This window comes from Pollicipes pollicipes, unplaced genomic scaffold (assembly GCF_011947565.3).
Source record: "Pollicipes pollicipes isolate AB1234 unplaced genomic scaffold, Ppol_2.1 Scaffold_7231;HRSCAF=8579_pilon_pilon_pilon, whole genome shotgun sequence".
NCBI lineage: Eukaryota > Metazoa > Arthropoda > Thecostraca > Pollicipedomorpha > Pollicipedidae > Pollicipes > Pollicipes pollicipes.
In genome coordinates, this window is record NW_023597034.1 from 26,282,445 (window position 1) to 26,351,967 (window position 69,523).

The 69,523-nt window shown below is 50.7% G+C and overlaps 1 protein-coding gene across 2 annotated transcripts; it reads right to left on the bottom strand.

Annotated features, from left to right (window-relative positions):
- Window positions 1–12,225: 12,225 nt before the first annotated feature.
- Window positions 12,226–41,045, bottom strand: LOC119110363 (transcription factor Sox-3). Of its 2 annotated transcripts, XM_037234157.1 has the most exons (6): window positions 40,875–41,045; window positions 27,806–28,624; window positions 21,491–21,565; window positions 19,328–19,467; window positions 15,457–15,643; window positions 12,226–14,696 (listed from the first exon to the last, which is right to left on the bottom strand). In XM_037234157.1, the coding sequence occupies exons 2-6, from the start codon at window positions 28,294–28,296 to the stop codon at window positions 14,363–14,365; spliced, it is 1,227 nt and encodes a 408-aa protein (XP_037090052.1). In that variant the 5' UTR covers window positions 28,297–28,624; window positions 40,875–41,045; the 3' UTR covers window positions 12,226–14,362. The 2 variants fall into 2 exon arrangements, with proteins under 2 accessions (XP_037090052.1, XP_037090053.1); XM_037234158.1 differs by lacking the exon at window positions 21,491–21,565.
- Between the last annotated feature and the right edge of the window lie 28,478 nt (window positions 41,046–69,523).

The window sequence follows — 69,523 nt, forward strand, 5'->3', positions numbered from 1 at the left end:
TGCAGTTCAGAATGCCTGAAACGTTTAGCCAAATGAGGGGTGTGCAATCCATTTGCCAGCACGCCAACGACCCATGCGTATGTCGTCCTGCCGCCAATGACTCAGTTGGTCAAGTAAATGAACATTTGTGCGCCAGCAAATCATTGCTAGCATTGTTTCGGCGGAACATATAAGCCACTGGAAAAAGTAGGACATTTTTACAGTGTGCTTAAGGGCTTGCCGACCCGGTTGATATTAGCACCTTTGTTTTGGATATACATGTGCGTCGGCGCATCATACGTACGTATCATGCCTATTGTTATCGCGCACTGGCCTGCCGTGGACAATGCCCAACAACCAGGGGCTTCACTACACATACTTCCGGGGCCCTAGCTCCCCCCCCCCCCCCCTCACCATGCTGATTTGAGCCCCCCCCCCCGCCCCAAAAGGACATTTCACTAAAATGCCAGTACGCTAGTCACCTACCTGGCGACATCACTATCAGTTTCATATTTAGCCTGTAGCAAATACTATCCTGTGGGTACCTGATGCGTTTTGTCATTCCAAGTCCTTTATATGTTAGGTCGCTCTGCAATTATTGGCAGGTTTTCACGCAATGTCACGGAACGCCTGAATTGGGACAAAAAGTCCACTGGGATATGCGACAGTTTTGAAGCGAAGGGTAGCTCGTAGCACTGACATGTTTGCACAGCTTTTCACCTATGGACTGGAGTAAAGCGAAGAAAATTCGTTTTCTTTAGTTTTCTCGAAATTCTTCTGAAAGGCTCAGAAATTTGATTTTAAGTAGCCGATTCGACGGCAGAAACCTCATTGTGCACCCTCTTCACAACTATGAAATGAATGATTCCTAAATAAACTATAGATTTTCCAACGCGTGTGTTATGTGATATTCTCAGTACACCAATACACCAAGCTATTTGAATACTAATTGGCATGAAAGCCTGAAATCCTGTGTTAAGGGAAAATACATATGAGGCCATTTCCGCGCGAATTAAACGAAACGTCGCACTATGTCCTCGATGTTTCGCCTATTATGACGATATATGGCGTTTAGCATAGTAACTATGTTCGAAAAGAGCTTTGGCTTTAGGAAGCATTTTTTACTTGGACGCTTGCTTCGTCCAAGGTGGCATTCATAACGCAGGAATACACCAGCAACATATCAGCTGGTTTAGTGACGCACATGTTTCACCAATGCGCTACACACCATATAAATGCGCCGAGCACTGTAATAATTACGAACGTTCATAACTGCTGACAACATTTATACCTAATCAAAACGAAAATGTAGCATATACCCATCACCACAATCATGGCGGATAGAAGCGTCGTGCAATTTGAATTAAGATATTTGGCTCCACTTTGCCACACATCTTTCCACCCCGATCACACCAGCTTTGTCTCATATTAACTCAGTACCACCTCTAACCATCGTTCTCATCATATTATTAGTTCACTCTTGCACTCACGGGAAGCCTAAAAATGGCTTGCTGAGTTGAGTAAATATGCTCATTTTGCTATTGTGTCCCTTTTGCTCTGACAGACCACCTCACATTGTAAAAGTGAAGACAGCAATCAGAGCTGTCTATTCAGCATCAACACCAACCATTGATGACTTTCAAAAAGTAAATTAAGACAGGTTTTGTTATTCGTGTCGTGCTTGTTATTGGAGCCAAGAAATGTTCATTGGTTTTTCTACCCAGTTTTGTTGAACCCTGCATGTGAAAAGCTGGATGGTTTCCGATGAACTCATTAGAAACGGCCAAGCATTCCGCAACATTAATGTATGAATTCAAAAGCAGCATTACGCGGTGCTGTCATCATTGCAGGCACCCAAAAAAGTTTATGGAATTGAGTAAATGTCCTCACTTTCCTATGTTGTGCATTGTGGTTTGCCAGTACCCACATTACGTTGCATGACTTGTACCAAAAGTTGTTCTAGAGGATAATCAGTGCAGTTCAGCCACAAATTTGGGCATTGGAAATAGGATGTTAACCAAGACCTGACTCCAGCTTGAAGTGGTACCACCACATTGCTCATTTATCTTTGGTTATTAGTCGCACTGTTGGCGTCATGAAGCGATGCAAGGTCTTGTTGGATACGCGGTCTTTGCTTTTACTTTGTGATTCACTTATTTCGCCCTACGTATTGTCACCTTGCCTACCTTGCATATTGCTGCTTTGTGTGGGGTTTTACATTCCCAGCTTACACGAACAAAATTTGCCTGCTGCAGAAGCGTGCAATTATAATTGTTGCTAATCAACACGGACTGGCGCATTGCGATCCTGTTTTAAAAATCCCAAAATTACTTAAAATTAGGGACATTGCAAAGCAGAAGTTAATCTCCTAAATGCCTGGAAAATTTACTTCGAACCTGCCCCCTGAAATGGACGCCCTGTTTACGCTAGCAGATATCTAAAGAGTAACCACAAGAAACAGGCGTCACTTTAATGAAAAATCCCCCAAAACTCTATCCCCCGTCCCTGGAATTCCATTGTCACCTAAACTACTCATGACAGATGCTATTAAGGCTGCAAAAGGCTGCGTGAACAGGCTCACAGATAATTTTTTTGAAAAGTACAATTCTTCGCGACACATTTGATGGACCATGCGGCTGTATATATGCATATTTATATGTGGCTGTATATATATATATATATATATATATATATATAGATGTACATATATATTATATATTATATATATATGCATATATATATATATATATATATGCATATATATATACATATGTGTGTGTGGGGGTGTGGGTGTGTATTTATTGTGTGTGTGTGTGTGTGTGTGTGTGTGTGTGTGTGTGTGTGTGTGTGTGTGTGTGTGTGTGTGTGTGTGTGTGTGTGTGTGTGTGTGTGTGTGTGTGTGTGTGTGTGTGTGTGTGTGTGTGTGTGTGTGTGTACTTGTATTGATTATTTTTGGTGTTAACGTAAGGTGCCGTGTGTCGCTGGGAGAGTGGGAGGGACAGCCCTGGTTGCCCGTTTATGAGTGGCAGTTAGAAAACAGATGGTCAAAATGTGCTTCTCAAGGTGTCATGGCTGTGTTTGTCAAAATATTGCATGATGATCACGGACCAACGTACGCACCCCACTTTGAAACGGCTTGTCACAAGCAGTAACCACGTTGTCATTGCGACAGCATTTATATCAAAGATTGACATTAGACATCAATATCAACCAATCAAAGCATCCAAGCTCTAAGGCGTTTAAGCCAACCATTTTTATATTTGCCCGCTGGTTAACACCAAACACTTAATTAGTTTCATTGGTTTTTATCACTGAGATGAAATGTAAATTGTGGGAACAAATATGAGTAAGCTTATCAGGTGATAACACCATAAAACATTCCGCTGTGGCCTGACATTCAGTTGTTTCGCGCTGCAGTGCACCGGCACATGCCTTGTCTTTAAATTTGATGTCATGGTGCACTGACAAATATGGCGCACGCCGTTCACTGAGTTTCAACACTCGCCCGAGTGGCCGGCTAGATACCCTTCGCTCGGGTGGGGGGAGGGGGTCAATTTGACCCCCCTGAGATCTCGGGAATTCAGAAAGCTAGAGATATCAAATTTCCAGAGTGTCTTGGCCTGTACGTGAACTCACTTAGGTCAAAGTTTGAGCGTCCTAGATCATGATCTTCAGGTCAAATAACATCAAACAAGGTAAAATTCCAGGCTGGTCTCCAAAGTGCCCCCAGAACCTAGGCAACTGTTTCTAAGCAGAGGTCACAAGCTCATTTGAGGTCATTACCCTTGTTTGACCTTTTGAAGGTCATGGTGACCAAAATCATACAAGACTGCTCTGAGTTTTGCATTTGAATAAGCGACGAAGATTACGCTAGGTAGTATGTTCCTAAAACAAAACGTGGACCCGGGTCGTCTTAGGTCAATGACCTGTTCTGATCTCTAAGAAGTCAATGGAAGATGCATTATGCGGTTCCTTCTGTTAATAAATTCGAAATGGGCACCAGAAGTTATCCCATGCAGCAAGCCTTAGAGTAATAAATCAGGTTAGTTTTGACCTTGGTCGGACCTTCATACCTGACCTTAGGTCAACGAAAATTTTCTCATTCAATATTTTTGGTGCCTAAGAAAGCATCTCAGAGATGTATGACTTTGTCAAACACTCCGTTGTTGTATCAGATTGAACGATTTCCGGGAAATTGCCTTCGCTGAAATTATGGCCTAACTTTGACCTGCCCTAGGTCAGCGACCTTACAAGGTGCATCTAATTGTTTTATGTTAAACGATCCACTATTAAATTGTCTACATCTACGCAAAATTTGGCGCGGCTCTGCCACGCCGTTCGGAAATCATTCTGGAAAAACCTTCGGGGGGATCAATCTAACCCCTCCCCGCCCGAGCGCGTGTTAAACCGCTTCACTGATTTATTAGTTGAAGTAGTTAAAAGTAGCCAAGTTAGTCAACGTATAAGTTATCTAAAATACATTTACTGTATGCATATTGTGCTTGCATAATGAAGGGACTCTTTACTGCACCATGGTGCGGCATTGCGCGTTCGTACCATTTCCACCGTTATCGGACACATCTTAATGAATTCTGTTTGAAACTATCACAAAGCGGGCGGAAGTATCAACAAGAGGGCATACCACGCTCCTCATATCCATCTCAATCTGTAATCACATAATTGGTTTCTGTGCCAGATCCGGCGCTGCGATACGACACGTGCCGGTACATGGGCCCTCACCGGCTTCGACTCTCAGCAACACCCGCTTAGCGAGTGCTGCCATCAGTCGTGTGGACCGTAGCTGCAACTGTTGAGCCCGTAGGCCGGCAGAGCGCCTGCGGTAACAAAAAACGTAGAGCTTTTCGTGAGCATTACTGAAAAATTGGCGTGTTTTATGTGTGTTTAAGACGCCAAATTCACAACAGTATTATTTTCAAGTTTCAAAGCTAATTCCATGAACTCAGTCTCAATTGATAACCAAAAGGCAGTACTAATAACTTTATTCCTAATACAAAACGGGAGAATGGAGAGTTACGTAAGTTGTTCGGTGCGTTTGCGAGGAACATAATTCACATAGATAAGACGGTAATAATAGCCTTATTCCTAAAAAAAAACAAGAGAATTAAGATATAGATGCGCTGACATTTCGGCAACATGCTTTTATCGAAACCATAGCAGAAGTGGTTATTAGTCTTCCGCTTCTGTTTCGATAAAGGCATGCTACCGAAATATCAACCCATCTGTATTTCCATCCTCCTGCTTTTCCGAGGAATAAGGCTATCATTACTGTCTTATTTATGTGAATGCAGAGGTACTTTTAAACCGATTCAAAATAATTTCTTTATTCCTCTGAGCATTCGACGAGAGGTAAGGCTATTGGTATTGTCTTATCTACATGCAGAATATTCCTCGCGAATGTACTTAACACCTCACGTGACAAATAATTTGGTGGTGTAACGTAAAGACATATTCATTGGCTATCAAAACAGCATGTCATCTAAGGTTCAGGAACAGACACGTCCAAATAATCATCGTGCTTGTTACAGATTAATTTAGTATACACTCTTGTAAGTCGTTAAATACGTTCGCGAGGAACATTATGCATATAGATGAAACAGTGTTAATGACCATATTCCTCGTAGAATAAACAGGAGAATGGAGTGCTAGATGTGATACTTCGGCTGCATGCCTCTGTCGAAACAAATGTCGCTAGTAAATTGTAAATTGCCTGCCGATCCTACTCGATTTGTCAGCATTTTTTTCTTCTTAAAAGAGAGACACAGTTTTTACTGGCCACCACCATTCAGGAGGTTAAACAAGGAGCAGCTGCCAGCCATTTCGTGGAATTGTTTACTTGAAATCGTTTGCATGTGTGGATGATGCGTCATGAGCGATGCCTGTTAGCTTGAATTTGTTTGTATGTACACGTATTTTTCGCTTACTTTAATTATTAATTAGACGTACACTGTATCATAGAAATGGCTGGCAATTGCTCCTTGTTTAATTCCCTGAATGTTGGCGACCTGTAAAAACTGTGACTCGCTGTTTAAAAAGAAAACTGAAAAATTGAATACGATCAGGAGGCAATTTCAAATTTACCAGTTATGTTCGTGTCGGTACAGACGTGTAGCCGAAATGCATGCATATATCTATCTTTCCATTCTCCTGTTTATTCTACGAGGAGTAGGGTTAATACTGTCTCACTTTTTAGTATGCGCTCTCAGTATCCTCTCAATCTTCTATCTCAGACATCAGGTCATTGTAAGTGACGCAGACCGCTCAGAGACAGTTGAGTGAAAACCAGTGTAGACATGCAGCTGCTACAAAATTAGCATGTCTGAGCTGGCAATGACACCCAAATTTGTGCGCTCCGATTTCGCCTACGTAATGCCAGTTAGCGTACGAAACGTCTGCAACGCTGCATGCATGCAAACGCTGTTTAGCAACATCGTTTATTGTGTCATGTTCAGCGCATCGATCCTGCCTAGCACGACTGTAAAAGGTATGTGCGAAATGCCTGCTGGATCCACAGACCATCGTCATGATTTTGCTAAGATGTCATCTAAAACTGCGCTCACTTGAAACCATCGAGCACAAACAAGGCTGCACAGGACCTGGACACCTATGGCTATATCCTGCCTCACCTACATCTGAATTATGTCTATGTGTGCACAGAGCAAGGGCACCAGGTACCTTCAAGCCCGAGAGCCCCAGCGACTCCAGCAGCTTGCATGCATCAAGTTTGGTTTGTTTACAAAATACATCACAATTTACAGCTGTGTGCCAAGTGCAAACTTTTCAAGCATCACCATTTTTTTGTCGCACCACGCAAGCACCACGCCACCAAAGCCACACCACAGCCTAATACAAACACCAGCAAAGCGTGATGGATAATTTTACTCTGCGTATTTCTTTTATCCGAAGGAACTTGACCACTAAATTGCACCACTCCCGAAATGCAGGAGTAAAAAAAGTCAAGAAATGTGTGATGACTGAAATTGGGCAGCTGAATATCACCGTTTGAGCACTCGTTTTCGCAGAATTTTAGTCAAGTGAGCTGATAACAAAATTGTTCCAAGAACCTATCAGTCTTTAAGTTTATTTGAATACTTTTATTTTTCTTGGTCTCATCCAAGTGTGAAACAGCTTCATTTTCCTTCCTTTCTGATTATCTTTAATGATACCATCTATGACTTAAAATTTGGCCAGTTTCTCTGCAAAATGTCCCAACTGCAAGCTTGCATGTATTTCATACATAAATTGGATTACTTCGCCAGCCGCCCAAACATGTTTGATATCCACCCAACAGGGAACAATTCACAGGAAATCAAGGAGGTAAATTCTGGCACGAAACTTATGTTTACCGCCATTTTTGGTTTCTCAAACCCCCAGTTAGAAGTTTTTTTGGTTAATGGCGGGACACGATAATCACAAATCTAAGCCATTCCAGTTTCACTGCCTCACCGCGTTACATTATCCTGTCGTGCATGGCTTGGGACAGACCTGGCGCAGCTAATATGGAAGTGTTTGATAGCGAAATTCTGCCCTTTGAAACTATTTTATCGTGGTGACCTCCTCTTGCTTATTTCGCATTTTAAACTCTTAGGATGGTGGCCATGATCGATATTTATATTTTGGGAGTGGGTTGGATGACCCTGTCTGGCAGCAAACCATGCAAAAGATACTGACATTTTGTGGGTATGTGTAGGGTGGGGGGAGCAGAAAGGAGCCTGGCCTTAAAAAGCTAGTTCTCCTGTGGACCAACTAATTGCTAACTTTATCTGCTTTCAACACATGAGTTGCAAACAGATATAACCATTTTTTGTTTTAATCCATCGAGCTTTGTTCAAAAGACAAAGTGTGATGCATTAAGACATATAATGAATCTATTTTGTTCCATACTCTTTACTATTTGTCTCGGATTTTCGAAATAGTCTCTCATGTCTGATGCAACAGTCTAGTCCATGGTTGCCATGGTTTGCTGACTGGCACACGAATGTTCTGTAGGTATACACTATATTTTTTAACACAGGAATGCTCTAAGCTGCATAGCAATTACAATATGAGGTAGATATCGGTTTTAAGCGAACAGTCAGACCATCTCATTTACGATGTGAAGCCAACATCTCAAACTTTGTTATTGAATGTGAATAAACAAACATAAATGGATGCCTTTGCTGCAGCTGAAAAGGCAAACGGCAAAACTGGCTTTGTTGCCATCTATATGTCATGTTACGTTTGGAGAACTGAGATTGCCTTGTGAAGTATACCCACTATTGCCCTTAATAGGCTAACCATGACAATCAGAATAAGTTGTTCCAAGTGATACGAGGTATTTTCATTTGTGTGTTGTCGAGTTTATCTGGTATCAACAAGCTCATACAAATGAATCAGACCAAGACACAAGTTAAAACCAGCCAAAAATAAGCTTTATCACGCTTTTTTATCGCAACTGCTACTGTCAAAAATAGGTGCGGTGAGTTGAGATGATGTACAACATATGGGCTGCTTTAAATTAGGTTAAGTTGGTGAATTGCATGGAAAGTGGCCGTAGGGATTCTGCAAGAATTAGTGACTCACAAATGCTGCTGTGATACAAATAGGTTAGACGGGATCAGATTAGGTAAGGCTTCTTCAGGTCAGGCTTATTAAGCTACGCTCGTGGAAATAAGCCTTGGTGCTTTGTAAGAAACAGTGCATAATATTTGTATTCCCTGACCCCATCTTAACAGAAGCCGGAGGTATGTCCGTTGTGTTTGACTTGGTGATGTGTTCATGTACAGGAGTCCAAGGCTTTCTTGTTTGAACGCTTTATGGTAGTTGGATGTTTTGTTGTTGTTTTGTTGCTGAACTCCTTCGCTTTGTTTTGCGTTAAAACAAAAATGTTGTGGAAGGGAAGTGCAAAGTGCAGCTTTAAAGCGTTAAATGACCTAAGATGTTAAAGAACAAAATTGTTTTGTTATGTTTTATGATATTATGTCCATGCCAGCTTGAAATGTATGACTTTGCTTGCTGGAGCATCTGTCACTGGCCCCAACTTTTGTGAGCTGAATTTTTTACTCCCGTACGGTCTTTTTGCAATGGAATTTTCACTCCCGCCCCAGTTCAAAAGTGATTCTAGCTCTCTGAATAATAGTAGACTTGCGGGTTTCAGCGGGCTTTTTCAGGACAATTTTCACGCCGCTGGCACATGATTTAAATTTGGGCTACGGGGCAAGGCGGGTTTCAGAAATCAAACAAAACTCCAGCTCTAGTGTAGATAAAAAGAAGGTACAAAAGGGCAGCAGGCATTGTGTTGGTATGAGTCTCTGGTATGGTACCTATGTATGGTGACTTTGTCAGTCTTCATTAACGAAATGAACGCTACCTTCAACAAAAGGCATTTCCTCACAAGAAATCGCCCTGGAAGTGCCGGATAATTCCAATCTTTTGTGTCTAGATCTTGGCCTAACAGAATCTCCTTTTAAGCCCGTTTCGCCGTTGCTTGAAGCCGGATTACCGGGCCATCTGGACAGAGAGAGCTGGGGGTCAATTTTTAGACCTTTGTTGTTCCAACCTTTAGGTTTCTCAGCCATGTAGCAACTGCTGCAACTTGTAATGAGGTACTGCTCAGCTCAACACTGCTAATTTACTAATGATTCCTCGGCTGCGTGTCATCAGGCTATACCTGGCTGCCGCGGCTTTGTGTGCTCTGACCAGACCCAACCGGACAGTCTGACGTAAACGGACTTACGGGGGCCGTGCCTCTGCCCCCATCCGGCGGCAAAGCGTAGCTTCCCTCTCGGATCTAGGGGCCCGTGCCCCCATCCGGTGACAAAGCGCAGCTTCTCCCATATTGGCTTGGCTGATTACCCAGCTTCAGGCCAGCAGACGTGATATTTCAAGCTACCCCCTCCCCCTCCCCCCCACATTCGCGACTGGATCTGCCCCTGCAGTCGGACTCCGGCCGCCAGAGACCAGCCCGAGGCACGGCAGCTCCGCCCGGCTCAGCCGCTCATCGGCACGCGCGTGCCTTTGTCTCAGCCCCGCCCACCGGCTGTCTGATTGGTCCGGGCCGCCGGGATGCTGACTGGAGAGGGCGGAGACGCCCTGTCAGCGTTGACGCACCGTCCCAGCGAGGCAGCGCGAACCGTCTGAGCTGAACTGAAGAACTGAACTAAGGCAGTACGCACACCACGGGGCTTCCAGCATCGGTCACAGCTGGCGCAAAAGGGACAAGAAAGGTGTGTTCAAACCTCCTGGTTTGACAAGCCAAACATTCATTCCCTTGTTCTCCATTTAGCGATTCACGCCGGTCGGTTGGAGAAACGGATTGCCCACCAGCGAAACTGCTTTGACGCCCAAATGCTGCCATCGCGTGAACGTGGAGGCGAACTTCAACTGAAAACAAACACAGGAAACAGCGCTGGGTTTCTGCCAACGCGGCGAAGGCGAGACCCACGAGCCGTCAGTTCGCAATTAACGCATGTCCTTACGGTTAACACACCTACAGCACGGCCGGGCTTAGTATTCACTGACCCACCCGCGAGGCAGGCATCGGCTCCCACGACCCATCCGTGTACCCGGGCCGCTCAGCTGGACACACGGGCTCCCCTCAGGCCATGCGCAGCCTTGACGGATGCTTTTTGCGTGGGGCGTGTGCCGTGACGCGCTCGGGGGATTTCCGGCACGCACAGCGCTGATCACGTGCGCCGGCGGCGGACGGGCGAGCCGCGGCCGGGTCCCAGCGTCACGCGTCACGGCCGTGACCGGGCCCGGCCGGCGGCGCGTGACGCCGCACCCACCCGGCGACTGAAGGGCAGTGCGGGTCTCGGGGTGTTGATGAACGGGCGGCTCTTCTCCGCGGAGTGACCCGGTATCCGTCCGTCTATGGTGTTTTATAGACTGGGAATAGGTCGCACATGCCTTGCTGAGTCTCGCTGCGGACTGCAGGATTTTGATCGGGGAAAATATCTCGGAACTAAAGCAGGACACAATTCCAGAGCTTGCCGCTAATTTTCAAGCTCTTTGAGACCTGTTAGTGGGCACAACTGCGTTCAAGGCCGTATGTAGTGCTGATTCTAATCAATGAGTAAGTCAACGGCTCAGTTATCGATTCTGCAGCTGTAGTACTGAAACTGTTACTGGTGATGGAAACTGTCACTGATGATTGATTTTCGAGGGATAAAATCAGCAAGACGTATCCAAACGAACGCTGACAGCTCACTTGGTTTCCGCGATTAAGCGCCATGAAGTGAACACGTATCGAATGATAGGTTATGCATTGAGAGGTGCTAGATGCTGGGATATCTACAGCCGAGGTCCGCAGAAATTAAGCAACCAACGGCATCGATATGTAGTCCACAGCCTGGACACAATGGCTTAAACTGGCCTCTTACTGGCCAATGCTAGTGATACGTTGCAGAACGTCCAGAGAACGGCAAACTTCCCAAATTTATTCGTTCAGTTCTGAAATTAATAACAACACCACATGTGCAACATTACATCTTACGTATGTACAAGCTTCAGCCCGGCAAAGGTTCCGTGCTTTGGTACTGTGTCCATAAAACACGCACATATATCACCCAGTGCTTCGTGCAAACACATCGCACGACTCCAGCTGGTACAACAACATCGGCGCCGACTGCACGGCGCCTGGGGCCTGCGGGGGCCCGCGGGGCCCGGCCGCGGGACCAGAGCAAGCCCAGAGCGGGCCCGAGGCGGGCAAGCACGCCCACATCACCCACACTGACGACAACACACGCCGCGAAGTGGCGCACGGCACGGTAATGGCACGGATGTATGCTGCAGACGCGTGAGGGGCACGGCCTCGTGTCCGCTGGCACCTCTCCTTAGAAGAAACGCTCATAGCTCCGTGACTGCGGACACGTGGGTACTTCGCAGCCGTCGAAATCGAAAGCGGAGAACATTCTGCAGTTGAACAGCACGGCGAATGTCACGAGCTCTGCTATCGTAAGCATGTGCACGATTTGTGTGGCGCTCCAGGTGCCATGTTTGTGCGATGCATGGATGTAACCACGCTTCTGAGATGAAGGGGGACGGATTAGGATTGGGGGCAAGAAACTGGATTCCAGGGAGCAGCCTAGCCTGGGAATGACAATTAGAATGGGAAAATATGCATGATACGGGCAAAATTAGAGGAAACAACATATCATTGTGTGGAATTGGGGAAGAGGGGTGAAGTTTCCTATTCAATTAGAAGGTTCTAGTCCGCCCCCCCCCCCCCCCCCCCTCTGACTTGGGCTCCAGCCCCCAGCTTTGAGAGGAAAGCGGGCTAAACTTGAGGAGAAACTCGTTTCTTGGCTAATTTGGGGATAGACTTCGCCATTTTTTGTTCAGCCCCCCTCACACACACTTATTTTGCGAAACTACGCACCTGTAGAGGAACATACCCCTCAGCCCCCCTCCTCACACCCAGTGGTTACGCCTGTGCTGTCGTGGCTGCAGTGGTCATTTTTTCAGGTTCGTAGACACGGATGCAGCAATCAAACATGGCTTCAACGTTTCGCCAGCCTATGGCTGTTTTTTGCGAAGGAGCGCGGTGCAGTTTCTTGGCACGATACATTGTTCTGGGAAACATCGATTCAACAAACATGCCGGACACGCGCTACATGTGACGTAAACCGTGACGTAGTACGTACAATACTGCTATCCAATCACGTTCGGCGCCAATCAGGATGTGGGGCTGCCTCGCCACAACACCACGTGCTAGAGGCCGCCACGTCATATGCGCGGACACCAACAGATGGGCGGCACGTCCGCCCGCCAGCCGGGCTGCCCCGCCGCCATTTGTGTGTATGACTCGAGTGACTCGCGGGTGAAGAGAGGACGTGACTACCCGAGGCGGGTCTAACGTCACGAGCACGGCCGGGCCGACCCCGTGACGTCACGACGGCCGTGAGATGCGGCCAACCCAGGCCAGACCTGGGCCAAGACCAAGCTGAGACAAGGGTCTCCAACAAGGCACTTCTCGATGCACAACCTCGACTTGGAAACACTGCATTGGTTATGAAATGGGACTGGTCACAGCTTAGTCTCTGAGGTCTTAAGTAATGACGACAATAACAAATCGAAATGGGTACGTGAAATAAGCACATTGAAAACACGCGACTTCGTTATATGTAACGCAACAAAGTTCTGTGCACAAGCAGTGCGCCAAAAAAACGTGAAAAATGTTGAGTTGTACCCCAATTGCGAAATTCTGCATACACCCATGGACGGCTTTGTTTCCCAATGCTGAAAACGGGCGAGATAATTGATAGAACGTATATGTGATTGCACAATACGGTACAGGGTTGCCGAGAGTGAAGTGAAGTGAAGTCAAAGAAACCGAGAATATGTGCTCAGCAAATGCCTTTTTCCGTACAACACTACGGAGCTCTGTTCAATTATGTGCCAGCATCGTTTTTGAAAAAAATGCAGCTTACATAAAATAACCTAAAAATTGCGTTAGCAGACAACTTTGGTCACTATCGATGCACTCGCAGTGCACATATATTTAACCTTTTGTCCCTTTAAGTGTGCATTACGTCCGAGATACATAAGAATGTTAACAGTAACACTGTCACTCAACATTGACGCCTTATTCCTCCGCCAGTCAATTGAGATTTCGTCAAGGTACTTCAGGCAAACAGGTCAACCAACCAAAAATAGTGAATTGGAAAAGGCGCACGCTCACCGTTTCCGCGTCCTAATCGCAGCGGGTCAGTGGTGTTAAAACCAGGCCAGGTCGGGTGAGGTTCTTCAGCGACCAGCGCCCAGATCGACAGAGCGATGTCGGATATCGCCCGGGGAGACGTGTCCGAGGACGACTACAACTGGGATCACACTCTCCGCAGCTTGGGCCACGATTCCTGTGGGCCTTCCTGTTGGGATCACGGTCCTCTCCAGAGGAATAATGTTTGTTAGAGGCCCTTCCCTCCAGAGGGAAGGTAACTTTCCGTGGCCATCACCGCGGACCACCGGGAGCCTCTCCAGCAGTGATCACAGCGCTCGGCGGGCCTCTCCAGCAGTGATCACAGCGCTCGGCGGGCCTCTCCAGCAGTGATCACAGCGCTCGGCGGGCCTTCCCAGCAGTGATCACAGCGCTCCGGGCCTCTCCCGTGGTGATCACAGCGCTCGGCGGGCCTCTCCAGCGGTGACCACAGCGCCCGGCGGGCTTCTCCAGGCGGTGCTACGGCCCTCAGCGGGCCTCTCAGGGCGGGGCCGGGGCCATCAGCGGACCTCTCCAGGGCGCGCGCCTCCCACCGGCCGCGGTCACATCGGGTGCGCCAGCGTGAGGCCGGCGGCCGGGCTGCCCAGCTGCGCGTGGTACCCGGCCAGCGTCCGCTCGGGGCTGCCGACCGGCGGGTGGTGGCCGTGGTGCGGGTGGTGCGGGTGGTACTCAGGGCTGGCCGCTTGTGGCTGGTAGCCCACCGGGTCGGGGCTGCCCGCCTGCGGCTGGTACATGTCCGGGCTTGCCTGGTTGCGGCTGCGGCTGCTGCTGCTGCTGCTGCTGCTGCTGGTACGCCGCCAGGTATTTCTGCTCGGCCGCGTACTTGGCCTGCTCCGATGACAGGTACATGGTCATCATGGCGCCGAGGTCGGCCGGCGGCGGCGGCGGCGGCGGCGGTGGCGGCGGCGGCGGCGGTGCCGGCGGCGTCTCCGAGCGCAGACTGGCCGGCGAGTGGGAGGGCAGGCTGGCGGTGGGCGTCGGCAGGCCGCCGTACGGACTCGGGCTGCGGCACCGGGGACGACCACCGTCAGGGCTCAGTCACGCGCATGCGGCGCAGATGAACGGCGGATAGCAATTACACCGATCAGCAGACATGACAGGGAGGTTTGAGATATCTAGACGAATGGAACGACTCGGAAGGAAACGGTAGCTTCAGGTTGGTAAAAGGCCTGTGGTCGTGTCCCTGCAGTGCCTGATGAACAAACTGGATGGGATCATTCACAGAGGTAGAGTTCCGAGTGTCGTACTGAGCCTCCGCTGAGCGTGGGTTCATAAGGTCGCAGGGAATGACGTACTTGCTACCAATCGGTGGATATCCGAGTCAACGCATCGTACAGGACATGATCGAATGTAACACGACCACAAGATCACGGTAAAGAACCAGCCGATTTGTGGCACGTGGTGCAAAATGCTTGGACCACTCCGGTGGCCTCCGTGGAAATGCGGCCGCTCGCTGACACGTTCAGTTCAAATTTCAAGAGTCGTCTGAAACACCACTAGCACAAAAAAATAAGAACACATGCTTTGGCAGGAAAACGTGAAGACCACCGCACCATAACCATGCATGAAATATTTTAGAGCACATATGAAATATTCATAAAGTCCAAAATTAAGATTCTGCACAACAGCACCCGACAACTCTGTCAAAACCACAAAACCTCGAAACTTTGTTCCGGCCTCCCGAAAAAATTACCATGAATAATATCCCTGCGCACTGAGGCCTGCGCCTGACCTGGTCGACCCGGCGACCCGACCCTGCTCACCTGTTGGGGTACATGTTGCCGTAGCTGGTGCCGTTCATGTAGGTCAGACCGCTGGCGGACGTGGGCGGACTGTAACCGCGCGGCATCTCGTACTGCCCGGCAGCGCCCATGTACGGGTTGGCCGCCATGTAGTTGCCGTACATGGAGGCGTGCTGCTGGTAGGTGGCCGGGTCGTACGCCGCATACCCTGGCGACCGAGAGCGGAACGGTGTCATGTGGTGACCGGCGCCAGCCAGGACGTGTGCGTAGAAACGGCCTCCAAACTGTCTTCTCCTAGGGTATCATTGGTTAGCAAGCTAGGTGGTCAGCGCGCAAAGTTGCATTGCGTACTAGTTAAGTCTTCGGCGTACAAAGTTGACTGAGTGCTTCTGAGCATTCCAATGCTCCTGACTCAGCTGGTAGCGACATATTTCCTGGGCATCACGACAAAAACTCCTCCCAAGTAGCCTGAGCGAAACGCGGCTTGCCACGCGTCTGGTATATTTCTCGCTGCGACCATAGACCCATAGTAATGGCATACGACGTGCAGCTCCAATGGACCATGTCGATTCCTTATCTGAACAGTTTTACGATAGCCCAGCTGTGCATAGGTATCCCCATAGACGACCCTGCCGACCGTGTCATGTTCGATTACCGTTAGGACCGTCTATCTCAAGAAAGCTGCCGCATAGTCTTCAGAAATTAGAATGAACATCCGCGCCGAACCGTGCCCAAAGCCAACTATAATGCTCCCCACCACGCCGTCCTGATTTGCTGTCAACTGCCAGCGCGCTCACACATCGATCATTACAGCGTTCCCCTGCATGACCGCTCCAGCAAAGTGGCCGCGAGCGTCTGGCCGCGCCTCGGACATCCCCGCTAGATCGCGCCCGGTCCGGCTCGGCATGGCTTGGCGTTCCCACGCGTGCGGCGCGGCGGCGGTCTGTGGGGCGTGCTGCGGTCGGCACGCGTGACAGCTGGGCCGGCCGAGCGTGACGGACGAGACGCCGTCACCGAGCTCGCTCACCGGGCCCCTCCGACAGCGCGTGGAGGACCGCTCCCTCGCCGCAGTAATGGAAGCCTGCTCATCCCTTCATTCGCTATGTAAAATCAGGATGTTAGGAGAGATGATCGACTGGATGCTTCGGAATTGCTGCTAGGCTTGGGCAGTATAAAAGTGATAACGACATTTTCGTTCCCTGTTTTTTTCATTTGTGAAAAACAGTGGTTTGACATTTTCGTTTCGTTCCCTCCCCGATACGACAAATCGAAAATGCCCTCAGTTTTCACTCCACTTGAAAATTTAAACACATGACCTTGACAACATGAAAAAATCACAGCTGTTAGCAGCTCCAAACAGGGTGTTGTTATAACCACCACGACATCGTGCAAGGGCTGATCGAGCATCAAATTTGTGATAGTGCCAAGTTCCCAATGGTGAAGATTTGTTTTTTTTTTACTGAAGAGTGAAGCAGTTCAGTTTTGCACCGGCTCGAGAGTCCATAGCGCCCCTTGCCTCCCTACATCCGCTCCGGGCGGTACGTCTCGGGAGTCCACAGCGCTATTGGCCTCCTTACATCCGCCCCGGGCGGTGCGTCTCGGGGAGTCCATAGCGCCCTTGGCCTCCTCACATCCGCTCCGGGCGGTGAGCTTCGGGAGTCCATAGCGCCCTTGGCCTCCTTCCATCCGCTTCGGGCGGTGTGTCTCGGGAGTCCATAGCGCCCTTGGCCTCTTTCCATCCGCCCCGGGCGGTACGTCTCGGGAGTCCATAGCGCCGTTGGCCTCCTTACATCCGCCCCGGGCGGTGCGTCTCGGGAGTCCATAGCGCCGTCGGCCTCCTTACATCCGCCCCAGGCGGTGCGTCTCGGGAGTCCACAGCGCCGTTGGCCTCCTTACATCCGTTCCGGGCGGTACGGTCTGCAGTCTTCACATACAATACTACGGTTCAGAGATGTTTCTGCCACGACACGGAGCATGGGCCGCGCCACATCGTGAAAACACCACACACCACAATATAGAAGGTGTGTACGTGTTCACGGCAATCAGATATAGCTACCGCATCGCGTGTTGACCCACACAGCCACTGGATAACCGGCCGGTCGCTAATGTCTCGGCCGGGGCGGAGCGTTCAACACAGCGGGCGCGCTATTGATGGCGACCTCACACACCATCTCGAGCACCGTGTCGCTTCAGCCGTATTTTGACCGCTGGCGAGTCCACACCAGCCGTAAGTGACGCGCACCTTCGTGGTGAGTACTGGGCATAGACCCGCGGAATCGCGTGATGATAAGGAACATAAAGTTTTTGCTCCACTGTAAATTGTTGTGAATTGAGACGACGTAATGATTCCACACACAGCCCGGCGTTTTGCCGGAACGCTCTGAACAAAGTGACATAGCTAGGAGTTCCACGCAGGAAGCGGCCAAATCAGCGCACAGGGGTACGTTCAACCGAGCGAGTCCCACTTCGTCGCTATAGGGTCCCTGTTTTGGGATTCGGGCTATCTTTTAAGGCTCGAGATCTCATTTTGATAAAACTTAGGGTCAGTTTTTATGTCTTACAACCTCAACGGGCGCCTTAAACTGCAAAAATACTGGGGTTTCGGCCTCAACGGCCCCGCCCCATCTGCAGGGGAAGGCCCTCTGGCTGCGCCCCTATCTGAGCATGTGTGATGCGCCGTTTGTGCAGCTGGGGTATAGATGTTCAACGAATGATCTAGTTTATTCATTACTCGTAATATTTCAAGACATTGCCGCAGCAGGGAGGACGTAGAAATAAGTTGTTTTTTACAGACACAGGCAACATTTGGGCCCTCACTGCGTCATGGATTTTGCAACTTTCTGCACGTGGTCGGTCCTCAGTAATTCACCGCACGACAAACCAAATGAGCCGTTGATCCACCAGCAGGGCTGCTTCCAGGGCATGTTGATCGCACTGACTATAGACGCCTGACCACAGGCCAGAGAACGGTCAACATTGTTGATATCGCATTACCATTGTCACAGTATCCGTACTCCGATAGTAATTGCTGCCCACTGGAGCTCAAAGCAAATCAAACGTTACTAGTAAAATTAAGTCTTCTGGAACACTGCCTCTGTTCTCAACATGTGTAGTTGCTATCAGACCCGGGAGATCTACCCTTAGAACATTGGTTCTAGTCTTTTTTGAGGTGTAAAACAATCACCCGCCTAAGGCTTAATTTTGGGAATCAATGTAGTGTAGGGTTTGACCCCCCCCCCCCCCACACACCTGGATAATCATCCATGGTAGAGAGGTGGAGTTTGTTCACCATGCCTCACTGCATCATAAGGATCATCGCCTTAACTTCATAAGTGATTTGTGATTGTCCATGTCCCGCGCAAGGCCTTCTCTTCCGGTCAAGCATCAGGTATGTTGGGGATGTTGTTCATGTCGTGTGTACATCAGTATATTCTACATACATGCTGTTCATGTACATTCAACGCCGCACCGGTCTATCACTGGTACAACAGATTTGTTCAATTGGAAGGCTGTTGGCCACCAAGCTGCCCCAGCCGATGCCACAACAGAATCCCTCACCCGTACGGTGTCGGGGCCAACTGATGACGAAATGCTCCGTTTTAAATCATACCCTCGGCTGGCATAGCGATGGTTGATTTAGCTGCATGTAATAGTTGATTTTGATTTCCTCAGCTTCTATCTCTTCAAAATGGAGTAATTTGTTCGCCATTGTCACTACTTATCCACCCTAAACCCGCCTCACATTGTATTGTCTAATTTTTTGTTTTACTTCTTACATATACTCAGGCGAGAACAAACCCACACCAATTTTTTGCGAGCACAAACTCACACCAGCGTTGATTCGTGACCTTCGCGTCGCAGCGACGTCGTTGACCGGCCGCGGTCCACTAACCGTTTGACATGTAGCCGGTGGCCATCTGGTAGATCTGCCGTGAGCCGGCGTTGACTTGAGATCGCACCGGCTCCGGCTGCAGAATGCTCGCCCCCAGCGGGTAGTCCTTCTTCAGCAGCACCTTCGTCTTCCTCCGCGGTCTGGAGATGGCGGAACATTCATTATAACCGGGGGACTGGAATGTCGCGCGCCTGACATGCACGCCTGGGTTGATGGGTGTGTTGACACGCTACACGAACGGATCGTAAGCAGCGGGGTTACGGGATGATCCGCGCCAATATTGCGCCATTCGTTCTACTCTGATTAAGCAATTGACAATGTGGCGGATTTTGTCTGCCCAGTTTCAGCACAACGCCAACACAGAAGAGCTAAGTGTTTTATTTAGACGAAAATCGTTTTTGTCAGTAACTGAAAATATTACCGCACTGCGAACTTTTACTGCAACACTTAACGTATGAACACTGTCATGAAAACACTTAGTGCATACACTGACATTCCTTCCGGTACTGAATTCCAAGCATTTGGAACTCACGTTCTGCACACGACCCGTCACAACTTGAGCTTCCTACACAATCCAGAGCTGAGTCCAAAGATGCTTTTTGGGACGAATCACTGGATTTCCAGGTGAATGTGCCGTCAATGATTCTATGAACCATATATATATATATATATATATATATATATATATATATATATATATATATATGGTTCAAACTATAATAAGCCGGAAGGTTGGCTGAGGTATTGGAGCCCTCCCCCCCCACTCAACTAAAAATAAAATTACACCCTTGTCTGTAACCCAACATTCCTGCAACCACCACTAACATCAGGCCAGTTCATCTGCGTCCCATCATGCTGCTCACGGGTTCAGTTGTATTTTTTTCAACCTGTTTTTAAGTTTATTTAATGCGTGGCAGTATTAGAGGCGCTGCAATCCTATATTTCTGCACTGAATGTGTCAAGCTGATCTTTGCATATAATTCAAGCAGAACTTATAACATAATATAAGCGAAAATAACAATTGGGCGCTCCTATGATCATCACACCCCCCTCCCCCTTCAAAACTGAACTAAATGAGATGAAACAGTCCTGGAAAATGTTAATGTTTTCTGACGCGTCAAGAGAGTGTTCAAATCCAACCGCAAACTGAAAGATGCAGTATGAAACCAAGCAAGAATGCATTGTAAGCACAATTTTGCCTGAAGATTGGAAAATATAGTTTTTCCGAACCAGAATATTCCATGGAAGAAAAGACCTACAACCACACATCGCCAACACCACCTGGCTGCGTCTCACTGCACGTGATTTTGTGAGCTGTGACGCAGTGACCAACATTACATCTCACTAGCGACCCCTGGACGAATCGCCACAGCCACTCGCCCGACACTTCGCTGTTTATAAACGGCCGCGGACAGGCAGGTGCTGACATGGTCCTGGCCCTACCCGCGATCAGCGGTCCGCGGGACCGTGTTGGCAGCCGGCGTCCACCACCTCCGGACCGCGCGGCGACCTTCGAGCATGCGCAGGGATTACCGCGAGCCAAGGGAATCCCTTCCGCCTGCCCGCGGCCGGCCGGCCGACATCGCAGCGCGCCGACGGCGCGGCGCAGAGACAAACACGCCGCCCGATTACACGGCGACGACAAATCCGGCTCGCCCGGCCGCGCCGCGACGGTGGCGCGTCCCAGCGGGTGGGCATGGACGAGGAGGCCCGGCCAGCACGGAGGGCGGGAAGAGGAGCAGTACAGCTTGTCTCTGCCCATGCAGCGTTGTGATCGGTATGGCATAACATTAAATCTTCCCAAATGCCGCCGCCGGTGCCTAAGCTCTAAATAACATGCTGCGGCGGGGGCTGGTGAAGCGACGGGACTGGGGCTCTTAAAGTCACGAGCTGGAGCTGGACCTGCGCTGGCGATGGACACCTAGGATCTCGGAGAAGATTCGCAGCGGAATCTGCCGTGTGTGCTCAAAAAGAGTCGCAAGTACTGTTTACGATGGCTGCCATGACAACTAAAAACGACAAATGCGTTTAGGAAGAAGCATCGTTGAACCCTTATCTCAATGGAAGTATGGTCAAAACAGTCCCTTTTCCAGTAAAAAATAAAAACTGAGTAGATGGCCACTGCCCCAGCCAGCGGTGTCTGTGAGGTGTGTAGGTACTAACTTGTCTGAATCGGTTGGCTTCGTCAGTAAAGGTTTGGAGCCGCCGCCAAGAGGATTTGCTCGACTTTTTCGGCATCTATAACGAGAAGGATTGGGTGTAAGTGCCAGGTGCACAGCGAAGACGCTGCATAAGTGCACCACTTGATTCATTATCACAGCACCGTAAAATGGCATCCATACCAACCATAGTCAGCTTGCAGAAATGTCATTGATTCACATGACCAGGGGCTAAGGTTCGAAGCCCGTCATCAAGTTCGAAAGCCCGCTTCAGCCATACCACGACCACGACTTCTAACTGTTCAGGGCACGATGCAGTGAATCACATCCAAAGCGTTCGTAGTTATCAGTCGATACTTTTGCATCCACTATCTGAGCCCAGCCCTGCTTAAATGCCTGCCATCTGGGTAATAGTGAAATTTGAAGTTTTGAGTGCACTAGTATGCGGCCCACTACTGCTGCTTATCAGGCACTGGCCCCAGCTTATTGCAGCAGTGCTGGCGTGTATGGAAATAAATGACATGAAAAGTGAACGCAAATAAAAAATCCCCACCCTCAATAATTGAGCTCTTCACAAAGGTCGGACCAGAGCTCTGAGCGGAACCAGAGCTCTGGTACGGTGCGTCTCCGAGCCCTCGCAACGAAAGCCGTGCTGACGTCTGTCCTCCCTGAGTCCGCGAGTCCGAGTCTGATGATCTGAGAGTTTGAGAGTCTGAGAACATGAGAGTCTGAAAGTTCCAGTCTGAGTCTGAGAGTCTGAGAGCATGAGAGCATGACAGTTTGAGTCTGAGTCTGAGAGTCTGAGAGTCTGAGAAACTCAGAGTCTGGGAGTCTGGGAGTCTGAGTCAGCGAGACATCGAGGCATCGATGCGACGTTTGAAGCACCTTCTCCATCCGCACGCGTCGACCGCGGCGGCCACCTGCCACACCTCAGGCCACCTCCCACCTCACACACACACATGGACCGCAGGTTCAATGTGTGAGGCCCACTGCAGCGCAGCTACGTGTCACGTCACAGGTAGCTTATTCAGTGAACCTTGCCAGTGAACAACGTGCGTTACGTGTGAACGCCAAAGGTGCAACCGAGCAGGTTGCGCCAGCACCGTGCCGCGGGGCGGCTGCGCCAAGCCCGCGCGACCGTTCTTGACCTGGACGACCCCCAGCCGGCGGACGGATAGCAGACCAGCCGACCGCTGATCAGCCCCCCATCCCCTCTCCCCCTCCCACGTGGTCTTCCGGCTCAGCGGGCGGCGGCCGACCCTGAGCGGCTTACCGCCGACGGTCGCGATGTAGCGGGCGGAGGGGAGGGGCGACTCGATTAGCACCCGCTCCTGTGGTGTGTGACGCAGACAGGCGCATGCGATGGAATGTGGGATGCGGAGAAGCGATCCGGTTACGAGTCGCTACGGACAGGGCATCTCAGACTGACGGTTCGCGAGTGCAGTGAGGATACGCAGACGCGCGCGATTCGGGTGAATGTGTGATTATCAAGTGACGCCCATCAGGAAGGTCGGTTGAACATCGTGATCTAGTCCTGGAACGTGTCCACGGAACAGAGAACATTTTTCGGGACTCTGAAAACACGCTCTGCCCCATAACTCATTCCGGTATTCCCCACAAAAAAACTGTTCATGAATAAGCCCCCTGAGGTCCCAAAGCATGATGTTGTATAACAGGCATTTAATAATGCATAAATCACCGATGCACATTCAACAGCATTAACTAGAACTAAAAGAGAACGTACTCTCATTGCGAGAAATTTACATGGTTCCTTTGCGCCTGCTATATATATATATATATATATATATATATATATATATATATACATAGCATTAGCCGGAGCCGCAGGACTTCGGATGTCTCGCTCCTACTAACCCCTATCGCTGCTGCGCGGCAGGGTAGGGATGATCAGCAGCGAGCTTGAAATCGTGTCCATTTTTGCAAGTGGTTGAGGAGACTGACGCCGATGGTCAACCACGGCTGAAACGTCTAAATCTGTCGGCCGAGAAACTAGAAAAAATGTGTTGCACAATAGTATACGGGAAAGAATTTCAAAGATAATCGCTAAGACTTAAAAAACCAATGACGCATCAAAGTCAGAAGTAACTATGTTGGTATGATAGAGCAGTCGTATAATGTTCATTGAAGATGTACATAACGCGTAAATTGAACACCTTTCTGGTATCGCAAGTCTGTGGTACAATTTTAGCCAAAGAGTAAATTGTGTGTTTAAATCCCCAAAGCGATGCTTTTGTGAATACCAAACTTTGAAAGCTCACCGCAACCCGTAACCCTTGCAGGCAATGCCCGCGAACAACTCTGCGGACTTTTTCTCTTGTCGAGGAAGCTTGCGGGCTCGAAAGCGGCAGCACTAGCACGGAATGGATAACGTGTGTAATAAGCTGACGGCGTCAGGCTAACATCCGAGGCTTGCTAACGACCGATTTGGGTACCACATCCACGGGACATGCTTTCAACAAACCGCTTGCTCGAGGTCGTAATTCGTTGCGCTCCCGAAAACCGTTTGCCGCCGGAACATCTGTCATTCTGCTGACTCACGGTCTGTCCGTAATCGATGGCAAATGGGCCGCATGAGAGGGACGGGCGGTCGGGGGGTGGGGTGGGGGGCGATTACGCACGCGACTAACACACGCTGCCGATGCGGCGGAAAGCCGGAACATGCTCGGCCGCGTCGACAAACGCCGGTGGTGTTAGAAGCAGTCAGCGGAGGGATGTAGCGGAACCGAACTAACCAAGGGCCGTAAATGAAGACATTGAGCTAACCCTCCGGTCAGGTGATTCGATCACTTTGGCCCAGAACGTTATGAGCCGTCGAGACAAGCGTGAACTGGGTCACCTTACAAGCTGTAGCCATAGTGCCACTGCCAAACGTTGAAAACGTGGCAAGTTCAAGGAACCCTGACTCTCCGATTTCCGTCTCAGTGCAGCTCGGCGCACCTGCCCCCAAACACAAGCGGTTCAGAGGGATCCCGGCAGCACGCCGCGCGGTCGATCCGCCCGACCAGTCTAGCCTTCCGGCTCAGCCAACCTGTTGACCAGACTGTGGGGCGGCGCCAGCTGCTTAACCAGGCTACCTGACCAACAAACCAGGCCTGCCTGCTGACCAGACTGCTGGGCACCGCCAGCTGCCGGACCAAGCTACCAGACCAACCCAGGCAGCTGACCAGACTGTACCAACTCGGCAGCCCGGTGTGAGGCAGCCCCGGTGGGAGCCACAGCACGTGCGTTACTCGTGTAACCCACGCTGTGCTGCTGCTGGAAGGGATGGTGATAGTTACAGGGCGATAACTCAGCACGGCCTTCGGTTTTCTGCCGACAGAAGGCAAGCTGTAGTGTCTCTCCAGAGCAGCCAGCTGACTGAAGCTTGGACGAAAACGGCTTTCGAGTTCTTCTTTCCTTGAGGAAATGAGGGACGCAGTTTGGCCAGGCCAGCACTAGGGGATGCGCCGAAATTTGATTGCGCCTTGTTTGCCTGCCGAGCTTGTCACAAAACAAGCAACAGGTGGTTGACTGTCGCGGAGAAAACGGGAACGTTAGTTCTTGCGTTGCAGTCCCTTCCGTCGTGTTTTGGAAAACAGCGTATCATCCGTCATTGACAAATCTGACCATGTACTCATACGCTTGGGACCTGGCACGCCTAGATTAAGGGTGTGGTAGATTATCGGACATGTCACGACAGCTTGCTCCGGCCTTCGGGACGTGATGTAGCCTGAAACAGGCTTTTGCTCACCGACTGCTTCCATATTTGGAGAGCAAAATGGTGAGAAGCAAACGTTAGAATTCCCAAGTAGCAGAATACATAATGCAAACAGAACACGAGCACTTTCAAATTTATAGTATGACGGTCTGTCTCGTATTTACAACATAAGGCATCAGTCAGGGTTAAAAGTTGGTAAAGGCAAAATTTTATTTTAAGCATATACCCGGCATGCAATGCATGCGCGTTTTGCAAAATTCCGTAAAGATTGTATGACTTGTAACCTGCCACCCCCCTCCTTCCTCACCTACCACCCTGGGAAGAAATTCATAACATCAGCCAAGCAAGGACTGTAGTCCTTGTCAAAAACGAAGTTCAACCAAAAATCAGAAGTAGGCGGGGGCATCGAGGTTTTTAAGGTAGTTTTTCATGTAACGCTTCAGGCGCGCCAGCATACTGCGCAACAGTTTAATTCATACTGCCTGAGCATTTTCAACACTCACAACATAAACCAAAATATGAAAAGCATTATCAAAGAATGTCTACTGTTGTCATGAAATTTGCGTTTGAACAGAAATTAACTGGTAAATGGCGACAATTTTCAGAAAAATAATCACCAAACCATGGAGATTTAGCGAGCGTATAATGCAGCTTTCCAGCCATTCTCCTGAAGCAACGCGTGACAGGACGCTTGTCGCAAACGGGAAGTACCGCACGCGGACCACGCTGAAGCGGAGCACCGCCGTCACTGACAAGCCCCGCTACTAGCGCCCGAAACCCAGTCAGAGAAGTGATACCGGGTCGGGACCTAAAACAAGCAACAAAAACAAAGTGGTTTTGCATGATATGCGTAGAAAGTTGTATGCCGTCCCTCAGGTTGTTACGGGAGTGGTGTACGCCGGAGTTGGCAATGGGGAGGGGAACAACGATAACAAAAAAAACCAAAACAGAAGAAACTCATTTTAACGCGCAACGGTCACAACAAATGTTGCGCGAAATAACATTGCACGCGGGGGAGTAGTTTCACAAAGCAAGTGTGTGAGGGGGGGGGGGGGAAAGGGAAATATCAAGGAATGGCCAAACCTGGCCAAAAATTTGCCAAGAATTGTTTTTCTTCCTGATTCGACCCACTTTCCTCTCGAAGTTAAAAAGGGCAGCTCGTTCCTTCAAATATATATGGAGCTACACACCTGATGGTGTTTTTTTTCAATCCACGTGTTGTTGCACATGTACCTCGACTTATTTATTGTCAGTATTTATTTACATGCATATTATTAGCTAAAATTTTAGGGGACTCCCCTTGTTTTGTACGATTCCCTTCGTTAAGAACGATATTTGTACAACTCCCTCCCTCCTTGAATATGTTGCTGGGTTATGGCACACATATTTTTTAGCAGACTTCCATATTGCCGTTGAAGCTCGTCTGCAAACTCTGGCGTCAGCAATAATAAAATATCGGGTCGGTGACCCGGTGAGCGGGGATGGGGGACGGGAACGGAAGACGCGCTGGTTCAACTCTGGTCAAACCTAGCATGTTCCGTTCCAACTCCGGACAATTTTTCGCCACCATCCAGGTCTTGCATGATGAAACATTGTACAAAAAGCCCCTTGACTCTATCCCCACTCCAAACCCCTATTGGTTTGTTGGCGCAAATATCGTGTGCTTTCCTACCTAACCTTTACGTGTACTAACTTTTATTTTTACATGGCCTGTATACAGATAGTGGCGTAGCCAAGGATGTGGGAGAGGGTTGGAGCCATATCCCTCCCGTGACGGTGGCGGGGGTCTACCGGATCAGAAGACTTCAGCACTTCTAGACGGTTTAAGATACTCATAGGGTTCGTAAAACAATAAAAATACACCCCCCGATGCATTAAACTAAGACTTGGGCCTAAAAAGGCTAAATAAAAAGCCAGTGCCCGTTTAGCAGCGAAGAGGTCCCCCGTGACCCGATTTGGTCCACTGCTAGGAGAAATGCTGACTGTGCCACTGGATACAGGGATCTTTTACACACAAATTTGAAAGACTGGCGGAGGTGGGAGACGAGGGACGCTGGAATTGAGTTGCGTGATCTAGGACTGTCCCTCTTCCGTCATCACCACCAACACCACCTGGATTCACGTGGGGTTCTGGTGATGTAATTTGAACGGAAGAAGTTAAACACCTTCAACGACTATTCAAAAAGCTCACTACATGTACATAGGTACCCGTGCGTCGTTCTGCCGTACCCCATATCGCACGGAGCGTGAATGGCGGGAATCAGCAAGCAACGCTATCATGTTTGACATAGTACACACTGCAGCATTTTCGGTAAGCGACATGCCATCAATCAATTTGAGTGACAGAATGTTCGCATCCTGCATTACCCGACTTACTCAACAAGCTCAGCTCAATTCAACAGGCCCCAGCCTAACCCCGCGACGTCGTAGTGCTGTCAACAGCTCACCAGGCTGCCGACTTATATGCGACTGGCTTGTGCAGCTGACCTCAGGCTAGCTCCCCGCTTCCGTTACAGGTCTGGCTGGCCATAGCGGGCTACCAGGCAGCCCGCGCGCCCGTACCCGAGCTGAGGCCCACTCTCCCGAGCCGGTCTGACGCACCTGTACTTGTAGTCGGGGTGCTCCTTCATGTGCACGGCGCGCAGACGCTTGGCCTCGTCGATGAAGGGCCGCTTGTCGCCGTCACTCATCAGCTTCCACTCGGCGCCGAGCCGCTTCGATATCTCGCTGTTGTGCATCTTGGGGTTCTCCTGCGCCATCTTGCGCCGCTGGCCGCGTGACCACACCATGAAGGCGTTCATCGGGCGCTTGACGCGGTCCGCGTCCGTCGCCGCCGACGCCTTGCCACTCTGCGGAGGCGGGTGCTGCTGTTGCTGCTGCTGCTGCTGCTGCGCCTGCTGCTGCTGCTGCTCCTGCTGTTGCTGCTGTTGGTGCTGGTGGTGCTGCTGCTGGGAGAGGTGCTGATGCTGCTGCTGGAGATGCTGGTGGGGCGGCGCTGGGGACAGCTCCTCGCGGCCCAGGTGCGCGTGCAGCGCGTGGCCGCCCACCAGGCGGCCCAGACCCGGCTTCAGGTCGCCGTCCACGGTCAGCATCGTGTCCCGGTCGCCGCCGCGGGACAGCTCGCACGCCGCCGCCGCCACTGTGCGCACTGTCACGTCACCCGCGGCACGGCACCGCACGGCGCTGGAACTGCGCCGGCAGCAGGCAGACAAGGCGCGAGACACGCGGCGGCACCCCACCGCCGGTCGGTACGACGCTCGGTCTGCGGTCTAGACCCGACCAGAAACCGAGCAGCGTCGACCGGCTCACCAGCCAATCAGCGCGCCGAACGCTGGACGGGGGCGGGACTACAGTGACGTCATCGGATGGGGCGGAGCGTCGCCGGCCGAATCTTGCCAAGCAGGTGGTTCCGTAAGAAGTCTGAAATGGTTCGCCGCCCGTTAGTGAAGAAATGTGGATATTTTTCCACGTCATCTTGAGGTGATGGATGGTGGAAAGATGGCGTCTGGGCAGTCGCCACCAGGCTGGTGTTAAATCGGCTTGGGTGGAAGGGAACAGCAAACTAATGCTGGCGGATCACGGCGTGCCATGTTATGGTGTAGCACGCTTTCATTCCCAACAAAACAAACATTTACAGCCGTAGGCGTAGGGGCGGGGGTCCGTCGGTGTCATGGCGCTTCCAGTTCCCGAGAATACCGAGCGCTACGCTTTGGCGACGCACGGAAAGAATCGATTTGGAAGAATCGAATTGGCATTAGCACTCCCACGTCCTGAGACGCTGCATGTCTACAGCAGATTGCATGCCCAATCGATGTCCTTTCCATGCCGGACTGTACCCATGTCATGTCGGATTGAAGCGCGAGATGGCGGCGGTTGTTCTGAGAGCTTTTGTGAGCAAACTACAGCGGAGCATGAAGCCCTCGCACGTCATACAGCAGTGCACCAAGGCGCGCCGCATTTTGCATTTATCTGATCCTGAGGCGTTGGTATTATCCCATTATTGTATGAAATGCCATCAGGCGTGTGTAATCGCAATCGTTTTTCTTTAAACACCACAGGATGCACCTGCGCTGCTGTTTGAGTGCTGTTCGTGTTGTGCGCTCCAAAGCCTCGGCTTTATATGGGCAGTTCAATAAGATAATAATTTGTGTAGTTTAATTTATGTAGGTAGTAACAATCAAGCTCCTGGGAAACCACAAGGCAAGCAGCACGAGACGTGGATATACATTTTGTGGTACGAATTTTGCATTTACTTAGATGGTCTCCCACCCCCGCCGATCTGCTCTCAATTTGTTATGCTCACTTCAACCTCAGGGCACCAGGCGCTAAGTGCCAGACCAGCCCTTATTTGGAATGGACCTAGGCGTTCGTGGAGTACGTAGTTCTGTGAGCAGTGTGCCCTCAGTGGCTTGCATGTTACTCATGTGTTTACGAACTTTGCATTCATGTGAGGCTGGACGTGAGTCCGGCGCGCTTGGACCTGCCGCGGTCGGCCGCCACGTGACCCTGGGTCAGCGGGCATCCACCCGCAGCCGGCGGCGGTGTGTCACGTGACCGGGCGACGTGGTCGGGACGGGCGGGGGGGGGGGGGGGGGGGTAAGAGAAGGATCGGGGCGGCCGTCGCTGTCACGGTGTCTTGTCTGGAGCCGCACCACCGATACAACAGGCAGAAACGCAAGCTTTGTGTTTGCTGAGTGCTCCCCCGAAAAGTCAGTCTTCTTCATTGCATTATGCTTACTTTGGTCTCCCCGCACCAGGCGCTAAGCAAGTGTCAGACCTGCGCTTGCTTGGAATGAGCCTAAGTGTTCGTGGAGTACGCAGATCTGTGAGCATTGCACCTACAAGAGGCTCGTAAGCTGCATATCAGTTATTAGCTGAAGTAATGTGTATGTAAGAGCTGCATTTTCAAAGGCTGAGTTTTCTTTGCTAAGAAAGGCATGTCAAAAACAATATTGTTGTGACAATATGTCAATGGGCTATGTGCGACACAATGCGGTGCGTCATTGTTGTCTTTGTCAGTCTACGAAGATCAGTGGAGTGTAGACAATAGGCTGTGCACGCCACAATGTGGCGCGCCATTGTTGCCTTTTTCACTCTACGAAGATCAGTGGAGTGTGGGCAGTTCTCAGGCATGAGCGACTGCAGGGTACTTCCTGGCGGAAACGGTACACTGGGATGCGGTCAAGGTACTAGGGGTACATACTCAGTCCTCACATTACATTCATTCAGAAGTAGGCAGCTTTAGTCTACACTTCAATGCTCTCATTTGTCAAAATAGTGTATTCCTTGCCAAATGCCGTGACTTCCGACCATGCAAAATAATTCGGTTCGAAAGCTGGATTGGTAGCTTGATTCGGCTCAGAACCCAAACAGGGAACAAAAGCTGTTCATTCCCGATTACGAGTCAAGGTTTTTGAAGTAATTTCTGTCAATGACTCAATCGACCAAAATTTGACATGAGTCATGAATCGATTCTGATTCCGAATCGAATCGAACGCAGTCCGGATTCAGATGAAGTGAGTGAGCGAACGAATGCAGTCGGACAGACAAGACCAAGTCCGAGTATCTTCTTTGCTTCATTGCATCAAACTCGTGAATTTCTCCTGATCCCCAAACGCAATGTATCGAGCAACAGCTTAACAGAATAGTTTGTTAGCTGACTCATCCTCCCACTATCCTAGAAACCACAGCACTGATTTTGTATCAAGACCTCGGGTCGCACGCTGGCTTATTCTGCGCCGGCGTCACGTTAGCCCGACGTCATCTGCCCATGTGCAACTGCCTCACACTCGCTATGTTCTCACACGCTTCACATTGGCTCACGTCCCTCGGAGCCGAGGACAGGAGGCGGGCATTCGCAGGTACCGGCTCGAGCGAACGCCACGGGCGTCGCGCGAGAAGGCATAAGCGGCAACAAATGCGGACGCACACGTGGGGCTGGCGACCGCACACTGCGTGTAACACGGAAGACTGGGGTCGAGCTGAAGACGGGCGGCGAGGAGTCAGCGTCTTCCACTGCGGCGGAGGGCCGGGGACGCGGCGGTGGGAGGAGGGGATGGGGTCTCATTATCGGTCAGCTCAACCGCAAATGTGACCCTGCGAGGCGGTCAGGGAGGGGTGCTCTGAGCATCGACGCGGAAGAACGCGGCGGAGACAAGCGCAACAGACGGGACGATTAAGCCCCACCCGGCATCCCGCGCACCTGCAACATCGTCGACGATGTGCTGGCATTCGACTGGGAACATGCCGAGTATCGCAGTACGCCATCCGCACCCTGGAGCTGTGCGACGCAGCAGGCATCGCGCTGCATCCCGGCAAGCTGGTCTTCGCCGGGCCGTCTGCCAACGACTGTGGCTACGACGGGGCGTCCGACGGCTACACAGTCGACCAACGGAAGGTCAAGGCCATCGCTGAGTTCCCCACACCTGCCGACATCGCCGCATTGCGCGGCTTCATGGGACTGGTGACTCAGCTGGGTGCTGTCTCGCCAGATACTGCACTGGGAGCTGAGCCTCTGCGTGACCTGCTTCGACCCCAGAACACGTGGGTGTGAACTGAGGCTCACATTCAGGCTTTCGAAGCTGTGAAAAAGGCGCCCATCTCGCCTCCGGTACTCGCGTTCCTCGACCCACGACGGCGCCCCGCCCGTCCTGCGGACCCATGCCTCTCGGCTGCACAGACTGGGGTACGCTCTGCTGCAACACCACGGTGAGCACTGGCTGTGGTGCAATGCTGTTCCCGATTCCTGCCGGTCGGCCACGGAATCCCGCCACGCCGTCATCGAACTGGAGCTGCTCGCCGTGACCTGGGTGGCCCGAAAGTGCCATCTGTTTCTGGCTGGTCTCGCGTCCTTCGACGTTCTTACAGACCATCCGTCCGTTGGCGCATATCCTCGACCAGGAGTCCCTGCCGGATATCAACGACCGGAGACCGTAGTGACCCATGGCTGCGGCGCCTCCGCGTGAAGCTGCTCGCGCGCAGCTTCACCACAGCCTGGCAGTCCGGCAAGCTCCACTGCATCCCAGGCGTTCTCTCAAGAGTCCCCGAAGATGACCTCTCTCCGGACGACGCGATCGCTGAAGCGGACGTTACACATCAGCTCCACAGTCTCGTCGTGAGTGCTGGGCATCCGTCGACTGAGTTGTGGGACAGACGGGACATGATGGTGAGTGCAGTTCACCCGCGTGACCTCCTCATAAAGCTCCCCAGTGGCCGCACCTATTGGCGCGACCGTCGTTGTTATTTAATTTGACATCAGATGACACTCCGTATACATACGTGGCTATCACGTGTCATTAGTCTGCGAGATAAAACAGAATGTCAAAAAGGAAAGTGGTGAGGGATGAAAAGCACATAAACGCATGCACGCATAAACAGTATGAGACCACCGTATCGCACAAAAAAGGACCTGGTAGCGAGCTTAAGATCTGTTGAAGTCCGTAGTCGAACATCCACAGGCAACTCAGTTAATAAGAGATGCCGTTCGGCATGCGAAGGACCGCAGTCCTGCCGCCGTGCGCACCGCCGGGAGGCGCAGGTTATGGTCCATGCGGGTAGTTTGGTCACTGCTCCGCGCGTCAGGGTGTTTGAAGCAAGCGAAAGATACTCAGGATCACTTCGCTCACAAGCTTTGCGCGCAGCGATAGCGGTTTGTACGTCACACATTTGGCGTGGCAAATGTGTGAAAGTGCAGGTCATCCCGCACGCGAGACAAGTAGTCATAATTTCGTTGGCCAGTAAATACTCTTGTAGCAAAGTTGGCTTCTTTAACCAGTGTGGCCTCGTCAACAGCTGGCCGCTGGCCCTAAACCGAAATGCGAAACCTCACACACGAGATGACCAGACCCTGCACTATGGTCAGCAGCACCCGTCGCGGGAGGAAATGTCTCAAGTGGCGGAGACCGCTCAGGACGCCGATGCACTTTTTTACTACATCACTGACGTATGCGACCCATCTCAGGTGGCACACCCAAATAGCACACCCAAGTTTTTACGGTCCGGCTCTCCCGAGCCTCGCCGATTCCTGTGCCCGTTCTGCCCGCTAGAACCTGCGTGCACCACGCGGCTGCCCGGCCGCTATGCCCGTCCGCGTCGACCCCTCGCACCACCCATCCCTGACCGCCTCGCAGGGTCACGTTTGTGTACGAGCTGACCGACAATCAGCCCCCCACCTCACCGCCGCGGCCCCGGGCCCTCCGCCACAGCGGGAGAGCCAACAAGGCAAGGTGCGGTTAAATCCCCAAAGGTGGAATGAAATTTTTTATGTACCTTTAAGATGGCTAATATAAAAACCTAGGCAAAGCATAGTCCCAACGCCATCCTCTTGATGTCTTGCTTGATACAGCACGCATCGAGCTGACAAAAGAAGGCGCGGAGAAATGCTGCATGTCAAACAGTGAACTAAACTAATGTTACTACTCACTATATCCGATTTTATTCCATGTCTGATTTTGTTGCCACTCACTGTGTACACTTTTGTATGCATATTCTTCTAGTGCGTCGAGGGGCGTCACTTTATATACTTCCGAATGGACGGACGGACTGACTGAAACATGCGGCGTCAGCCTGCTAGAGTATAAGTTTGCTGGTTCTACGATGTAAGGTTTTCTAAGCTACCGACCATAAAATGATATAATTGAGTACCATAGAGATCACGAGCATTTCAGCCATTCAGACTCCCACGTCCTGACGTCAAATGCACGGCGCTATGTTAACGGTTGTCCGAAATACAGGCAGCCAAGCCCAAAATTTCTAGTGACTGCACCGAGCAAAGTTATAGCAAGAAGCTTGTCCGCGAGCATCAGTGTTCATCACGACAGCCAGAGAACCCTTTTTAATAGTACATCATTTATGGTGTACTATTTATGTATGTATGCATTTACGTATGGTGTACATCATTTATGGTTTAGTATTTATGTATGTATGTATTCATGTATGGTGTACATCATTTATGGTGTACTTTGAAAACCGTCAAATCGTCGCCCTGGAAACTAGTTCAACGTTGGTTGGACCAGTTTCCATGGCGACGTTTTTGTGTTTAGGCTCGGACGGAGATTGTGTATGTGTAGCGATACTAACATCCTGGGATCCGGGTTGTTTTGTGCTGCTTTCTAAAAATCTTCTTTTCTACTCTAAAGTGTGGTTTGCTGCACCACGCTCCATTGCCGTATATCAGGTTACAGTATGTTCCTCTCATGGTATTTACGCTCTCTGTAAACGTACGTCTTTAACGTGGTTATTGAAACGGTCTTCAACGCTACGCTTTGTTTGCGCCGCGTCACATATCCCTGTGCAGATGTTACAAGAGATCGGGTGCCCGTGGAGTATTCACCCACACTTGTCGCGCATGTACAACAGTGCGACGTTTGTCTTAATTGATTCCCCGGGCACTCTTTAAATCACCAGAACGTGCGTTCACGCCATGAGAAAACATTTTTTCCGAATCGAGAATGAAGCAGACTTCCGAAAACATCATTTCGTTGGTACCTCTTCGTGTCTTAGAAGCATAAAACAATATTTGGCTCTGTTGGTAGTTGGGGAGTAAGAAGTTTTTCTCTGGCCTGTTTGATGCCAATCCACCGAGCGAATTCTTTCGTGCGCCTATCGGAGGACTTTTATAAAGGCACGTAGCTCTTCTGCAAGCAAACCTGCGTTCAGAGACAAGAGAAAAAAGCCCACTGACATAACAAAAGTCAAAAGTTCAGCCAAACCAAGTTACTCTTTTCCAGACGCCACTAATCTTTTATCTACGATGTTTATTTTATTTCGGCTAGATTAAATATATCGCGTGCTTTCTTGCCATCACCGAGAAGCTCTTTGTTGGGATTCATTATCTCTATGGCGTGTTAGGGCTGAATACTACAACCGATGTAAGCTGAATCGTTAACATCAGGGCCGTGTTACTCGGATAACACTTGCGGGAATATGATATCTCTGGAACAAAAATTATACCTACCTACCCAAAGACTCCTGTTGACATTACAAGGTGAACATATGTATGCAGGTTTTCTAATACAGATTTTATAACAGAATATAAGAGAATGGACACAAGGCGTTAAGGCCATAAACATTTGTGGGTCACGCAATGAAGCTCAGTAGTTTTGAGAACGCATGATTTATCACTCCTGGTCAATGCGCTTCAGGAACAAGACCAATACGACTTAAAATCAGCTTCGTTGACCCCTTGACCCTTCAGATGTTACTCTGAGCTGGGCGATGATGACCAGCCATGCTCAGTGAATACCACAAACAGGACGTGTGCAGTGTATGCAGCTGACGTTGCTCGGCCATTTTTACCTCGTATGAGAGGGCACGCACAGCCAATGTTAACAGTTACACACACACACACACACACACACACACCCACACACACACACACACACACACACACACACACACAAAAACACACACACAGCACACACAACACCCACACACACACACACACACACACACCAACACACACAACACACACACACACACACAACACACACACACACACACACACCCCACACACACCAACACACACACACACACACAACAACACCACAATCACACACACACACACACACACACCAACACCACACAACACACCACACACACCAACACACACACACACACACACACCACACACACACACACACACACACCACACACTACACACACACACAACACACACCCCACACACAAACACAACCACACACAACACAACAAACACAACACACACACACACACTATATATATATATATATATATATATATATATATATATATATATATATATATATATATATGTATATTTACGACCGTGTAGTTACGCAAAATGCTATGTTTGGGCACAATCAGTTATAAGCGTAACTGGCATAACTGGCATGAGCAAGGAATAAATGGCCCTTATCAGACTTTCTTCTCAGTGCTTTCGAGCTTTTGTAATAAGCATTCAGTTTCTTTCTGTAAATCACAGCCCATATTTCCGAGAACAGTCATACAAATTGCAATTGTGACAAGCACAAACGCTTACTTCGAGTACTAGTTTTAGGGATACCTTCTCCGCTGTCCGATAGAGCAAATTTCGAAGGTTACGGCTTGTCAAAGTTACACGACATTTGAAAAAGACACACAATAACGTTTAACAGTATTATCACATTAAAGGCATGCCAAAACATCACAGACAGGAGATAGATGAGGAATTGGATTCGCGTGCGTTTGTAGGAAACGCGCACACCCTCCCGAAGGACAAGTTTAAGACGCATTAAAAATCTCGGATATTACAGTGTAGGTCTGTAGATTGAAGGGAAAGCAGTAAAAAGGAGAACACAGCAGTTATTTGCTATTTGGCGTGGCTGTCGTCGCTACGAAAGCCGAATCATCGTCAGCGATCTTCCTGCGAAGCTGTTACGCGCACTGCGCGTAGGGGAGTATCTTTAAAATAAGACGGGGAGGGGGATGGAGCTCGCCTATCTGAAAGGGGAGCTCGCCTTTCTCTAGGTCTGTTTACGAGAACGCAGCGGGGAATGGGGAGAGTTGCGCCAGTTCTGACCCGTGAACTCCCTCCTGCTGTATATAACTGCTGAAAATAGGATTCAGATTCTGATGTTTGTAGACAGCTATAACGTTCAGCTTCATGGACAGCGGTAAAGTTTTGGGGAGCACGTCTCCGTGCTAAGGTAAACGAGTTCTGAATGAGCGCCGTTCAAAGGAGACAACCGGCCCACCCTGAGGCAAATTGTATCACATGGTGAGGAAAACTGAGCTTGTATTTTTTATAGAGTAAATTGCATCGCAAGCAAGCTGAAAACGTTACATGTAGACAAAATGCGCTTGCCTGTGCTTTTTCATAATCCGTCGTGATCGCGGCAAAACAAATTATTGTACCTCTTATTAATCAGTGCTTATTTTATGAATACTAGGCACCACCTCGGTTCCGGTGGCTCAAGCAAACAATGTGGACCTACATAGGTAATGTAAACGGTTGTCTGGATGACAGTAAGTCGTGACAATCACGTCAGTCGATCATTGATAGGAAGTCAATAACACATTGTCGGTACACTATATCAATGATACGACATACCCCATGCACGGTTGACACATGTACGAGTTGACATCTTGAAAGAGAGTTCGCGCCAACACGAAATCCTTTGGCTAACGGATGCCAAATCATTGGAAGTATACACGACACATGCGCTTCAACATCACTCAGCATAACACTCAGAAATGTTTAGCTATGCTGTAAGCCCTTAAAGAAACATTAACACCAATCGCTGTAGTTTTCAGCGATAGGCAAGATGCATATTTGTCACGCTCACTCCAAGCCACGTGCACGTGGGCCGGAGGTTTACTGAAATGCAGAAGGAGAGCCTGTGTGTCAGCTGAGTGGCTCAAGGCCGCCATCCGTCTGATACAGCTGAAGAAAATCACCTTGATACTGCAGGCACATGTCAGGTTTCATCCCACTATCCCTTCTGCATTGCCCAAAAACGAACTTTTACATTGCATGTGTCAGGAGGTGTGTACTTTGATGAAGTTAATTTGCTTTGCGTTTTCCTTGAAATATACTTGATAGAAGCGACAACAAAATCCTTAGAATGTCCTTCTTGGGAATTACCCTTTAGTTATATGCGTGGGTGTTCCTGAATGTGTGCCACTTATACGTGTTTTACATAAATGGACGATTCGAGCTCAGCTTTTGATTTGGAGGGCGTCAAATCTAGTGCAGCGTACGTGCTGACTGTCTCATTCGTTCATTGGCCCCGAGAGCGCCGCGCTCCGGCCGGCCGCTCCGCGCCTGAACCGACGCGCCGCCGGAGCAGCTGCTCATAGCCGCGGTGGAGACTGTCGAGAACTTCTCCCGCGACGGGTCAGCAGGGCCAAAACAGATCGCCGGAAGGCAGCCGCCAGCCGCCGGTCGGCCCCCACACGACACGACTCGTGGCGCGGAGGAGCCCGCAGGGTGGAAACGCCGCCGGGCACCGAATCGGCGCCGAAAACAGAGATCTGTTGGATGCGCGGTCCCATCAGCGCGATCGCCAAACTAAAGCCGCACCAAATGTTGACAACGGATCATGCCGTGCGGCTGATATTTTTATGAGCCTGCCCAGGTGCAGGCGAGCTTCGACAAAGCCGAGGCGACCCTGGTCCTGCTGCTCCCAGGCGCTCCTTTGACAAATTCCGATCGTCCCTCGCGCCTCGGCGCGTAAGAGCCAGAGCTAGGCGGTAGCGGACGGGCTTTGGACTTTGTAGACGACTGAGATTTAAGCGGGACTCGTATTGCTCTCCGCCGCGCGAAAAATGAGCCTTACCGACACGTGAAAAGGCCTGTCAGAACTCGGAGATGGCTGAGGATCGCTCACGTCCCTCGAGACCAGGGGTGACAGCCGTGGCCGACGTACAAAGCATAGCTCCTGTGGTTTCGTCGGTCAGGACGGTGTCGGCTGCGCTCGCTTGGAACCAAGGAGCCCCAGATTGCGAAAGCTTGGCATCTTCACCGTCGTCGGTTGCCATGCTAAAAAGGCGGTTTAAGCATTTTACCTCGCCGAAAACCGGCACTAGTCATCGCGATACCGCGGTGAGACGACCTGGTGGCCTGTACGGCATGCACCTTTTTCATCTTGTCAAGTCATTCATTCGCTTAAAGAATTTTCCATCTCCCGCGGCATGGGCGACTCTCGCATGACGTCACGATGACTCTGAAACTGAGGAATAGTTTTGGGTACATTATTACATTCAGTCAGATTAGCAGGGCACAAAAGGCGGCCGTCATAATGAACCAACAAGTCGCGCACATCCCTCCTTTTTAAGCTCCCGGGTAGTGGGAGGCTTTGGACGATGGCTAAGTGATCAGGCGGAACAGCGAGCAAGAGTAGCTCCTCTGCATTGCATCTAAGGCAATGCATTTTAAGTATAATTCCTCGACATGGCTTCAAAACTTACATGGGTAGAGCTTTTCACTTGCTTTTACGACGGCAGATACTCTTCCATCTTAAAAAACTTGACACGAGATCTAGTGTATAAGAAACGTGCACGGATAATCCATCGACACTTTTGAGGTACCACCAGCTCAATGACAGACGCAAATAAAAGACATGTGATGACATATCGCGACACAGCGTTTCCGCTCGCCGTTGATGAAATGACCTGACACATGATCTCATGATCAGCGACGTGTTGTGATCTCCTACAGTGGGACTGACCTGACTGGCAAGCGGTTGAACCAATCGATAAACTGCATGAACGCAACTCAAAGGAAGGAAGGGAGCTGCGAATTGCTGAATGTAAAGGTACAACTCGCCGCGCCGTCACAGATCACGTCATAACTTGGTGGCCTGACCGTAAAAAGGTGGCATCGGGCGTTTTCCAGCTGACTACTGGTGCACCTACCAGTCGGACGGCTCTGAGATCCACCGGTAAGTTGTAGCAGGCACATTTACCTGCATTGTGCAATTTATTTCACGTATTCATCTGCTCTGGTTGCTGAGCCCTTATTCCTCCACGATGCCCTTAAGCGTGCGGATGCATAATTTGCGCTCGAAAACGCGTGACCGCGCACCCACCAACCCACACTTTTGCACATTCAATTTTTCATTTTCCTACTATAGGAATCTGCTGGTCAGGTGTCACTGCGACACCGGGTTGTCGGGATATGCACGCTATTTGAAGTCCGCGTTCCTTTTGCGGGTTGAAAATTGCCAACTTTTAAACAAGAATTGCGATTCTTGTTGCTGAAAATTGGACCAATTTCGGATCGGAGGCCCAAAAGTTTGGCGTCTAGAAAGCGCGGCAACCGGCTAGCAGGCTGAGCTAAACATTTTCTCGCAGTTCAAGTGCCACTCAGTCGGCGCGCAACTTCTCCGACTGTGGGGACTCAAACTGAACCGCTCCAGCGCGCGGGATTGACTGATTGAGTTAAAATGAATTGAACAGATTGCTAGAAATCACTCCAGCGCGCCAGATTGGTGAGGCAGTTACGCGCATGCGCCGGTACCGGACTGGAAGGGTGCGCTGGAGAGCCGTTCATGCTCTTGCGCGCCAGCACGGCATCATGAACGTGGAGTGTTCACACGGAGCATCTCCCACGTCGAGCGTAGACGGGAGATCGCTCGTGACTGACAGGCGAGATCACCTATCTCATAGATTTGTTTTAGATCGCTCCTGCTTTGATATATCCGCCGATGTCGTTTACGAATACCCGCGCGGCAATGCAGACATCCTCTCATTCACACATATTTGCCTTTTTGCTAGCCATTTGGCTGTAACTTTCCACAGTGTTCAGTAAACTTGCTCCACAGTGTCCATCATCGCGACAAGGAGTCCATAAAAGTTTTGGGAGACACCCTTCAATCCCAATGTGACCTCCGGTTTTGAAGAGGTCATATCCCTGTAAAGTCATGCTATGTTACAAGAACAACCATTGAGAGAACCTGTACGACCGAATGAAAACAAAGGTGTTGACAGCAAACTATTTGTGTGGCGTTAGATCTGTGTCACAACATATTTGATTTAAATTAAAAATTCAAATAACATTAATTAGTTACTTCTTCGTACCATGTGCACACCTACAACTACGACCGTTAGTGAAGATAATAACTTTGCTCCACACAGTGTCTGCTGATCACACTCATGCCACAGGACTTTCTTACATCAAATCACGCTGTCGCCTTTCTCGTGGCCAACTCACCCCTAACCATACGCAGTGCGGAGCAGGAGTCAGCCCCACAACCAGCCGGCGTTCGACGAGCCGGACCCGCCAGCGGCCGCTGGCCACCTGCGGACGGGAGCGCGTGCTCCCACGCCGCCTCCATCTCCCACTCCCCTGCAACAGCCGGACACCGGGCGCCACCGCCTCGGACCACACCGTCGCCCCAACTGAGAGGGCGGTCGGCCCCTGAGCCTCTGAGCCGGCTCCGTGCCATTCACAGCCGGTGATACACGCCGAAGCTACAAACAATCCTCCACGGATGCTCAGCACCCATTCTCTCCGGTCCACAATGCGTCGCTGCTCTGTCGGCACCAAAGGCCGTCGCCGCTTCAGAGGGCGCCGATTCAGCGCGCGCCGACCGGCAGCCGCCGCGCCGCGCCGCGCCCGCATTCAGCGATACCTAATCTTTTTATCCGAGTTGTTGCTCCTGATTGAGCCATTCATGTGTAATATCCGCGCACGGGCACGCCGCGAGCGCTCGGAGGTGCGACGCTCGGAGGGAACGTGTCGGGCGCACCGGAGGCGTCGGGAAGGCGTCCGGGAGTCCCGAGATCACCCGAGGACCTGCCTCAGTCCACTGTCATCTGGGGGTCTGCTTCGGTCCACAGTCAGCTGAAGGCCTGCCTCAGTCCACAGTCAGCTGATGACCGACCTCGGTCAGGGGTCAGCTGAAGGCCGGCCTCGACCTCAGGTCATCTAATGACTTGCCTCGGTCGGTACTCATCTCAAGGCCTGCCTCGACCTCAGGTCATCTGGTGAGTTGCCTCGGTCGGTACTCATCTGAAGGTCTGCCTCGACCTCAGGTCATCTGGTGAGTCGCCTCAGTCGGTACTCATCTGAAGGCCTGTCTCGACCTCAGGTCATCTGGTGAATTGCCTCGGTCGGTACTCATCTGAAGGTCTGCCTCGACCTCAGGTCATCTGGCGAGTTGCCTCGGTCGGTACTCATCTGAAGGCCTGCCTCGACCTTAGGTCATCTGATGAGCCATCTCAGTCGCCGGTTAGCCGAGAGCCTTCCACGGTCTGGGGTTAACTGAAGGCCCGCTTCGGCCTCAGGTTCAATTACTGTATGGTTGTTCTTGGTTCGAAGGTTGCATTCTGAGCTAATATTTCGGTTGTGTATTTTAACTACCAGTTGGTGATTCCTCCCGATTGTTTGGTTTTTAACGTGATGCAGTCATGTGAGCTGGCAAATAAAAAAAAACGTTCTGGTCTTAATCCACACTTTGGTGGAGATTTCTGATCCGGTCCAATCCGCCCCGCGGCTGATCCATTCTCTGAAGTGTTCTGTCCCTGAGCTTCTGAGCCATATGCTAGCGAATGTAAGACATAATCTACCCCCTGTCAAGGTGCAGGCAGGAAGAGATAGGCCATTCAGACAAATATCATTCCTATCAATACCGAGAATGGAGCCTCAATGGGCAATCTACGGAGCTTGTTTGGCAGTGGCGACACCGCGGAACAGCACGCGCGGCCAATGTGTCAAGAGTGTTGCCATATACGACGATTCAGTGACCACCCGCGGCTGTCTAGGCGGCAATCACTCAGCCATTGCTCCGACCGGTCACGCCAGACCCCCCACCTCGCGGTCGGGGTCCGGTCAGCCGAGCCCCTAGCAGACCGCCGCCACCCGCCTCGTGCTCGTTATCCAGCATAAGTTGGCCGAGCATTGCGTTTAAGCCGCTGAATGAGCCCTAACGAGGCCCGATAAGACCGCCAGCAAATGCGCGTAATTATTCGTAGCGCAGGCTAAAAAAGACAGCAGCAAATCACCAGTAATGGCACGAGGCGGTGCCATAAGAGAACAATGAAGTTTAAGCAGTAATGTCCATGCCCCACAGTGTGTCTTCAGCAGATAGCGTCATGCATTGGTGCATTTAGGGTGAAATGAATTAGACGGCGTATTTCCCCGCAAATGAGTGTCGATTTGCTGCTCATTTTCTGTGCTGGTTCGGCCATTTCTGGCCGTTATTAGGCGAATGAAAGCCAGCAAGTAAAGCGTGCCGCCAACTTTGAAAGAGAATACGGACAAAGACAAGACATGTTCTGAGTGAGCTCAGCATCGGACGCAAAGTCTCGTGCGCGTATAACCGTGTGATCATCAGATGACGTGACATTTGTTCCAATAGAGCTCCCCAGGCGTCAACAAAATCAGCAATCAGACAAATACGCGCATCTCCACATTCGATTCGGTGAGGACCGTGCCAACGCGAAACACTGTCCGACTCGACCGGCGCCTCTAGCTCCGGGACCGCGCGGAAGTTAATTAATTGCAGCATCAGGTTTATTAATAGCGCATTCAACTCGTGTTACAGTGCACAAATGTGACAAAGCCAAGACGTTGCCCAGTCATAGTGTCTATGATTCGCAGATTCGCCGCGGCCGGCCGGCTCCAATGTGGCGCAGGGCCGACCCGGCGCGGGGCCGTCCCTGCCGTCATTTATCACGTCACCTGGGCTGCCGAGGTGGGCGAACGCTCGGGGTACCGGCTCTGACCGGGGAGGTCGCTGGGACCTCCCGGAGAAGCCCGCAGGTCCCGGGGCGCTGTGGAGCTGGGGGCTTGAGGGGGGGGGGGGGGGGGGGCGGTGTGGCAGACTGCAGACTCCTGCGGGAGGGATGGGACTGCAGGTCTCGGTAAGTGGCGATGGAGGTCTGAAGGGGAAGGGAGGAGGAGATCCGGTGCATCTTATCATCCAAATACCCCACCGCGAAATAGCCAGGTCCTCCTCTTCTGCCAAACAGATTCCAATAGCAAAACAGCAGACATTCTTCAGCAGGTGCGCAATTTTCGCAACATTTTAGTCGCAACCCATACCCCTCCTTCTCAACGTACACACACACACACACACACACACACACACACACACACACACACACACACACACACACACACACACACACACACACACACACACACACACACACACACGCACATAGCTTTCCCCAGACGTAGGGTCGGTATATCATTGCCCTTTACGAACTACGTCGGTCTGCGCCAGGATGATTTGTCATTGTAGACTGTATTCAGCAAAGCCGGCTTCTTTTTGGCCTGAATGGATGCCCGGTCGCCGGTGGAGCGGAAAGGCACAGGGAGTTTCATTAACTGTCCATTTATCAGCTGGTGGCCTGCCCTAAATGAAGTTTTGCCAAGGTCAGGCTCAGGGAGCGTTTTTACCACAGGCATGGTAAGATCATAACTCTTCATCAAACATATCAAACCAAAACGTCTCAAGGCTGCGGATATGCCCGAGTAGGTCATATGACAGTAATCGATGTTCATGTCTATGCCCTCATATTATACTATATCTGTATGACTTGCATCATATATCTTCAAGAACCATGTTGTTCGAGAGCACGTGCAAGAGAGCGGCACACGGATCCACACCCTTCCTTAACAAACGCAGGACCACGGCTACAGGTGAAAAAATGAAACGGAGGCATCTGTTTAGCATCGATTTTAACACGCAAAACACGTAATACCAGGAGCCCGAAAGAAAAGACGATTTAGCATAAACTGGGTCTGCAGCGGCCGTTCCCTTTAAAATGGCTTATGAATGGTCCAGTTGGAGGTACCCTCAACATGGGCGCGGGAACTAACTCGGGGCCAGGAAGGGATAGCGGTTGGGCCCCCTAACTTTCTGAAAATTGAAATTGGATTGAAATTTTGAAGATTGAAAACTTGAAATTTCTGAAAACTGAAAAAGTTTGATCCTAAGCGCCTTGACTGGAAAGAAATAGCTAAAAATGATCATTGGCCTCTGCCCAGTTTGAGAGGACCTCCACTGCCCACACCTATCAAGATCGGGCCCCCTCGAGGGTATCCTGCGTGCGTACCCGCTAACGCTAAGTGGGCTGCACGGCTGACGGCCAGGGGAAGGACGAAATGACCCCGTGCGGGTGTCTTGTGGCTGTGTGCAGTAGACCTTTGACAGCCCTAGACGCAGCACCTGGTCAACACCTATACAAGCCTAGGCAAGATGAGTAACATGCTGGCTGACATCCCAGCTCTATGGAAGGCCTGCTTGCTACACCGTCAGCTGCATATGATTGATGTCTTTAGCAGGCCCTGGATTGACGTGATGTCTTATGCATTGGCGCCAACAGCATATTGTGTATTTGCAAAAACATGCAATTTATCCTGTCATGGCTCACATTTTCAAGACAAGGCACATAACAGGGGAGCAGCAGGAAGACACGTGCACACAAATACCATTCATTTTTAGAAGCACCGTACACTGTCACTCGCTGAGTGTTTTGAGTTAGACTGCCGTGCTGGGCGGATGCTGGACGCAGCAGCCTGAGCCCGACAGCACCGTCAGCCGTTCACGCTGACGTCCGAAGGAGGACAGACATCGCGTCCGTGGGTGTCGCCGCCGTCTGCCCGGCAGCGCGCCGCCGGCCGAGAGCCGCCGGGAGCGTCGCCGCGCCGCGATGGCCGCGCGCCGGCCGTGAGAGCCGGCCGCGGCGGAAGCTGCGCTGAATGGCGGCCGATAAATTCCAGCGGGGGCCGTCTCCCGCCGTCCTGCGCTGAATGCCGCGCGCCCGGCCGCGCGACAGTAGTGGCGCGGATGACGGCCGCGCACAATGCGGCGCGCTCCGGGCCGGGCCGCGCGCACAGGTGGCCGCGCCGCCATTGTCGACCGCACAGCGGGGAGGGGAGGGGTCACCTGGCCTCCGGACGCACGCGCCGGGACCCACATAGCGGCGATGGATCGGTCAGAAGTGTATGGCCGACGACCGGGGGGAGGGGGGGGGGGGGGGGCGACGGTCGCGGTCTTGAATGAGCGGCCAAGCGCTGATCGATTGTCCCCAACACTGTTGAATGGACCCCAGACCATTCGGCGGGGTGAATGGCGGTTTTTTGCCCATGATGACCGGTGGTTCCACGACGTTCGTTTTTACGGTGCTCCAATGCACTGGTTTGCGATAAGGCTTGTTTGATAAGCGCCGGCTCTGACAAGGAGCTGTTTGATGAGCGGGCGCCAGAGCTCTGCGAAGCGGACCGACGGAGCCACGCCCTCTGATGGCGTTCTGTGGCACTGCAGTCTTCAGCGTCGGCGGCTCTCGTCCATGAGCCTCCCCGTGGTCTCAGTACTAATGTGGATCCGTATCCAGCGGCACTCTGGGTACAAGTTTCCGAACTGGTGTGCTGTTTGGGACGACTGACCGGAGAAGGCCAGCTGGCAACTGACCAAAGAGACTCCACCTGACCTGGGGCGATCGTGTTGGAACGCTGTGCGGCACGCGAAGCCCTGCACGGTCCTGGCTGCCAAAACGTAAGCGGAATAATCTTTCAAGGAAATCGATTGACACGATTTTGGGTGGCCAACACAAGGCACACGCAATAAAGCTGATCGGCAAGTAAGCTGAGTCCAATTCTGTCCGCATAAGCCCGTCGAAACAGCATACTTTGCTTAAAAAAACAAGGCATCACCATGAAACCAGCTCAAAAATTTAGATATAACATGAAGCCAAGTTATGCAAGATGTGTCGGACATCTTCACCAGCTAAAGCATATTGCCGGACGTGAATTTTGAATGGGGAAAGTCGGGTAAGAGAATACAGCTTCTGGGAATGCTCAATCCTCGTTTGGGTTGGGAAGCAACGCGCTGGCGCTGGGGTCTCCCAATATTAGTACACAACTCTCGTTTGTGATGTGTTGGCACAGTCTCAGTGGTATCTGTTCGTTTCTTCCTCGCCGGTAACCAAATGACGGGTTTTTGGTCATTCACGCTAGTTTAATACACAAAACAGAAGCGATCACAGCCCCTCACGTAAAAAATGACACTTAGTTTTACTACTGAAGCTGACCTCGGCCTAAGGGTTGGTTAGCTGACCGTTTGTAGCCTTAGGCTAGTGCTAGGTGACTAATCGGACACCTTGGGAGGCCCTCTGTGTCCGGGGAGGCTGTACCGGGACGTGGTCATGTTCGCTTACGTACCCGGCGCGTTGTGCGCCGTGTTGCGACCGTCAAATAGCCGGCCAACATAATACAACAGCCCCAGTTCTTCCTTCCAGCCAAGGACGTAGGAGCCCGGGGGGAGGGGAGCGGGCGCTGGTACGGTGGGGTCATGCCCCCCCCCCCACACACAGCTTGAAACCCGGGGGCGGCGCCCCCCCCCCCCCGCCAATTTGGAGGGCCTGTGGATGGCCCATCCCAGTATGTTGGGTGCCGATCCTGAACGTAAATGGGATATGTAAGGCTTTAAAAGTACATTCTGACTTGTCGAGGGTTCATTCTGACCTATCTAGGACTCATTCTGACCAAAATGGCGCATTTCTGAGCCTGTACAGGGCTCTTTCAGACACGAGGAAGGCCCGTTATTGACTGTGGAGGGCCCATTCCGCCCTGTAGAAGGCCCATTCTGGCCTTAAGAGAGCCCATTCTGCACTTAAGAGGGTCCATTCTGGCCTGTAGAAGGCCCATTATGACCTGTAGAGGACCCGTTATGAGCTGTAGAGGGTTCATTATTGACTGCTTAGGGCCCATCTGGCCTGTACATGGCCCATTCTGACCTGTAGAGGGCCCATTATTGACCGCAGTTACTATTATTCTGGCCCACAGAAGGTCCATTTTGACCTGCGGGAAGGCCTATTATGGACTGTGGAGGGTCCATGGTGGCGTGTACAGGGGCCCATGGTGGCCTGCAGACGCTCATTCTGACCTGTAGGGGAGCCCATTAAGGCTTGTAGAGGGACCACTATTGACCGCAGTTTTCATCATTCTGGCCTGTGAAGAACCCATCATTGACAGCGGAGAGCCCTGGCCTCTAAAGAGCCCATTTTAGCCCATAGAGTACCAAATCTAGTCTGTAGAGGGCCCATTCTGACATGTAGGGGGTATATTATCGACTATGGAATCGATTGTGGAGGGCCCATTCTGGCCTGTTGCAAAGGGGCTCATTCAAGCCTATTTCAAGCCATTCAATCCTGTTGCAAAGGGGCCCATTCTGGCCTGTAGTGGACCCATTCTGACCTGTAGAGGATCCATTATTGACTGCAGAAAGCCTATTTTGTCTGGCAGAGGACCCATTCTGGCTTTATGGGCCCATTCTGACCCGTAAAGGGCCCATCATTGACTTAAAGGGTCCATTCCGGCTTGTAGAGGTCCACTATCAAGTCTTAGGGTCCCATTTTGGCCTCTTGTAGTTTGCCCCCGTCTTGAACATAATACTTTCGGGACACTTTTCAGTTACTTTCCTTTTCCCATCATGTGTGTTACGTGGTGTTCGCAAATCGCCTATGCCCTAATTGGTCAAAATGATCGTGCGATAAACATACTGAGAGCTTCAAACACTTTATGTAGTAAAAACACTTAATATAGTGAAAAATAGATGCCCATCCACGGTTAGATGTGCGTAAATTCAACGAAATATCATAATATAGCTTGGTTTCTCCCCTACATTTAGTTTGGAAGGGAACCTTGGCTTTGGAAATATTGTTTAGTTGAACGCTCAGTTCGGTGCAAGGCTGTATTTGCAAACAAATATATACGAGCGACATGTCACGTAGTCTAGTGACGCACATGATAAAACATCCACCAATTTACTTCACCGTTTGTTTCTGCTGACGTCACTCATTCCCATAAACACCGGGGCACATTTCACCACTCCTCAGGTGTACCAATGGCCTGATTGTTGGTATCTGCAGATGGCTATAATGGATATTTCAATTGCATGTTCTGTATGCGCCATGATCGCTCATTCAAGAAATAAAGCGTGTATTCGCAGCGATCGGGACGATGCACTACCTCCGCTGTCGACATCAATTATGACGTCATACTCCATAGATTCTGCGCCGTGTGATGCTCGTGGCGACCCGTACGACAACAATTCTGCGCGACGTCACATATAATTTTTTCCGGATGCGAAAATATTTTCCTGTCACTGAATCTCAGTGATGTGAAATGGCGCGACAGACTCACTTATAACTAGGCCAATTTACGTGCACCGGACCGACCACGAGCAATCAAAATGTGTTTTATACGTTAAAAATAGCACAACTTGCAATGTCCGTGCTTAGGATCACTCAAAGCACTGGCAAACGATAATCTTGCATCTTTGTTTGCGCAGCTATCGCCATGATAGTTACAAAGGCTTAAAAAAACGAGTCGCCCTGCGAACATACCCGGCAGATTCTACGTGAACATGCGCAAAATAAAAAGCTCTGGGCGCGCTGGGAATGCACCCAAAATGTGTGGCTTTAAAGAAAATGGGTCTAACGCTGTGCCGAGTATGTTCTTTTCTTCAAATGTGCCCAAAAGGTGGCACACTCCCTTTGATGTTGATGACATTTCGGTAGCTAGGAACTAATTATTGAGCGACAGGCGTACCATGAAGTATGGCTATGACTGCTGAGTGATGTAGTGTTACTCGGATACAGATAAAATATTTTAATGACTATATAATAACGTCATGAATGCTAAAGTGACTTTGAAATATCCCCGTCGATATACATTTCCCCATTTTTGCGGGCGTGCAGCCCAAAAACTAGAGGGGCTTAGGTCTTGAGAAGGGCGGAATGTGAGCAGCACCGACAGATCTTCAAGATAGTTTTTCAGTTCGAAACCCCACACAAATGTTGACACTACCTTTAAGACAAGTAACGCGACCAAGAATGCAAATGCAAGTAAAAAGCATACCGTCACGGAAAAAATGCAAGAACACAACGAGAAAGGGCAAAAACACGGCCATCTACTGATGTAACAAAGCGATACAGATCTAGACCACTAATGCCACCGCATCAGCACGTCGAAATCCTACAAATGAGTCGTGCCATCCGCTACAGTGACAGTTCTGACACGGCCGGTCTGGCAGCGACTCGTATCCTAAGTCCTACGCGTATCTTGAATTGCCACAAAGTACTGGGGTCCACGCCACCTCCAGTGAGGGTGGGGGTGGAGTTGGGGGGGGGGGGGGGGGGCGGAGGGGCGGCGTTGGAGGGAGAACATGGTTCCAAGAGCTCTCCTTTAGCTATGCCACTGGGTAACTCGTTTAACTAATGCAGGAAGCCGCGGCCGAGGGTATAAGACATGCATTTCTGGTGACAGTAGCAAAACCAATAATAATTTTGACGTTTACGGATCTTAAAGATATTAGCAGGCACTTATCCACATACAGAGGATGCGGAAAGTCTACTATGATCATTTTCACTGCTATGCCATTGTTGTTATCGCTCAATGCCAAAAAGGGAAACAAACCAAGGTTGTCTGCCTTTATGACATTAAGGTAAAACACATTGTTAGTTCGACGAAGTTGGACACAGCATAGAATATTGGGTTGGAGCAATATCCGCATACGACGTCAACTGAACAAAAACGTACGCTTTTTTGCCTGCTGTTGGAAGGGACAGGACGCTGTTGGTCCTGCTTTGCACCGCTAGTGTGCGTGAGAGCAACGACATAATGTCGATCACATCTGTTTCCTCCAACGGCGTTCCTTTCGATACTAAAGAAGCTGCATTGTATGGAGATTACATTGGTGATCGTGTAATTTCATGGGTGCTGTCTAAAATTTTGTTTTTCTGCCATGTTGAGTCTGAATTTCGACGATGCAACAATATTCATGAGTGACTGCATTGACAAAAAGCGACTTTTGCACGCTCAGGCGTCTGCACGTGCACACGTCGTTGCTGCGATATCCCCGGAATTTAAATCGCGCCCGTCACCAGCAGCAGCGGCGTCGGCGGCGGCATTCTCAAACAGCCGCGCGGCCGGGCTGCCTCGAACGGGGCCGGCTCGGACAAAGCGGCCGCTCGAGCCGCGTGGGAGCCGCCCGCGGCGCGGCGGGCCGTCATTGTGCGCCTCTCGAGGAGGCCCGGCCGGAGCAGCTGCGCACACAGCCACCGGGCGGGCACCCCGAGCCGCCAGCCGGGCCGGTTACCGGGCCGGGGGCGCTTCGCGGGCCGGGGGCGCCTTGTGCCGGGGGCGCCTCGAGGGCCGGGGGCGCCTCGGGCCGCGGGGGACGGCGGCGCCCCGCCTGGGGGCACGCCGGGAGGGACCGTAGCTGCTGCAGGCTCAGGGGACACCGTGCTGTCATATCAGGCAGCGGCTGGTCTGTTTTGTCAGCAGATGTATTCACATACCTACGTGTATCATGCAATGAGGTCAAGGGCAGAAATGTAAAAAGCGCGCAAGATCGACGGGTGCTTTCTCGCAACTCAAAATTTCCTCATAATGAAGGGTAAGATTTAGCTTTAAGATTAGCTTGGGTAAAGGATATTTCCGGAGGAAAGCGAAATGTATCACGCAGCTTTCCAACCATGAAAGTGAGAGGGCAAGGACGATTTAAATTGAATGTGAAGGGGTTCCAAATAACGCGCCAACCACCCGAACGTGAAATCATCAGCGAGTCAAACTCCGCCTTTTCCCGTCTTGAAGTGCTGGTCTGCTGGTCTTTTATGTCTGGAGTTGTCACGGGATTCCTGGTGGCCGAAGACCCCGACACATTTTATCAACGCTATTCATCTCCCCCGTTTTATGCATGTTGTGACGTCTGTTAACAGGCACGAACAGTTTTGCCCGACATTGTAATGACTTACTTTATGCGGCACAGCCAACTGGCAGTAATGCCAAGAGCGTCACAACCTCTTTTGTTGGCTGTCACACAATGAACTGTTTTTTTAGGATCTCCTCCGACTCCATGCAGGGCGACTTCCTGGTTGGGTCACGGCAGTGGGGGCTTCGCTGCGCATTGTTTACCTTGACCCCCCCCCCCCCCAACCCGTAAACAACCAGCAAGACGCCTTCTGCACGCGGAGCGAACGAGCGGATTGCAGACGTGAGAATATCAAGCGCCCCAGGGTGAGTGATGCCAAAGCCTGAGTAATGATGCCAGACATTGGGGGAAGCCCACAGAAATTTGTTTGGCAATGCAACGTATAGCACGTCGTCCGTGAGTTTAACGGCCAGAGCTTCACCGCTGTGGCGTTCGTGCGCCTACTCCCTTTGATCCTGATGGTTGAAAACTGGCATGCTAGGGATGAATTTAGCCAGACTGCGAGGTTACAGTCAGTGCATCGATGAGTTTGTAATTATTTTTGGTGTTGGCAATTGAAACATAGATGTTGAGTTGAGCGCAAACATTCTGGATATATATTGGTACAGCAAAGAAAGTACAACTTTGAAGCGTTCAGTGCTCAATCGGCCATAAAACGAAACGTTTACTGTACAGCCAGACCACACGAGTTGGCGAAAGCTCTGATGCAGAACAGTGTCGTCCATTTTTGAACGCAGCTCCGACGTCGTTCGCGCGCGTATTGAGATGAGTGCGAAAAAACAGTTCTCGCGAATTGTTGTAAAATTTAGCGTTTTATTTTACACTTATATGAAATCTCACCCTGCAACTACGCTGATATGAATACTTTTCTGCGTGATGGGAAATAAGAAAGCACAGATGCCAGAAAACATTTTTGGATTCGCCACCAACGTGTAAAGCAGTGGTGCGAACTTCGTCCCATCGTCGGGTAGGGCAAGTTGCATTAGTAGTACAGGGGTGTGTTGCATCGGCGATGTAAGTTTCCCACCACTGATGCAACCTACCTCATGCTCCGAGACCACGTTCTCCCCATGAGTCCAGAAGTGGGTAACACAACCAAACAGAGTGGGGATGGTTAAGGCAGGCGGGGGACAAGGCAGAACAGAGAATGCAGAGCGTCGTAAAGGACGATCCAGGATATAAGGCAGAACACGACAAAAAGGAAAGCAGCACTCTCTTCGTTTCAAGAGCAATGCTGCCGGATAATCAGGCTCTATAGACCATCTGGGCTACAAATCTCTCTCTCTCTCTCTCTCTATCTCCTCTCGGCTCTACTCTACTCTTCTATCCTCTCTCTCTCTCTCTCGCTCTATCTCTATCTATCTCTACTCTCTCTCTTCTTCCCTATATATCTCTCTCTCTCGATCTCTCTAGTGGTTCTATTGTCGTCTCTGTTTGTGTCTGTGTGTTTCTGTGTTTGTGTGTGTGTGTGTGTGGTGTGTGTGTGTGTGTGTGGGTGTGTGTGGTGTGTGTGTGTGGTGTGTGCGCGGCGTGTGTGTGTGCGTGTGTGTGTGCGTGGTTATTTCAAACGCCCCACGGCCGGACCGCGCCGGCCGGGGCCGAGCCCCTCAAGCTGGCACCTGTAACAGTGTTCAAGTATGACTCGTCCATAGCGGCGGCTTTAAAATGTCTGGGCATACCTAAGGACCGCTCTTAGCTGAATGCTCGAAGAGTTGAGCTATGGTCTCCGTATGCACGGGTATTTTTCTGGTCGCCGGATTTTTATGTCGTCTTAATTTTGCAAGTTTTGGCCTGCGCAAGGGCTCAGTGGAAGGCGGATATCACCTGCTTGGAATTTCACTATGGAGGCGTTTTAATCCTGTCAAGGAGTTTCCTGTCAAAAAGTGCTATTCTTCCGTCTCTCACTGGTTCTTTCTCATTGTTACCCGTGTGGACATCCGAGTGCGTCATGTTTGTGGCCAGAGTCTGGCATAGCTATTTTTGCCGGCTGTAGCCACGTGAAAGCCAGCCAGCAATTACCGCTCAAGTCGGCAGGGTCCTTTGAACAGCCAAATCTGTGACAGCGTTCATCAGGGAGTTCACTTTGTGACTCCGTGGAAAATGCCGCCTTTCCCTTGCGGCCCTCGGCAGGTGCGTGAAGAGCCGTTGGCCAACACTTAAAAACAGCACTTAATTTTGCACATTACTGCGAAATGCAAGCTTGCTGCTGAATGCTGCCACCTTCCAAGGCATAAATACATCACAGGTCGATTGATTTCTTTCGGGAAATCAAGAGCCACATGTGACCGCCTCCTTCCAAACGTGGGGACATGATCCTCACCGGATGACTTCAGCCTTGATCGGACGGCTCGAGTGGGGCCAGGGACTCAACCAGGATCCGGGATGGAAGCTGTTTTTCGGTGGGGCAGGGTCTTCAGCAGCTGAATGGGAAGAGTGCAGCACCCGGGTCCACCTCTGCTGGAGGAGGAGAGGAGGGGGTGGGGGGAAGGCGGTCTGGCGCTGTTGGAGGAGGAGCGTGGGGCGCCTGGGTCTGCCTCTTCTCGAGGAGAAGAGTGCGGCCACCTTGTCTGCTGCTGTTTCCACCGAGGTCTGCCGCTGCCGGGGAAGGAGACCACGTTGCCCAGGTTCCGCAGGGCTCGCACGTGACCATGCAGTCGCTGGACCTGTTGCGTGACCATGCAGTCGCTGGACCTGTTGCATTACCAAGGAAAGTCCTCACCCGCGGTGCCGCTCTGACAGTCGCCTGTCGTGTATGGATAGCCGCGCTGGCACCGGGCGTCGGCGGTCCGTCGACCCAGCCGACCCCATGGCCGTATCCTAGCCCGGGGCGTTTGCTGGACTGCTCCAACTGACATGTGCGAGGTACACTGGAGCTGCGCAGCTTTCCACGCGCGGATGGCTGGTCGCTCACCCGAGTGTTGAACGGCCTCTGGCGTCACTTGGACGTGCCGGCGCATCAGTGAGCATTCACTGCAGTCTGGTAGCGGACGGTAGATGTGGTGAATGCGACCAGAAGGCGGATTAGTTCCGGTCGCGGTCAGTCTTCCAGCTCCATGAGCCAACGCCCGTTCTCTCCGGCCTTTGCTACCAGTAAAAGCCTCTGCGCCGCACCTTAGGACTGGTTTGTTGAACCGGTTGTGGGGGCGGGGCGGGTTGCGGGGCGGGGGGGGGGACCGTGGCGTGGCGAGTGGTGAGATACTGCGCGCCTGTCCAGCGGGCGCATGTAGTGGTGCGGCACCCGATATCTCCGGTCCTTGTGGCTGCGTGTGACGTTCTCGCAGAGCGGCGACAACGCTGGAGACAGCAGCGTCGGCGGTTACGCCGACTTCGGCGGCGGTTGCGACGGCGCCCGTGATGGCTGAGGCGACGGCGGTCGTGGTAGCGTTGGAGGTGCGATCGCCTTCGGTAGCGGCTGCGACGGCGGCACCGGCGGCTGAAGCGACGGCGGCCGTGATGGCGGCGGCGGCTGAAGCGACGGCGGCCGTGGTGGCGTTGGAGGCGCAGTCCGTGACCGCGTTGGCGCGATCGCTTCGGCAGTGCTACCCGCGAGACGCAGACCGCGGTGATGTCGGCAGCCGTGGAGGCTGTTCACTGACCCGAGCCCGCGCACCGCCAAGTGTTGGAGGTAAGCTGCGGTGCAGTAGCCACTGGGTCTGACTGCGCTGAGCTCGGGTGCCGGCGGCCGGCTGATACAGCCGACCAGGTGACACGGGGCCTCGGATAACATGTTAACTGGGGGGCAAATGGCCCCGCAGTGACTGAAATTCCCCCTCCCCTCACAGTGAACTCATTTTGCCCATCCAGTGGGAGATCAAATAGAGATAAGCAAAAACGGCAATGCACTGCCTAAGAAGACAAATCAGCAATGGTTGAACATGCCTGAAGCTCACAATTACGAACGACAACGTTCTTGTCTTACTTTGTAGTTTTTCACAGCGTTTTTTCCTAACATGGTGTTTTGGCAGCCGGCGATTTTTTTTTTTACTAAGGCACTTAACGGCACAGCATATACGAATTCGTTGCTTGGCAACGGCGGCAAACCCGCGGTTGGTAGAAGCAAGGCCCTATAAGCGTTAATTCAATTGCTTGTGGTGGATCCGTTGTCGATTGGTGTATTCATCCAGGTCGCTGGGTTCTGCAATGGAAATACGGTGGTTCTTTGCGAAAAATGCAGCTATTCGATGATCTTTCATTCCCAGCTCGATGTGCACTGTGCAGTTGCTTTTGTTGGGTCCACGGAGTCACAAGACAGGGCAAGAAAGCAGGAAAGGCCTGTCGCATCCTGCAGGTCTGAATGGCGTGACTCGCTATAACCAGTGGATTTCGTGGGATGCCAGGAGCAGGAGATAGAAGCACACTAAAATTTTGTATGCAATTCTCAAAACATCGAAATAATCTCAGAGATCCACAGGTGCGGAAAGGTGTGGAGGGAAGAGTGAGGAGTATGTTAGCCTTGATGGGAAGGGGAGGGATGGAGAGGCGAAAATGTTTTTTGCGAACTGTAAGTAGAGACACGTGCTCCACTCATTACATAGCCCGAATTTTATATCGCGTGACCGAAAAAATGCACCATTTGCCTTGAAAACGACATTCAGCCAGCTATGGAAAGCTTGTGCTAATATAATTGATTTCACTCATTACCTTGTCAAGGCTCATTGATCCTGTTCCCTTGCTGAGCCTCTTAAGTCTTTACTGCTAGAATGAGCTGGCCCCTGGCCCCAGGGGAATGTTCATCGTTTAGCACGGCCACGGCAAGGCAGGGGGCTGGCAATGGATCCAAAGCCCCCAAAACAACTCCCCATTCTCATTACTCCCCCCCCCCGTAGTGGGCATGATAGAACCAGGTGTGAGGGATCCTGGAAGACGCAAGTATGACCAAAATCTTAGTGAACACTGACATTCTAGAGAAATACTGTCTTTCATGGCAGAAGTTACACGAAACTCAGGATTCTTTCAACGCAACACCGGTGGAACCAACCTATGCAATGTTCAATGAACCGGCATTGAACTTGTTTAGATTTACAGTGAACTAAGCCGTTGCCAGAAATGGTTCGATCTGAATGGGGTGAGGTGGGGGGGGGGGGGGGGGGATAGGAGGAGAGTCCTCCTCTTCCCTGCTTTTTTCGTGGTGGAGCATTGCGGATTACTTGTGCAAAGAAAGACTGAATGTTAAAGGAGGTATCACCCCCTCCCCTCCCTCCCCTACGACACACACGCTCATTTGATCGTGCATACATCTTTGCCAATGTATGGTGGTTTGCACTGGGTGTTTTCAGATCAGATGCTGGCAAATACCAGTTCAAGTGAAACATGCCGAGCCCGGCTAACATTCTAAGCGGATTTTGGGATGGCGCCGGTATCAGGCCGATAACACTTTTCGAATGTTTGCAATACCTCTCAGTACGGTTTGCGTTAACCCCTGTATCTATGTTTCCAGCCTCCATCCGAGCCCATCCCGTTCCCGATTCCCGCACGACTGCTGCTGATGATGGTGATGGTGACGGTGACGAAGGACAACCCGCTGCAAAAAGTATGGTTATGCTAGGTTAGTTAGGACAACATTTTGTTTCTATTATCTTACGTTACTACCGATCAAAGTATTTTAGACCAAAACAGCTGGGCATTTGTTGCAAACCATTTCCCTGATATGTGATCACCAACCATTATTTGTTTCTATGTAAATGTTACGTTCCCGATCAAATCATCAAATGAACCAGCAGCAAAGCACTACCGAGATTTGATTCCGGTGATCATTAACACCCATGTCCCCGCCGGGCCTCAGATGGCTCTTCGCCCGGCCGGAGAAAGGGCGGATTTCCACCCCTTCCCATCTGACCTCGGCCCCCATCGATGACATGGAAAAAGGCACCGGCGGAAAGGTATTGAGGATATAAGGCGAAAGTGCGTATGATTTTTTACCCAGGTCAATGTTGAGGTCACCACAGGTCACGAATAGATCAAGATGCGTGATTGGGAATAAACGAGCATATGTCATATTCTCACCGGCAGAAACTGAGGTTAAACGGTAAATACTGAGTCTTGAGGCTATGAGGGTAAAATGAAATGATTTCTAACTCTTCACTTGGGTCAGGTCAAGTATATGATTATCGCAAAATGGCCCACATGGAGAGTGATAGCATATTTTTTTTATTTTTGCTCGTGACCAAACTTTTGTGGTTGAATTATGTTCATGACTATGCGAGGTAACAAAGCACCGAGGTGATGAGGTAGCAAAGCACCGAGTGCCATTTTAGGTGAGGCAAGGGTCAAGCTTAGGGTCAAGTGAGGTCGAATTTTCGAATGCTCAGAATAGAAGAATTCAGTGTTTTAACAGGTACACTGTAACAGAATGTTTTTCAGGTTAGAGTACGTCCAGTGATGACCGTGAGGGGTCAATAGATGCATTTTACTCATCTTGCACTTCGACGACCCCCGGTCCCCAGTGCTACTTTTGCTGCCCACGGCGTGCATGAGGAAGGTTCTTAGGTTTATCTAGCATCTAATTTAGTATCTCAGTTTGCTTTTAAACACTGTTTTTACGTACCACAGCGGCCAATTTACGACCAAAAGATATTTCGCGCTCACCTGGGGGTCAAAACAGGTCATTGACCTCGGCAGACTTGTGGTGACCTTTATTTGACCTTCAATGTCATTAAAGGCTATTTTGACCGTGAATTCAAATCCAGCGTCCATTTTTACCTTGCAGTCTAACAAACTGCCGATTATGAACCAACAGGTTGTGTTTTACATGTACCCATATCGTTGGGTGGTGGCCTTACCTAAGGTCACGATCCTCTGACGACATGATGGAGGTCAATTTTGGGGGCATACTGTTGGTCATATATCAGCAGCAGCAGGCTGCATGAATTTAACAGTGACCTGTTGAAGATTGAGCGGCTGTATTTTTAGTTTGCATCTCACTGATGTTCGGTGTATTGCAGGACAAGAGAATAGCTCATGAAGTTGCCCTTCGTATCGTTTTACTGTAGACTGCCATAAAATGCACCTTTTGAATTAATACAGTGTAAAACATATCCGGCTGATCTGAGACTGAAGATAGCGTGCGAAACGCGTAATCATGTTTAGTGACTCGTGTGGTGATAACCCTGGCGTAAATGACCCACGGCGAGATATTTATGCCCTGAAAACCTGACGCTTATGTAAAATTTATACGAGCGTTGTCGTGCTATCTTATCAAGATGTTTGTCTAAACATAACGCGACACACGATCGTACTTCAAACTCCCTACAAAGGAGGAAGCTACTTGCTCAGTATTTGCATTACTGCCACTGCCATGATATCTCAGAAAATGATATCCCGGTCTTCATCAACAGAAACCGAAAGCTGGTAACTTGATACATGCCGTCAGAAAATGTCGGTCTTACTATCCTTGTGCCCTTTGGTGAGAATTCTCTTTTGCTCGTTGGTCAGTTCTAATCCTTGTAACTTCCTGCTCCCAGATTTCACCCGGTATACTCAACCCACCTCTTCTGGAACGCTCCTCGCCGCTTCGACGATCCACCCTACTGCTTCGGAGACGCACCCTGCCACTCCAGTGGAACCGAGCCAGAGCAGTGCGACAGCTGACGAGTGGTACAAGGAGGCCAAACTGAACGTTCAGTGGTTGTTAAACGCCTTCCACTGCCCTCTCCAAGAAAACCGGCAGATTAGCGGCAAGAAGCGAGCTGTGCTGGTGTGCACCATCTGCACAGAGCACGAGGTGGTGGCAGCCAATGCTTCGGTAAACGGGTGGGTTTACATAGCCAGCGGCGTCAGAGTGGATAGCAAGAAGAAACTGATGGGCGTGGTAGATCACATGCACGGAAAATCTCATGCTGTTATTGTGGATACGAAAAAACCTGGAGCAGTAGTGGAATAGCGAAAGCTCGCAACACCCGTGGATGTCCAGCCTCAAGAGAACTGCCGCTGGTGTCACCAAAACGCTTCTGGATCTCGCCGTTGCTGTTTACAACGATAGCCTGCACGAGACTCTGGCCGCTTGGTCGTGGTCAGCCCACTCACTCGCAGCGCTGCACGAGCAGCGAGTCTGGACAGCTATAAGCAAGGGTGGTTGGGAAGTGGACCTGCAGCCAACAGAGCCACCTCCTGCAGCTCTTCACTACAGAGATCCGGATATGTACCGGGAGATACTCAGCGTCGTCGCCAAGTTAGAGAGGGCCAAGATTGGCGCCAAGATTGCCGCTGAAGTTGTGTACATCCTTTAGGTCGACGGAATTATGGACCGTCAGCAGCAAGACAACAAATTTGTCACTGCCAAAGTGGTCGATGCTGACGCTGAGCTGCAGACCAACATTGTAAGCGTGGTGGAACCGGAAGAAGATGGCGTAAAAGGTCTACTAGAGACAGTCAAAACTACTGTTGAAGGGCTGGATCCGCCTCTCGACAAGCTGGTTGGATGGACCACGGACGGAGAGAGCGCCAACACGGGTCGCAGCAGTGGTCTCTGGAAAAAGCTCAATGACCTGCTGGGACGTGACCTGATCACCATCTGGTGCGTGTGTCAGAAGGGTGACCCAGCTCTCGAGAGTGTGGAGAAGACGGCATCGGAGATCCTGCACTGGAAGACGGCTCCGTGTGTTCTAACAACGCACTTCCGAACATCGAAGTCCAAGAACAAAAAGCTCCGCGAGAGCAGCGAGAAGGTGGTCACTTCCCCCACCACTTCGAGGTCCCTTTCACCGAGCACCTGCTGTCGTCAATCAACGCTGTCCTGACGAACCTAGCGGCCTGTGGAGAAGTATGGCAGCAGACAGCAGCAAAAGGCAGCAAGGAAGAGAGGGCTGAAGCCGAGGGCTTTATCAAGAAATGGGCCGCGGGCGGCCACGCAGTCCGTGTGACGAGCGTCATGGCCGACATATGCAGAATTTTCTGCCACCTGCAGAAAAATGCCAACGTGGGGACCTCGTGTTACCAGATATGCTGGAGGCCCGCAATGCTGCGCTGCTGCAGCTGGAGTTAATGAAAGAGGAGCCTCTGCCTGGTGGACAGGAGGAAAAGTTCGTCCCAGCTGCAGACGAACCAGCCGTTTTAGCGCACAACAGCCTCGTTTTGATGAAGAGAACACTTGAAACTGTGCGTAATGAGATCGTTCAGGCCGCGACGAACTTCCTGGGCGACAGACTCGATGTCGAGCATGAGCAAGTTGTGCAGGACATGGTCGCTATGGTTGAGTCCAAGTCAGTGAAACAGTTCATCGCTGCCAGTCGCAGCTTGGCATCCGGGCTGTTTGGCAGAGAGAGCGTGGCCCAGTTCACAAGAGATGCCTGTGACCAGTGGCGCAAGATGAGCGACGCCAGAGACCGGCATCCTGGCATGAAAGGCAAGCTGGTGGCGATGACGAAAAACGCTAAAGGCGTCTGCAAGCAGCTCTCGTCGTCGCTCCTCTGCGTCACTCCGCACAGCATGGGCACCGAGCGTGCCGTGTCGCACTACAACACTGCGCAGCAGCTATCGCCTGGGCATGCGTCTGTCAATGGTGAACGACCGACCTGCCATCAGTGTTAACTGCTTGGGCATCGCGAGGCTTGACCCGCGTTCGGCGGTGGTGGCCCTCCTAGCAAACAAAGACAGGCGCAACCGTCAGCCGGACCCGGAGAAGTACAAGCAGCGTGAATTTGCCAAGAAGTTCTCCCGCCCCGAGGGTCGCTGTAAAGTGCGCTGGGTCACGTTGGGAGCACGCGTCAGCGAACTGTGGCGTCATGGGAGCTGTTTGGTTTCGGTCTGACCATGGCCACCTGTAACACATGTGAATGACCTACTTTTTCCTTTTCCTTTGAATGTCTCCAACTTTGATGCCACTCTTGGCGTGACTTGCTTCATTGTCACCCAATTGTCAACAGTTGAAATGCAATCATGCATTGTCATGTGCATGATACAGGATGCACATAAGCAAAGCCGTCCTGGGTAAAACTGCCTATTGTTTAACCATTAAGTTAACGAGCTTAAACAGGTCCTCAGTCAATTGCGGTGAGGTTGTAAAACAGCTTGGAAAAATGAAACCTGATACACGACATCTATCTCTATCCTAGGAGCTTCGGAAGCCTCAGTAACATGGCATATGCGTCCGATGTCCCAAGTCTGCATCCATCCATTGCCATGCATTTGCGTCAAGACGTGAAGCCGCATTGCTGAAAATGAGTTAAGTGAGACGCATCGTTTAGGCTTTCATTGTGTTCAGATCGATTACTACATGACAAAACTTATCAGCGCTTCGCCAGTGTTTGCGGAAGAAGTAGAGCAGATGTACATCGTGGAGATAATTGAAACTCAGCACACATGTCCCGTTTGTGTTCAGCTAACAGTTCCGGGTAAAATAACCTGAAATGGAGATAGCTTCGAAGTTATTGCACTTCATCACTGATTTAGACGACCCTTCTAGGGGTGGACTCCCCTGTTATGCTTTTGGCGGGGCCTGGGCCTCACCAACATTTTTGGAAAAGCTCCACCCATAGTTGTTGCATTGATTTTCCGGTTGGTGCCATCTTAAAAATCAGCGAAATCGACTGAGAGGTTTGCTCAATGAGGGATAATAACTATGATAATTTTTTGGATTACCCCCCCCCCTCCCAGTGACAATTTCTTATCCGAGGCTCTGAGGCGACCGCTTCTAGCCTGCGGAGGTGGCTGGCCGTCCTGCCGGATATAATGGATGGCGAATGCGCTGTGACAAGTGTGCCAGCGGCCACGCAAACTTTTGCGGAACTGAACCAAGGCTTCCCTCAGTGAAGCAAGCATCCCTCTGTTACAAAATGATAAGACCAGGCGTATGTTTGCGTGAAAGATAGGTTATTCTCTCCATTTTGACATCAAAAGACGCCCGTTCCAGCATCATTGCCACACCAATTTTCCCAGCATTCTTCACCCATTCCTGTGACGTCACTTGTCGGGAGGAACCGAACACAGTCGCGCGCGCGGAGAGAGGGGAGGGGGGTGTCAGTCTGTGCGGTACAGTGACATTACGGGAGCAGACGGCACAGCGTCTCCTGGCTGCCGTGCAGCTCGGAGCAGTAACCGAGCTTGCTGTGCCTCTGGAAGAGGTATCTCGACGTGTGATGCCACTGTGGGAGGTGTCGTGCCTGTCACACGGCTGGTAGGCATGCGACTGGACAGCCTGCTCTGTCGCCTGCCCGTGTGATGCCACTGTGAGAGCTGTCGTGCCTGTCACACGGCTGGTAGGCATGCTACAGGACAGCCTGCCCTGTCGCCTGCCCGGACTGCCCTCGTGCCTGCCCGGCCTGCCCTGATGCCTGCCCTGTCTGTCCAGTCAACCACCCTGCCGCGATCTTGGAGATTTGTCTTGAAAGGTCACGGGTTGGAGCTGACCGAATTTGCCACGCTTAGGGGGTCGGCCGCGCACCGGACCGATCCGTACCAATCTGGCTGATTGGAAAGCCATTTATCAATTCTAGACTATTTAATGAAAACATCGAGCTTGAAGGCCAACAGTAATGGTAAAAAATCAAAGAGCAAAATTTCAAGGTCATCGATGGGGGTAGCGTGAAACTGCTGCCACATAAAACCGATGGTGATATGCGCCTCATCTGAGAGACATGTATTCATTCCAGCCTGGGCTGGCAAAAACCACATAACTTAATCCTTATCTTCAACGTAGCATTCAAGGTCAAATGACGCGGTAGCGCCGTATCACCGCTGCATGGTTCTGATGTTGTGAGATAGGATGCCATCCGAAGGCCAGTCATCAGTTCTAGCCTGGACTTCAAAATGCATCAGAGTCACAGTCAAAATCCAAGGTCAAATTCAAGATCAAAGAACTGAGTAGCGCCGCTCAGCCGCTGCATGGCACTGATCATTACCTATGGGGCGTTATAAGAAAGCCCTTAGTCGAAATCAGACTGGGCTTAAAAAAACACCACTCAAAAACAAAGTCGAAGGTCAAAGTCGAGATCAAAGGACAGAGTAGCACCGAACTGGTGCTTAATGGGATCGAGCTGTATCAATGAGACGTCATTAGAAAACCGTTGGCGGTTCCAGCCCGACCTCCAAAAACCAAAAAAAAAATAACGTTGCAGTCAAAATCAAAACTCAAGGTGAAATTCAAGGCCAAAGGATGTTGGAATGCCGCACTGCCGCTGCCTCTGGCAGATAGTGATAAATGGGGCGTCATATGAGAGAGACGCACCCATTCCAGCCTGGGATGGCAAAACGCGCAAGTTGCATCTCAGGTCAGAGGACGAGGTAGCGCCTTTCCGCGGCCGTATGGTTCTGACGTCCTAAAATAGGATGCCACCTGAAATTCGGTCTTCAGTTACAGCGTAGGCTCCCAAAAGCACCAGAATCAAAGCCAAAATCCAAGTTCAGTCGCCAGATAAAACGACAAAATGGCAGCGCACTGCCGCTGCATGGGGCCGTTCTGTATGATGCATCGTTAGAAAGACCTTCGTCGATACCAGCCAGGGATCCCAAAACACCAAAGTCAAGGTCAAAATGCAAGATAAATTTCCCGGTCAAAGGATAGGCAGCGCCGCTCTGCCTCTGTACGGGATCAACTCGTACCAATCTGGCGTCATTAGAAAGCCCTCTGTCAATTCCAGCCAGGACTATCAAAGTATCAAAAATCGCGGTCGATTGTGGTAGCAGAAATCAAATTTTTCAGGTCAAGGAATGGAGAAACGTCGCATTGCCACGGTATGCGACCAAACTGTATACGTCAGGCAAATCTAGAGACATATTCATCTCTCGGATGACACTTTCGAGCAACATCAGTTCTATATAGCAATACTGCAGATTGTATCCCGTTGTGTGACTTTGCAACTTTCCGTCTTTATATTTTCACCGCCAAAGACGATCGTGAAGTTCAACGTTTTTACAGGTTAAGCTGGTATCGACCAGGGACTTTCTAATGACATCTTATTTACATGGGTATCGGTCACATAAAGTTCCTTTTAACTTGAATTTGATCTTGTATCTAGTTTTGACTTTGGTGCTATTGTGAGCCCAGATTGAAGCTGATCGCTGGCTTTCAGATGGCATTATTTATATAATTTTGATGGAAATTTGATAGAAACTGATGGCAGATGGCATATTTTAAGACACCAGAACCATACAACAGCGGTTAGTCTCCAGCCCCATCCTTTGACTTTGGATGCGACCTTGGAATCTGGCATTAATTTATGCGCTTTTTTACGATGCAGACTGGAATGGATATGCACGTGTTTCTCAGATGCGGACGATTATCAGTCCGTGCTTTGGAGCTTTTTCACCTCATTTAACCTCGAACTTTGATGCTTTGATAGCCCAAGCTGGAGCTGACAGCAGTCTTTTTCATGACGCCTGATTTGATCAGTACAGCTTCATGCAGCGGCAGCGCGGCGCTACACCGTTCTTTGGCCTTAATAATGATTTTGGATTTTGAATTTGGCTGCAGTGTTTCTAAGAGCTCAGTCTGGAATCGACAACGGGTTTTCTAATGGCCCTGGTTTGTACAGATCGGTCCGATAAAGCAGCGTCGAAGCGCTTCCTTGTACTTTGATTTTACACTTGAGATTAAATTTTGTTGTTGACTGTTGTGTTTTTGGGATTTCCGGGCTGTTATCGTCAACAGGCTTTCTAATGATGCCCCATTTTTACTGATCTTTCCCATACAGCGGTAGGCGGCGCTACCCAGTCATTTTACCTGGAATGTGATCTTTGAATTTGACGATGACCCGGTGCTCTTGGTAGCCCAGGCTGGAATTAATGAATGGCTATCAGATGACATATTATTCCAAGTTCAAGACATCAGGATTATACAGCGGCGGATGGCGCTACTCCGTCCTTGAACTTGAAATATGACCTTGAAGGTCGACCCTGGATTTTTGTTCTTCTCATCTTCAACTATAATTTATGCGTGGGTTTACTGTGCTACCTTTCTTTTGCCGAAGACTATCAAGCATCACTGCTACTGTGCTACTGCTTGACTTGGTTATTTGATCTCTGGAGATAATCCTGTGTGAGGAGGAGTAAAATGGATCGTATTTTGATGACCAGCGTTTTCATTTCATTTCAAACAAAATACAATATTTGACCACAAGCCCATCTTGAGCGTAATCGGTGCTCGCAGCTGAACTGGAATAGGATTACTTATTTAAATAAACATATGTTTATACATGTATCTTTCCCATTACGATTGCCTCAATTTCACAAAAATGTGGCATGTGACGCGACATTGCGTCCATTAAAGTCAGAGTATAGCGCGAGGTGTCCAGCGGCGGAGATCGGATCGCTGTCTGAGGCGGACAGCCGACGGAGATCGGATCGCTGTCTACGGCGGACAACTGGCGGAGATCGGATCGCTGTCTGCGGCGGACAGCCGACGGAGATCGGACCGCTGTCTGCGGCGGACAGCCGACGGAGATCGGATCGCTGTCTGCGGCGGACAGCCGGCGGAGATCGGATCACTGTCTGCGGCGGACAGCCGGCGGAGATCGGATCGCTGTCTGCGGCGGACAGCCGGCGGAGATCGGACCGCTGTCTGCGGCGGACAGCCGGCGGAGATCGGACCGCTGTCTACGGCGGACAACTGGCGGAGATCGGACCGCTGTCTGCGGCGGACAGCCGGCGGAGATCGGACCGCTGTCTGCGGCGGACATCCGGCGGAGATCGGATCACTGTCTGCGGCGGACAGCCGGCAGAGTGCCTCCCAGTGATATCACCCAGTGGTTTGCGCAGTGTAAACAAATCGCGTGGTGACTACCCCGTGTATAGCGCTTTGTGTTGGGCTAGAACCGCACTGAGAGCTCGAAAAAGTCTGAGGAGAGACCTAGTTTTAACAAAAAGTTATGCACCTATCAGTATTGCGTCCACTTGACTTTTGCATTGGTAAGAAATGGGTCGGTGATTTTATATTTTGTTTTGTTTTAAACGTGTTTCAGTAGCACAAAACTGAGATGTCAGTTTTTAAGTGCATTTGCGATCAACATAAACTACATGAGTAAGGTAGTACTAACATCCTTATTTCTCGAAGAACAACCAGGAGAATAGAGAGACAGATGCATTTGTATTTTGGCTACGTGTCTTTATCAAAACGAATATCAGATGGAAATTCTTTCTGAAATCCCTACTGATGAATTTTCTAATAATATTAGTTGTGATTGAAGCATGTAGCCGAAATATCAATGCACCTATTTTTCCATTTTTCTGGGGTTTTCCAGAAGGACTAAGGCTGTTATTGCTGTCTTATCTAGAAACCGAAATGTTTAAAATGCGTGATACGCTCCCCACTAACTGTTACTACGGCTGGCCACCAGGTTGTCGGAGAATTTGCATTGCTCCTGCTGTGTGCCGTTGACCGCTCGGCTTCTTGGAACTGGTCGGCGCCCCAGCCGAAGTGGTGACCGGGGTCACGTGACTGACTCCTCAGCCTGGCCTCGCGGGGCAGCCGGCCATTTAGTGGTCTGATCGGGAGGCGGCTGGACGCCGGCGTGACCGCGCCGATTTAGGTCAGGTCATCGCTCGGTAGTGCGTTTCTTCAGGCAAAGGCTCATCTTTTGGTGAGAATTTCACTTGTCTACTTGTCTTTCACTTTTCACTTGTCTTTCACTTGTCACTTGATAATTTCACTTGTCCTTCACTCGTCGTCTACAGCCACTTTCATCCTAATTTTCCAGCTCTTGCTGAAGGGTTTTTGACACTTCCGCCACGGACGCATTGGCATTGTCGACCATTTTCATGTTGTGCTGTTGCGTCGTCGCCATGCTCGTTGACGTTTCTTTTCTTCGTCATCCCACCAAACGTACCGGCGCTTCAGCTATACCAGTGTGATGTAACGCTGCGTTGCTAAGCATTGTTAGCTCGGCGACCGCGTGGTGGCGCTACCAGCGTGCCGCGAGGTGGCGCTCTAGGTGCGCTTTGCGTGGCGCCAGGTGAGTATTATTCGTGCATTTTTTTAGCATACGTGCACCACGCTGTTCGGAGATGTGCACTGCTGTGCGGCCTTTGAACTTAGCTCGTTTTTTTCTTCTGAGCGCACACTCTCGTTTGACCCGCATGTGTTCACAGAAGCCGTTCGAAATACAAGGCAAAATGCCCTGTTGCGTATTCGGTACAGCCTGACGACGAAAGCAAACACGAGGACGTTACACTTAAAATGCTGAGAGCTGGGCCCCCCATGAACCCTGTAGCCTGTTCCAAACCGCTGGATACGCTGGATACGTGTTTTTGAGACAATTGGGAAGGCCAACTAACGTTTACTTTTATGCGCGAAAAGGCAGCAAAAGACTCTTCGCAACTTGAAAAGATGACGTTAGCGTGGAATCCATCTCGTTTGGTAGCAACACTTCATACCAACCTTCTCTAAAAAAGGTGTCCTCAAGCCGACATATGTACGGCCGGGCGATCCAAAGCTCGAGCCGATCCCGACATGATCCCGAACCCGAGCTGATCCCGAGATAATCCCTAACCCGAGCAGATCCCCAGACAATCCCAAGCCCGAGCAGATCCCGAGGTATACCCGAGCTCGAGCAGATCCCGAAATACTCCAGAGCCCGAGCCGATCCTGAGATAACCCCGAACCCGAGCTGATCCCGAGATATTCCAGAGCCCGAGCCGATCCAGAGATATTCCAGAGCCCGAGCCGATCCAGAGATATTCCAGAGCCCGGGCCGATCCCTAGGTAATCCCAAACTCAAGCAGATCCCCAGATAATCCCCAGCCCGAGCCGATCTCCATGTACTCACGAGCCCGGGCCAATCCCCAGATAATCCCGAGCCCGATCCGATCTGCAGATAATCCCAAGCCCGAGCCGATCCTCAGATAACTCTGAAACCGAGCCGATCTCGAGATAACCCCTAGCCCGAGTCGATCCCGAGATAATCCCGAATCTGAGCCAATCTCAAGATAATCCCGAGCTCGAGATAATCACCAGCCCGAGCCGATCCTGAGATTTCCCTGATCCCGAGCCGATCCCGAGATAATCCCGAACCCAAGCCGATCCCGAGGTAATTCCAAGCTCGAGCCGATCCCGAGATAATATCAAGCTCGAGATAATCACGAACCCGAGCCGATCCCGAGATAATCCCGAGCCCGGGACGTCGACTGGGAGCTATGCAGCTGGTGACCGCGTTACCGCGGGAGTCGACCACTCATGGCCGACTGTGGTTCCGTGTCGACCCGGGGTCAAAGCCGGTCGGTGCGTGGGCGACACATGACGGTATTGGGGCAGGCACAGGGGCGGGGCAGTTTTCGCAACGTGAGCTGGGGGGGGGGGGGAGGGGGCATGAACAATCGCTCAACCTACTGGCAAAATGCGCTCAACACACAACCTTCTACCGGCTTTGCCCCGCTTTCTTCTCAAGTTGAGGGGGGGGGGGGCTGAAGACCAAGTTGGGGGTTGGAGGTTGGGGGAGGCTGAAGCCCCCCGACTGAATAGAAGCTACACCCATGGACAGGCACGGCCCTGGCTGTGCGGAGTCCGTCAGCCAATACAGTCTTCTGGTTCAACAGATTGGCCTTCCAATAATTCCCACCACGGGTATCGATTTAAGCTCTTTTGTGAGGGCCTTGGCACCCCACGAAATGATAAGCTTTACCCCCATATTGGCATGGCAGTAATTGGTGTTTGGCCCCATTTTTTGGCTCTGCTGTTACCAAAAAAAACAAAAAAACACACACAGAACAAGTTGAAGATAACGTACAGAATGTTCTCTGATCCTTCACATAGTGGCGTCGCCATGGAGGGTGGTAGCGGAGTATTTTGACGCTGGCGACATTTATATACAATCCTCAAATAAGGGAGAAGTAACTTATATGTATAACAATATATACGATGCCATCTATATGCATAATGTTACTTGCAACTGCACTTACGTAATTTCAAATGACAAAAGAAAAAAGGACAAACTTGAGACGCGCTTAAACGCTGAATAGGCAAACATTGAAAAGAAATGAGTCAAAGAGGCAAAAGTAAAATGCATAAGTACTAAAAAGCAATAATAAAAAGGAAAAAGTCAGAAGGTCAAAGTGACGGAAGTCAAACGCTTGAATTCAAATGAGCTACAAGAAAAGGGACAAAAGTCAGATAAATACAAGCCAAAAAAAAAACAAAAGTAAAAAGGTGAAGGAAAAGCCAATTGGGTACCGATATGCAATGCAAAAATTAACTAAACAAAAACGTCAG

Coding starts and splice junctions, on each gene's coding strand:
- LOC119110363 (XM_037234157.1), bottom strand. CDS start 28,296: ATGCTGACCGTGGACGGCGACCTGAAGCCGGGTCTGGGCCGCCTGGTG. Junction 21,566..27,805: donor CACCCCGACTACAAGTACAG/GTGCGTCAGACC, acceptor TTCTCGTTATAG/ATGCCGAAAAAGTCGAGCAA. Junction 19,468..21,490: donor AAGCCAACCGATTCAGACAA/GTTAGTACCTAC, acceptor CGCCATCTCCAG/ACCGCGGAGGAAGACGAAGG.